Source organism: Heterodontus francisci, unplaced genomic scaffold (genome assembly GCF_036365525.1).
Source record: "Heterodontus francisci isolate sHetFra1 unplaced genomic scaffold, sHetFra1.hap1 HAP1_SCAFFOLD_43, whole genome shotgun sequence".
Lineage (NCBI taxonomy): Eukaryota > Metazoa > Chordata > Chondrichthyes > Heterodontiformes > Heterodontidae > Heterodontus > Heterodontus francisci.
The window spans coordinates 21,071,594-21,143,682 of NW_027141852.1; the positions used below are offsets into that span (position 1 = coordinate 21,071,594).

At 45.4% G+C, this 72,089-nt stretch overlaps 2 protein-coding genes and 2 non-coding genes across 4 annotated transcripts; 1 reads left to right on the plus strand and 3 right to left on the minus strand.

The window, feature by feature from the left end:
• Nucleotides 1-6,908: 6,908 nt before the first annotated feature.
• On the minus strand, nt 6,909-6,990 carry trnas-gcu (transfer RNA serine (anticodon GCU)). The gene has a single exon. It is a non-coding gene; the product is annotated as a tRNA-Ser (tRNA).
• Nucleotides 6,991-22,877: 15,887 nt separating this feature from the next.
• On the minus strand, nt 22,878-23,267 carry LOC137365001 (histone H2AX-like). Its single transcript, XM_068027873.1, has one exon. It carries the CDS (start codon nt 23,265-23,267, stop codon nt 22,878-22,880), a length of 390 nt encoding a protein of 129 aa, XP_067883974.1.
• A 7,083-nt stretch (nt 23,268-30,350) lies between these two features.
• LOC137365000 (histone H2AX-like) lies at nt 30,351-30,740 on the plus strand. The gene has a single exon (XM_068027872.1). It carries the CDS (start codon nt 30,351-30,353, stop codon nt 30,738-30,740), a length of 390 nt encoding a protein of 129 aa, XP_067883973.1.
• A 3,255-nt stretch (nt 30,741-33,995) lies between these two features.
• On the minus strand, nt 33,996-34,078 carry trnal-uaa (transfer RNA leucine (anticodon UAA)). The gene has a single exon. It is a non-coding gene; the product is annotated as a tRNA-Leu (tRNA).
• Nucleotides 34,079-72,089: the final 38,011 nt, after the last annotated feature.

Consider the following 72,089-nt stretch of genomic DNA (forward strand, 5'->3'; position numbering starts at 1 on the left):
TTCAGTTAGATTAATGTTGAGCTGTTTTCCAGGTTAAATGCAACTGCAAACACATTGCTCTCAAAGAAATTGTAGCGGATTGAGTTGCCGTTGAAATATTAGCACTGAACATCTGTACGAGCAGGAACAGCCATTTCAAACACACATCCTTCACAAAGGCAACCACTGAGCTGTTTTCTTTTGTGAATAAAATTCATAAGAAAAGTTGAAGTTCACAAGAAAACATATGTAAACGATTGACAGCTAAACTTTTGAAGCAAGGATATGAATCCAAGATTTTCTGATTATTAGACAAACACTCGAACCAATTAAGCTACTGAGCCAGATCACAAATGCTGTGACAACTAAGGGCAGAGGAGGGCACTCTTTATTCTCATCCCACTTCTCCACAGGTCACAACATCTATTTTAACTTTTCCCACTTACTGATACAGTCAGTCATGTACTCTATTTTTCCCAGAATAGAAGACACTGACCAGGTTTCTTTAATTAACAACAAAATTATCCATTTATTGTCGAATAAGTTTTAACTAGTCATGAAGTAAAGCATAAACACACAGGTGGAAATTTTAAAAGTTCCTTTTTCACCTTGAACAACTTTTAAAGTCCTTTTGTTTGTCTTCGAGCCACACACACACACACACACACACACACACACACACACACACACACACACACACACGCACACACACACACACACACACACACACACACACACCGGATAGCTGAAAAAATAAAAGGGATTTTTTTTTTTAATTCAGCACTCTGTTGCAGACAAAAACAACCTCTTGGGCTGTTTATTTGCTCATTTTTGAAGAAATCATCAGATGAGATATGTTGCTCCAAAACTGGAATGCAGTCTAACTTCCGAATATACGTAGACAGGTCACTAGGGTATTTTCGAACAGTTCTTTTCAGAAGGCATTGAGAATTAATTTTAGCAGGCCTTCTTCAAAGACATGCGACAAGATGAATTAACTCAGTGGACTTCTCAGGGTCTTTTAAAGATTTTCTGGAAAACAAACTGGGTTGTGGTCTTCTCTCCTTCCTTGACGATTCTTCAGGCTAACTTTATCAGCTGCTCACTCCAGCAGATAAAACACACTGACTGCTACAACCAAAGGTTGTGAGTTTTCTGCTGTCTTCGGTTTGCGCTGCTGCTGCCAAGGTTGTCCATTCAAGGGGCATGACTGACTTCACTAACCACATTTCTCCCGGTTACCAGGGTTTCTGTTCTATATTTAACTTGAATCATGTGACAACCAGTAAACATAGTTGCCAAATTGGTCCTTTTGGTGCCCTCTTGAAAAAGAACTGGTCCTACATTTATTCAGTTTGATTATGACTTCTTCAAAAAATATTTTAACAAAAGAAACAGAATCCCTTCCATAACATCATGTACTTTCCCTGAGCTGCAGGTTATCGCAAGTCTCTCTGGCTGTGTTCATTTTAGCTGATTTTGTACTCAGGTTCTTTCTGAATCTATGTGTTTGCAGATCTTTGTGAGTGAGAGATGTGGTAATATGTTTAAAAGATTTCCCTGTAAATTATTCGTATCTCCATCTTTCCCCGAACTTTGTACAAACACATTAATATGGGAATCACACACATCAGGCCGTCAAACCTGTCTGCTAAACATTGAAAGGTGACAGTGTTTATTGTGACGGGGTTCCATTTATGAAGACACATCTTGATGATTCACACATGTAAAAATTTGTATATTATGTTCATGACATAATGACATTAATAAACATTTCCTTGCACTTGCCATGCTTGGTGAACATTTTCTCTGCTGATGCCCCCTGAATATATTAGAGAACATGGTGACGAGGTTGAGATAAAAACCTGTAAATATAGGCAGCAAACAGCAGCAGGGACTGCAGTGAACAAGATTTACGTGACATATTTGTGCTTATATTGGTGGGTGAAATAAGATACTCAACACACAAAATCCTACATTTGAGCTCGCGTAAAAGATTGCTCTGTCTATGGAGATAGCATCAAAGAATGCTCAGGAATTTTGTCCAATGCCAGTGATAGTAACACACTTCAGGGGAACTTAAAAAAAATGGTAAAATGGGCTTTCACAGAACAGATTAAATTTTACACAGAGAAGTGTGAAGTGATACAATTTGGAAGGAAGAATGCCATATAAATGAAATGTTACAGTTCTAAACTGGGTGCAGGAGCAGAGAGACAATGTACACCAATGTGAGAAGGATTGAAAAGGTAGCTAAGAGCAAACAGGACACTTGGCTTTACTAATAGAGGCATAGAGTAAAAACATATAAGTTATGCTAAACCTCTTTAAAATACTGGGAATGAATGGCCTCCACCTGTACCTCCACAGAAAGCTTCCATTCCAGGTTTACACACACTCGTCAGGATCACTCTCCACAGATTCTGCCCTCCAGGCTTGGACACCCACTTCAGGATCACTCTCCACAGATCTCGCCATTCCAGGTTCGGACACCTACTTCAGGATCACTTTCCATACATCCCAGCACTATGGGCTCGGAGACCCTCTTCAGAGATCCTAAATCTCCAGACACGGACATCCTTTGAGGACCACTCACCACAGATTCTTCCCTCCAGGCTCAGACACCCTCTTCAGAATCACTCTCCATACATCCCGCCACTCCACGCACGGATATCTCCCTCAGGATCAGATCAAAGAATGTTGCTTGTCACTTATCAGCTCAAGCCTGAATGTTGTTCAGGTCTTGCTGCTTGCAGGCGCAGACTGCTTCAGTATCTGAGGAGTTGTGAATCATCAGCGATCATTCCCACTTCTGACTTATGTTGAACAGAAAGCCATCAATGAAACAGCTGAGGATGGTTGGGCCTAGGGCACTGCCCTGAGAAACTAGGTATCCAGTCATGAATGGTGGTGGACAATTAAATAACGAACCAGATGAGGAGGGTCTAAAAACATCCCTATCCTCAATTTTGGTGGAGCCGAGCACGTCAGTGCAAAAGATGAAGCTGGAGCATTTGAAACCATCTTCAGTCAGAAATTGCTCAGTGGATGATTCATCTCGGCCTCTTGAGGTCCCCAGCATCACAGCTTCCAGTTTTCAGCCAATTTGCTTCACTCCCCATAATGGCAAGAAACAGCTGAAGGCACTCGATACAGCAAAAACTATGGGCCCTAACAACATTCCGGCTCTAGTGTAATTCTGAGTTATTTTTGCCTTCAGTCTGGTTCAGTGAATATTCTGAGTCGGATGTGTAGGTAAAATCAATTACTTTATTTGCGCATTTAGCCGGCTGACTTACTCTAATGCAACGACACTGACTCCACCCAGAGTCTGTCTGGTCCACTAGAGTAAGTGAAGTTTTTTGATACGGGTACGACTGTTTATGCATTAAGATTCATGCTACACCCCCTTGTTTAACCAATCAGTGCGATACAATTCGACTTCACCCACGTGGTGACATGCAGTACATCTGTTACTGAGGTTACAATACACTCCATTCTCAATCCATACTTGTTACTAATAAAATATTGTTTTGTACCAGCAAGATAAAACAAAGCAGACAAGCAAGCTAATTAGCAAGAACATAGGAATCATTTATAATCATTCGAGTCTCACTCCCTACATGGATCATGAGTCTGTCTCTACCTTGTGACAAGTAATTGCGGCGCATCCTGCTATCTCTATTAGGTGTACATTCCTGAGTGTTTCGTGCAGTCTGCAGCTACATCAAGTAGCGGCAGTTCACAAAGATAAGAGGGGCCTAGCACTCCTTATCACTCACACAGGGATGGACATCATTTGATTCACAGGAGTCCATTTGTTCCAAACAACAGGGAGTCACACAATCAGGCCAAAAAGAACAGATGTCTTTGCAATTACCAGTGTCGGCTAAGCTTTACAGTCTCACACGCTCTGCATTTACTTTTAACTATTTCATTGTGGTTTCTGCCACTTAAAATCAAAGCTCAGCAAAGCTACTATTCCTAACTTGGCTATCTTTCCCATTAAGCATAGTGCCATGCCTTTCTGCTCACTTCCACACTCGTACTGAAGACTTGTGCTCCAGAACTAGCTGCGCCCTCAGCCAAGCTGTTCCAGTAGAGCTGCAACACAGGCATCTACTTGACAATGTGGAAAATTACCCAAGTGTGCCCTCTCCATAAAAAAAATGCAGGACAAATCCAATCTGACCAATTGACGCCCCATCAGTCTACTGTCAATCATCAGCAAAGTGATGGAAAATGTCACCAACAGTGCTATCAAGCACCACACACTTAGCAATAATCTGATCATCGATGCTCAATTTAGGTTCTGCCAGGGTCTCTCAGCTCCAGGAAATAATTTGGCAGATAGAGTAGAATGTGGGAAAATGTGAGGTTATCCACTTTGGTAGGAAGAATAGAAAAGGAAAATATTAATTAAATTGTGAGAGATTACAGAATGCTGCGGTGCAGAAGGATCTGGGTGTCCTCGTACATGAATCACAAAAAGTTACCATGCAGGTACAGCAAATAATTAGGAAGGCAAATGGAATGTTACCCTTTATTGCAAGGGGGATGGAGTATAAAAGTAGAGAAGTCTTGCGACAAATGTACATGGTGCTGGTGAAACCACACCGAGCGTACTGTGTACAGTTTTGGTCTCCTTATTTAAGGAGGGATATACTTGCATTGGAGGCAGTTCAGAGAAGGTTCATTGGATTAATTCCTGTGATGAAGGTGTTGTCTCATGAGGAAAGTTGAGCAGGTTGGACCGATACTCATTGGAGTTGAGAAAAATGAAAGGAGAACGTATTGAGACATATAAGATTCTGAGGGAGCTTAACAGGGTAGATGCTGAGAGGATGTTTTCTCTCGTGGTGGAATCTAGAACTCGGGGACACAGTTTCAGATTTAGGGGTTTTTCATTTAAGAAGGAATTTCTTCTCTCAGAGGGTCATTAATCTTTGGAATTCTTTACCGCAGAGAGCAGTGGAGGCTGGGTCATTGAATGGCTTCAAGATTTTTATCTACAAGAGAGCCAAGGGTTATGTGGGCAGGCAAGAAAGTGGGGTTGAGGTCATGATCAGGTCAGCCATGATCCTATTGAATGGCGGAGCAAGCTCGAGGGGCCAAATGGCCTACTCCTGCTCCTAGTATTTCTGATCTTATGTTCGTATGACCTCATTGCAGCTTGGTCCAAACAGAGATGAAAGACTGGAATTCCAGAGGAGAGGTGAGAGTGATTGCCCTTGAGTGAGTGTGGCATCAAGGATCCCCAGCAAAATTGAAGTCAATGGGAATCAGGGGGAAAACTCTTCACTTGTTGAAGTCATACCTTGCACAAAACAAGATGTTGTGGTTAGTGGAGGCCAATCATCTCAGCCCAGGACATTGCCTCAGGAGTTTCTCAGGGTAGTGTTGCAGACCCAAACATCCCAGCTGTTTCATTGACGACTTTCTCTTCAACATCAGTCAGAAGTGGGAATGTTAGATGATGACTCACAACTCTTCAGATACTGAAGCAGTCTGTGCCTGCAAGCAGCAAGACCTGAACAACATTCAGGCTTGAGCTGATAAGTGACAAGCAACCTTCTGGCCACACAAGTGCCAAGCAGTGAACATCTCCAATGAGAGAGAGAAAAAATCTACCTTTTGATATTCAGAAGCATTATCATCGTTAAATCCCCCACCATCAACATCTTGACCAGAAACGTAACTGGACCAGTCACATCAATGCTGTGGCTATAAGCGCAGGTCAGAGATTACGAATTCTGTAGCAAGTATCTCACCTCCTGACACCCCAAATCCTGTCCACCATCTACAAGGCACAAGTCAGGAGTGGGATGGAATACATCCCACTCAACAACATTCAAGAAGCTCAACACCATCCAGGACAAAGCAGCACACTTGATCGGCACCTAACCCGCCACCTTAAACATTCAATCCCTCCACAACCAGTAAACAGCGGCTGCAGTGTGTACCATCTCCATATGCACTGCAGCAACTCGCCAAGTATCCTTCAACAGCACCTTCCAAACTCGTGACCACTATCACCTCGAAGGACAAGGGCAGCAGATGCATGGGAACTCACTACCTGCAGGTTCCCCTCCAAGTCACTCACCATCCTGACTTGGAACGATATCGCCATTTCTTCACTGTTGTTGGGTCACAATCCTGGATCTCCCTCCCCAACAGCACTGTGGGTGTTCCTGCACCATATGGACTGCATCAGTTCAAGAAGGCAGCTCTCCACCACCTTCTCAACGGCAATAGGAATGGGGAATAAATGCTCGCCTTATCAGCGATACTCACACCCAAGAATGAATAAAAACCAAATCACTCTCCACAGATTCCCCACAATCTGGGCTTGGACATTTACTTCAGGAGCACAGAGCTTTATATCACTGCAACATGAGTTCCAATCTTCATATTCTGTTCACTTTTCACATTATTTTCGACCAGTCCACGAGCTTTTATTAATTCAGTATTCGGGTCTCTGCTCCTCCGCCGTTTCTAACATCTCACCTCTTCCAAAAAAACGCTCTGATCTATCGTAGGTAGTAGATGACCCCTCATTTTAAACTCCATCTGGCAAAGCATTGCTCACTCAATTAATCTATCAAGAAGATTTGAAAATAAATTTCTTGCCAAAGGATAATTTTCTGCATCTGCTCCCTCGCCATTTGCTTTTCCCATTTGTCTTTCACTTGGTGCAAAGCCAGAGAAAGTAAAGATGGAAGGAAGGAGGGGAAGAAAAATCCTGCTCCGTTTCGTGATCCCTATTTGATCTTCATTGCAGTGCAGTTTGGGTGAAGAATTCCAAATGTCTGTCTCAATTTTATTTAAGTATAACCAATTCTGGAATCACGATCTGGACACAGACAAAAACGGGTTTTGAGGCTGACTTTACACATAAACTCCCCCAACATAAATAGTTCATAAACAAGCGACAAGGATGGGATTCGAACCCACGCATGCAGAGCACAATGGATCAGCAGTCCATCGCCTTAACCTCTCGGCCACCTTGTCAGTTGCATAAGCATGAATGTCACCTTCAGCACAGCTTCTCGCTGTGCAGCGAGCTGTGTTTTGATGGAAATATATCTTCTGCAAGTAAATGAAGTTGGGAATGGAGCGGTGTGAAACATTTTCAGACCATGTCCAACACATTTCTACTCAGTGTGAAAACCCACCACGGAAAGACTGGAACATACAATCATTTCATCACATCATGATTAACATCACTCAGACACCGGAACCATGAGGTCACTGACGAAGTCATGATGACCGAATTTCTCATGAAATGACAACTGAACTAACTGACTGGAAGAATTGCTTTAACTCCACATGATCAGAGAGACACAGCCTCAGACCAACTTGTCGGGTGGTGTAAACAGATATCACTGCTTCTGATCTTCACCAGAACAGAGAGTGAGATTTGACATTGATCATCAAACAGACTGTGAGAGAATACAACAGAATAAAACACATGGAGAGACACTGTGGAATAACAAATAGATTTGATTGGAATGTTGAAATTTTGATTGGAATGGATAAAACACCAGAAACAGTAGATTAAATTGGGATTCTCATCATTGTATTGATCTGGGACAGAAAAGAGAAACTGATGGAAAGAAGAGAAGAAGGAAGAAAAGAAAGGATGGAACTGTTCCATTTTTTCAGTTTTTTCACTCACCCATCAAAGCTGATAAAATAAGTTGCAAATAACAGAGAATTTCACCAAAAAGGGAGATTAAATGTTGCTGAAACCTTGGATCGAAGGATGCCCCAATAGATCACCTGTTTAACTGTCTCCTCACTGGGGGATTTCAATCAGTGAGCAATATTATTCTCTATTTTTTTTGTTAATTGGTCCCAGAACTGTCACTTGGAATTAATATCTGTGTTCTGACTCCTGAATAATAAAATTGTGAGTGTCTCGATATTTTCTGGACACATTTCCTGCTGAAAGAACTAAGAACTCTTTTCTAATTTACACAATACAAAATACACACTCATCAAGCCTGCTAAGCGAGCATCCTTGGTGCTGCTCTCTCTTCTCCCAAACTTCATCTCATGTGACTGTTACATTATCACTCTGACAGTGGGAGGGGTTGATCCCACCATCTTCAACATTAACCCTTTACATCCTTATACCACACTGTCTGTCCAAAAAAAATGGGTGGAGGGAACTTCCTTCATTTATCAAAGCACCAACAGCAGCACAGTGGCGCAATGGTTAGCACCACAGCCTCACAGCTCCAGTGACCAGGATTCAGTTCTGGGTACTGCCTGTGTGGGGTTTGCAAGTTTTCCCTGTGTCTGTGTGGGTTTCCGCCGGGTGCTCTGGTTTCCTCCCACCTCCAAAAGACTTGCAGGTTGATAGGTAAATTGGCCATTGTAAATTGTCCCTAGTGTAGGTACGTGGTTGGAGAATGGTGGGGATGTGGTAGAGAATATGGGATTAATGTAGGATTAGTATAAATGGGTGGTTGCTGGTTGGCACAGACACGGTTGGCCGAAGGGCCTGTTTCAGTGCTGTATCTCTAAATAAGAAAAGTAAAATAAAAGCTACCAGTCGTAAATCAATTCAAACCCATTAGAGAGATAGAGGGAGACTGTCAGAGAACTTCCTGCATCCAGTCCTGACCCTGTCACACTCAGCAGCTTCTCACCCAGACCCCACTCTCATCAACACTGAACATTGTTACCAAGACCCTTCAAATACTGTTTATAAAAGGGAGACAAATTCAAACTTCATCACAGCTAGATTGAATAGAACAAAGTTTAATATCTTCTCGTCGTCACTCGGTAACCACATGAAACAGTCCTTAAATCAGTAGCATAAATTATCAGCTGGAAGAATGTTTGTCATTGGGTTGAATCATTTCTGTGTGATGAATGTTCCAGCATCATAAACCAGGGTAACGTGTTGACTGAGCTGTGTCTTCATCTCTTCTGGACAGTTCACCCTTCATTCTGCTCTGATTCACTTTCCCAAAGCGGATCTGCAGATTCTCAAATCTGGAGACTGGGTTTTCTTATTTTGTTCCTTTTGATTTTTCTTGCTCCTGAATGATAATATATTCCAACCTCGGATCAAACTTGCCCTGTCTCCCAGTCTCGGTTAAAAGCGACAAATAACGGCAACAACATTCTGAAACAAACAACACGGTCACATTCTGCTTCAGTGAGATTAATGCTGAGGCAGTTTCCGTGTCGAATGCGATTGTGAACAAATTTCTCTCAAGGAAATTGTGAGTGATCAAGTATTTGCACTGAATTTCTGTGCAAGAAGGGACAGTTTCAAACAGTCATTCCCAAATCACTTCCTTCACAAAGAAAAAGACTGTGCTGTCTTAACGTGTGACTCAACTTCACAAACAAATTTGAACTCGAACTTCAGGAGAAGACAGAGATGTGAATGATTGACAGTGTAATCTTTAAATCATAATTTTCCGTTTCTTCGTTGAAGTGAGGCTCAACCCTAAGCCACTAGAGATCGCGGAAAGCTACAAACATGGATCCAGAAATCAGAAAAGTAGTGAAACAGTTGGTGAGTACATTGTGACACTGAAGAATTTATCACCACCTTGCAACATTGGCACATTCTTAGACCGTACATTATGAGACAGATTTGTGCTTATATTGGTGGATGAGGAAAGATACCAAACACACAAAATCCCACATTTGAGCTAGTGTGCAAGATTGCTCTTTCCAAGGAGATAGCATCAAAGAATGCTCGTGAATTTCTTCCTATGCCAGTGACAGTAACACACTTCAGAGGAACTTAAACACACTGGTAAAATGGGCTTTCACACAACAGATAAAATTTTACACAGAGAATTGTGAAGTGATACAGTTTGGGAGGAAGAATGAGACAATGTACACCAATCTTTTTTGATCAAGGTTTGAAAAGGTTGCTAAGAGCAAACAGGACACTTGGCTTTATTAATAGAGGCATAGAGTAAAAGCAAATAAGTTATGCTAAACCTTTATAAAACACTGGGGCTGAATGGCCTACGCCTGTACCTCCACAGAAAGCTTCCACTCCAGGCTCAGACACCCTCTTCAGGATCACTCTCCATACATCCCGCCACTCCACGCACGGATATCTCCCTCAGGATCAGATCACAGCTCCACAGTCCTGCCACATCCAGTCGTGAATGGTGGTGGATAATTAAATAACTAACAAGATGAGGAGGCTCCAAAAACATTCACATCCTCAATGATGGTGGTGCTGAGCAAGTCAGTGCAAAAGGCAAAACTGAAGCATTTGCAACCATCTTCAGTCAGAAGTATTAAGTGGATTTGATCTGTGCTAATTTCAGCTCCTCATGCTCGCTGGTGCCTTGGTTCTCTGGTGCTAATTTCAGAGTAAATCAAACAGCTTGACAATTGGAGCCAAAGAAAAAGACACAGGAGAGTTTGAAAGTGCCAAAGCTTGGTATTGAACCAAAAAGTGTTTAACTGTTAGTACAGCACGAACTCAACAAAGCTATTTCAGCAACACACGAAAGCCACCATTCTGTCACTGCTTTGGAAGACAATCTCTACATTAAAGTGTTTGTAAAAAGTTACAGAAGACAACATGTGAGTAATATTCCCCATTGTTTTCTCATTACTGATGGACTGTGAAGTGGGAGACAGCCAGAATTCCCACTGTGCCACACTGACCCTGAGCTGTGAGTGAAATGAGATAAAGTTCAATCTTTAGCAGAGAGATTCTGGAGAGAGGTAAGAGTCCTGAATCAAGGAAAGACTTTCTGACACAATAAAAGCAAAATACTGCAGATGCTGGAAATCTGAAATAAAAACAAAAAGTGCTGGAAATACTCAATAGCTCTGGCAGCATCTGTGGTGAGAGAAACAGAGTTAACATTTCTGGTCTGTGACCTTTCATCAGAACTGACACAGGTTAGAAAAGAATTAGGTTTTAAACAAGTGAAAGGGAGGGGCATGTGGGAGAGAACAAAGGGGAAGGTGTTTGATAGGTCAGAGGGCAGGAGAGATTAAATAACAAAGCTGTCCTGGGACAAAGTGTGTTAATGCTTGTGGTTGCCTGACACCAGTCATGCTCTGATGTTATTGAACACAATGTTCAATCCACAAGGCTGTAGAGTGCCGAATCAAAAGGTCGGGTGCTGCACCTCGAGCTTGGGTCGATTTTCACTGGAACACTGGAGCAGGCCAAAGACAGAAATGTTGACATGAGAGCAGGGGGGAGTGTTGAAATGACAAGCAACCAGAAGCTCAGGATCATGCTTTCGGCCTGAGCAGAGGTGTTCCACCTAACCTGCTTTTGGTCTCCCCAGTTTAGAGGAGCCCGCATTGTGAGTAGTGAATACAGTATACATAATTGAAAGAAGTACAAGTAAATCGCTGCTTCACCTAAAAGGAGTGTTTGGGGCTTTAGATAATGAGCAGAGAGGAGGGAAAAGGGCAGGTATTATATCTCCTGCGATTGCATGGGAAGGTGCCTTGGGAAGGGAAAGAGGTGTTGGGGTAATGGAGGAGTGGTCCAGGGTGTTGTGGAAGGAACAATCCCTTAGGAATGCTGACAGGGGAGGGGAAGTTGCGTTTGGTGGTGGCATCACGCTGGAGGTGGTGGAAATGGTGGAGGATGATCCTTTGGATGTGTTTATGTTCAGAGATACAGCACTGAAACAGGCCCTTCGGCCCACGTGGTCTGTGCCGACGATCAACCACCCATTTATACTAATTCTATACTCCTACCACATCCCCACCTGTCCCTATATTTCCCTACGACCTACCGATACTAGGGGCAATTTATAATGGCCAATTTACCTACCAACCTGCAAGTCTTTTGGCTTGTGAGAGGAAACTGGAGCACCCGGAGGAAATCCACACAGACACAGGGAGAACATGCAAACTTCACACAGACAGTACCCAGAATTGAACCCGGGTTGCTGGAACTGTGAGGCTGCAATGCTAACCACTGCGCCACTGTGCTGCTGTGGAGGCAGGTGGGGTGGAAAGTGAGGCCAAGGGGATCCCTGTTGCAGTTCTGGGAGGGAGGGGAAGGGGGAGGGCAGAGGTTGAAGGTCCATTCAACTACACTGGGAGGGGGGGAGTTGAAATCTGGTGATGTTGTTGAATTTAATTTCAAACACCTCTTGAACTCTCTGCCGATGAAGTCTGAAAAAGGGAAGAACAACCACACAACATGGGTCTCAAATCCAAGACCCTGAGATTAAAAGTCTCATGCTCTACCAACTGAGCTAACAAGGCCTGATACAGTACTTCTACTCTGTCTGTCATTGGACGGATGCAGCTGTTGGCTCCACCCCAAGGGCGGGAGTTTGTTCCACCAACCATGAAGCAGCTTCCTATCAATTCCCAAAATTATCAGTAAATCCACTTACAGAAGCCCCAAAGTGTGATATATTCCTCTCACTCATCGATAATAAAACTTATAAATCTTTCTACCTTGCAAATGCTGCCATCTATTTTGTCAGTATTTATTTCTCTCTCCTTTTTGTTTAGTACATGCATTCCTTTGGAATTTTTTTCCGATTATATCTGAGGGAAGAAATGAACAGATCTGGCAACTCAAAACTGGGCATCCATGAGGCACTGTGGGCCATCTGCAGCAGCAGAATTGTATTTAAACACAATATGTTACCTCATAGCCTGACATATCCCTCACTCTACCATTACCATCAAGCCAAGGGAGCAATAGTGGTTCAATGAAGTGTGCAGGAGGGCATGTCAGGAGCAGCACCAAGCAGACCTAAAAATGAGTGAAGCTACAACACAGGATTACTTGCATGTCAAACAGTGGAAGCAGCATGCAATAGACAGAGCTGAGTGATCTCACAACCAACAGATCAGATCAAAGCTCTGCAGTCCTGCCACATCCAGTCCTGAATGGTGGTGGATAATTAAACAATCAACAGGAGGTTCCACAAATATCCCCATCCTTAATGATAGGGGAGACCAGCATATCAGTGCAAAAGACAAGGTTGAATAATTTGCAACCATCTTCAGCCACAAGTATCAACTAAATGATGCACCTCGACCTCCTCCTGATGTTCCCAGCATCGCAGATGCCAATCTTCAGCAAATCCACTTCACTCCACATGATATCAAGAAATGGCTGAAGGCACTGGATACTGACAACATCCCGGCTGTAGTGCTGATGACTGAAGCTCCAGAACTAGCCGCGCCACTAGCCACGCTGTTCCAGTACAGCTCCAACACTGGCATCTACCCAGCAACATGGAAAATTGCCCAGGTATGTCCTGCAAACAAAAAGCAGGACACATCCAACCCTGCCAATTACTGCCCCATCAGCCTCCTCTTGATCATCAGTAAAGTGATGGAAGGTGTCATTGACAGTGCTATCAAGCAGCACTTACACAGCAATAACCTGCTCATCAATGCTCATTTTGGTTTCTGCCAGAGCCACTTGGTTCCTGACCTCGTTGCAGCCTTGACCCAAATTTGGACAAAAGAGCTGAACTCAAGAGGTGAGGTGAGGAGACAGTGACTGCTCTTGCCAAGGGCATCAAGGAGCCCTTGCAAAATTGAAGTCAATGGCCACCAGGGAGAAAACTCTCCACTAGAATTCTTTGAGGAAGTGACAAAGTTGATTGATGAGGGAAGGGCTGTAGATGTCATATACATGGACTTCAGTAAGGCGTTTGATAAGGTTCCCCATGGTAGGCTGCTGGAGAAAGTGAAGTCGCATTGGGTCCAGGGTGTACTAGCGAGATGGATAAAGAACTGTCTGGGCAACAGGAGACAGAGAGTAGCAGTGGAAGGGAGTTTCTCAAAATGGAGTCGTGTTCCACAGGGTTCCGTGCTGGGACCACTGTTGTTTGTGATATACATAAATGATTTGGAGGAAAGTATAGGTGGTCTGATTAGCAAGTTTGCAGACGACACTAAGATTGGTGGAGGAGCAGATAGTGAAGGGGACTGTCAGAGAATACAGCAGAATATAAATAGATTGGAGAGTTGGGCAGAGAAATGGCAGATGGAGTTCAATCAGGGTAAATGCGAGGTGATGCATTTTGGAAGATCCAATTCAAGAGTGAACTATACAGTAAATGGAAAAGTCCTGGGGAAAATTGATGCACAGAGAGATTTGGGTGTTCAGGTCCATTGTTCCCTGAAGGTGGCAACGCAGGTCAATAGAGTGGTCAAGAAGGCATACGGCATGCTTTCCTTCATCGGACGGGGTATTGAGTACAAGAGTTGGCAGGTCATGTTACAGTTGTATGGGACTTTGGTTCGGCCACATTTGGAATACTGCATACAGTTCTGGTCGCCACATTACCAAAAGGATGTGGATGCTTTGGAGAGGGTGCAGAGGAGGTTCACCAGGATGTTGCCTGGTATGGAGGGTGCTAGCTATAAAGAGAGGTTGAGTAGATTAGGATTATTTTCATTAGAAAGCCGACGGTTGAGGGGGGACCTGATTGAGGTGTACAAAATCATGAGAGGTATAGACAGGGTGGATAGCAAGAAGCTTTTTCCCAGAGTGGGGGATTCAAATACTAGGGGTCACGAGTTCAAAGTGAGAGGGGAAAAGTTTAGGGGGGATATGCGTGGAAAGTTCTTTACGCAGAGGGTGGTGGGTGCCTGGAACGCGTTGCCAGCGGAGGTGGTAGACGCGGGCACGATAGCGTCTTTTAAGATGTATCTAGACAGAGACAGCAATGGGCAGGAAGCAAAGAGATACAGACCCTTAGAAAATAGGCGACATGTTTAGGTAGAGCATCTGGATCGGCGCAGGCTTGGAGGGCCGAAGGGCCTGTTCCTGTGCTGTAATTTTCCTTGTTCTTTGTTCTTTAGTTGGAGTCATACCTAGCGCAAAGGAATATGGTGATAGTTGTGGGTGGCCAATCATCTCAGTCCCAGAACAGCACTCAGGAGTTCCTCAGGGTAGTGTCCGAGGCCCCAACCATCTTCCGTTGCTTCATCAATGACCTTCTCTCTATCATAAGGTCAGAAGTGGGGATGTTCGCTGATGATTGCAAAATGTTCAGTAGCATTAGCAACTCCTCAGCTACTGAAGCAGTCCGTGTCCACATGTAGAGAGACCTGGACAACATTGGGCTTGGGCTGATAAGTGACAAGGAGCATTCAACCCACAAAAGTGCCAGGCAATGAACATCTCCAACAAGAGAGAATCTAACCATCTCCCCTTGACATTCAATGGCATTACCATTGCTGAATCCCTCACTATCAACATTCTGGGGGTTACCGTTGCGCAGGAACTGAATTGGATCAGCCACATAAATACCGTAGCTACAAGAGCAGGTCAGAGGCTGGGAATTCTGCTGTGAATCACTCACCTCCTGTCCACCATCTACAAGGCACAAGTCAGGAGCGTGATGGAATACTCCCCATTTGCCTGGATGAGTGCAGCTCCAACAACACTCAAGAAGCTCAACATCATCCAGGACAAAGCAGCTCGCTTGATCAGCACCCCATCCACCACCTTAAATAATCACTCCCTCCACCACAAGTGAACAGTGGTAGCAGTGCGTACCATCTACAAGATGCACTGCAATAACTCACCAAGACTCCTTCGACAGCACCTTACAAACCCATGACCTCGACCACCTAGAAGGACATTGGATGCATAGGAACACCACCATCTGCCAGTTCCCGTCCAAGCTACACACCATCCTGACTGGGAACCATATCACCGTTCCTTCACTGTCACTGGATCAAAATCCTGGAACTCCCTTCCGAACAGCACTGTGGATTTACCTACACCACATGGACTGCAACAGCTCAAAAAGGCAGCTCACCACAACCTTCTCAAGGGAAGTTAGGAATGGGCAATAAATGCTGCCGTTGCCAGCGATGCCCACATTCCGTGAAAGAATAAAAAAGAGATTTGCCACAATGGTAGCAGGGTGAGGGACTTCAGTGATGTGGAGAGATTGGAGAAGCTGGGGTTGTTCTCCTTGCAGCAGAGAAAGTTCCGAAAAGATTTGACACATTTGTTCAAAATCATGGAGGTTTTCAATAGTTTAAATAAGGAGAAACTGTTTCCAGTGGTAAAAGGGTCAGTAAGCAGAGGACACAGATATCAGGTGATTGGCAGAAGAACCAGAGGTGACATGAAGAACCATTTTTTACACAGTAATGTGTTGTGATAAAGAAAGAAAAGACTTGCATTTATATAGCACCTTTCAAGACGACTGGACATATCAAAGCACTTTGTAGACAATAAAATACTTTTGAAGTGTAATCACTGATGTAATGTCAGAAATGCAGCAGCTAATACCCACAAACAGCAATGTGATAATGACCAACTGATCTGATTGAGGGGCAAATATTGATCACAACACCAGGGAGAATTGCTCTTCACTTGTTTGAAATTGCAGCATGGGATCTTTTACATTCACCCAAACATGCAGACCAGGTCTTGGTTTAACATCACACCTGAAAGGCAGCACCTTCAACACCCTCAGTGCTGTACTGGAGTGTCAGCTGTAAACTCTGAACCCAGAAGCTTGTGATTTCGAGGTGAGTGTGACCAACTGAGCCACAGCTTTTACCTGAGTCTCAATCCTTCTACCAACAGTTTCTCTCTATCGGGTCTGTCACGACCCCTCATGATTGTGAACACCTCTATCAAATCTCCTCTCTAAGGAGAACAACCCCAGCTTCTCCAATCTATCCACATAACTGAAATCCTAACCATACATTGCAGAAAGGAATTTTTCCTCAAGTTCTTTCCAGTTTTGTGAGTCACATTAAATCTGTAACCTTCGGTTATTGACGGTTCAGCAGTTAGAAACAGTTCCTCAGTATTTACTCTGCCTCAAACCTTCAAGGAAGCTCTGCAAAGTAACTGAAAATCAAATTGTCAGAAGTGGGATTTAAACACATGCCTCCAGTGAAAGCTGCAATCTGAACAGAGAAGCTGAAACCGCTCAGTCACCTCAACTGTTCAGACATATTGCGAGAGTGGTTAGCAAAGCATGTGGGATCTTGGGCTTTAGAAATAGAGACATTGAGTACAAAAGCAGGGTTGTTATGCTGAACTCTGGTTAGGCCCCAATTGGAGTGTTGCATCCAGATCTGCTCACCAATCTTTAGAAAGGATGTGCGGATTCTTGAGAGGATGCAGAGGAGATTTACCAGAATAGTTCCAGGGATGGAGGGTTTTAGTTTCAAGGTTAGGTTAGAAAAACAGGGTTTTTTCTGCCTGTATCAAAGGAGATTGAGGGGTGAATTGATAGAGGTGTCGAAGGCTATGACAGTTTTAGATAAGTTGGCAAGGAAAAATTGTTCCCATTAACTATTGGTACAAGGACTCGGGGATTCATATTGAAGGTTTTGGACAAGAGATGCAGGGGGAATGTGCGGAAGAACTTTTTTACACAGTGATTGGTAATGATCTGCAACTCGCTGCCCCCGAGGGCGGAGGAAGTGGAGACAATCGTTGGTTACAAAAGGAATTTCGATGGGCATTTGAAGGAAATAAATTTACAGGGCTAGGGGGATCGAGCAGACGAGTGGGACTGACTGGATCGCTCCATGGAGAGCTGGCCTGTACTCGATGGGGCCAATGACCTCCTTCTGGACCACAAATGACCCAATGACTCGATGAGTCTATGTCACTCTCAGAATCAAGACAACAGAGTGACAGATTTAACACAACATTATAACATATGTTTGGTTTGACAAATTCAATAATAACTCGTCTCCACTCCTAGTATTTCTAAATCCCACACATTCACGATAATGTGAACAATTATTTCCTGTTGTGTCTCTCTCACATTTGTAAACTGCACTATATTGGAGTGAGGTGACATCTACTGGCGGGAAGCAAGAACTGCAATCAAGCAGCAGAAACTCCACAGTCTGTCAGGGTGAAAGAAACATTGCAATATGAGGAAATAGTGAAGGGGTTTGATCGGGTTGATGGAAACATGATTCCACTTGTGGTATCGTATGAAGCAAGGGCCGGAAATATAAAATTGCCGTTAATAAAAGAAATGAGGAATTCATGAAAAATGCATTTGCTTAGAGAATGGTTATAGAGATATACAGCACTGATATAGGCCCTTTGGCCCGCTGAGTCTGCACTGACCATCAACCACCCATTTATACTAATCCTATGTTAACCCAGAATTCCCTACCACATCCCCACATTTCTCCTATCACCTACCCTAGGGCCAATTTACAACAGTCAATTAATCTATCAACCCACAAGTCTTTCGTTGTGGGAGGAAACCAGAGTACCTTGTGGAAGCCCACATAAACAACTTGCAAACTCCACACAGGCAGTATACAGAACTGAATCAGGGTCACTGAAGTTGTGAAGCTACAGTGCTCACCACTGCACCACCCTTAGAATGTGGATAGAGTAAAAAGTGAGATTGGATGGACAGAAGCAGTCTGAAAAGATGGCTCAAACAAAAGGTGAAAACCCTGGAATGTTAACTCTGTTTCTCTCTCCACAGATGCTGTCAGAGGTGCTGAGTATTTCCAGCACTTTCTGTTTTTATTTCAGCTTTGTAGGATATTGTTTTGATCTGAAAAAAATGCATGATCGGCTGTGGGTGCCAGTGAAATTCCACAGGAGCGAACAAAAACCATGCCAACGGTGGCTCGTTGATCGAGGGGTATAATTCTCGCTTTGGGTATATAAGTGATTATTATGTGAGAGGTCCTGGGTTCAAATCCCAGACGAGCCCTTCTCTGTTGCCATTTTTAGTTTAAGGTCATCGATTGCTTTCAGCCTTCCAGAAAGCGGAATCGATTTCCAAACTGAGCCTGCTTGAGGACAGGGGAACTGGATTCAAAGAGCTTGTCGACAAAATTGAAATGAACAAAATATACAGATTGTCAAGTGGGAATATGAGGTTGCAACGGTAACTAAAGGCCTGCTCGGGTCAGCAAATGAAACCCGACCCAAGCCTGACAGCACCGCATCCGACCTGGTCCGAGTCCTTTCATTTTTTTCCCGTGCCCGAACTGACCACCAGAATGTTCAGTGAAACTTGCTTCCGTTTTTCACTTTTTAAGCTTGTGCAGGTAAGGCAACAAAAACTGTAACTGGACTTGAAAGGTTGTTTAAATGTACATTAAGATTAGAGCTACGTACCGGAGGTGATGAGCTGAAGATTGTTACCATAGAAGTTAGTGATTGTGAGGTCACTAGTTAAAGAGAAAGTCATGGAGTTGTGCCCAGACAGGTTGTCCCACACTGTATTGATTAAAATATTGCCCGAAGGCGAGAGAATATCATTATACATTCCCTAGACTCCTGCTTTGCAGGTTGAAATACTTTCTGCAAGTTTATCCAGAGAGCAGGTGAGATGCAGAGACCAGGAAGGTCTTGAGTGATTAATTATTATAAAATATACATTCTTATATTAAAGAGATTGTGCTCTACCTTCGATGGAATCGCTCACTGCAGACTAGTGCGGAGTGTTTCCCGCCTTGACGTCCTGGCTGTCACTGGATCTTGAGTCCAGGCCTCTGGATTACTGGTCCAGTAATCTTTGAAATTTCTCCCTTGATCTAATATTTTAATCTGGTAAGTCATATTTTACAAAAAAAAATTAAATGATTTAAGACTGCTTCATGTTCAGCAGTGCCAAATGAATAAAGAAATTCAAATATATTCAAAAGTATATATCAACTATTAAATAATAATGCCCAGCTTTGAATACAAAAAATGCCTCTAATTGTGTTCTGGTCTGGAATGGAATTCTTCAGTGTTTCTGATTAGCTTGGATTGACTCATCGATTTTCTTGTTTTTCCCTTTGTCGATGCCTTTGAATAATTGTGGATCCTTCTTCAGGGTGTCTTCTTTCACCAGGTAGTTCTGACCTCTGATGATGTTGATCGTAATCAGCTTCAATTTGTTGATAGTTTTGGAAGTCAGCAGATTTCCTTTGCTTGAGTTTACAACATGGAACTTAGTCTGACGTGCGAACCCATGGGAGGATTTGAAAGCTGCCCTTGCATTGGAGCATACAGTTGCATCCATCCAAACAGAGGTACAGTAGAAGTGACATATTCAGTTCAGTCTGTCGATCATGGGACTTTTAATCTCAGGGTTGTGAGTTTGAGCGCCATTTAGTTTTTCCACTTTTTAGGCTTCATTAGCAGAGAGTACAAGGAGTGTTTGAAATGAAATTCAACAACAGTATGAGAAACGCTCTCTTTCATTCGGGACTCTTAACTCTCTGCAGCATCTCGCTGTGAAAGATTGAACTTTACCTCATTTCTTTTTCAGCTGGGAGTCAGTGCGGCTCAGTGGGACTTCTGGCTGTCTCCCACCTCACAATTCATCAGTGCTGAGAAAGCAATGGGAAATATTACTCATGGCTGAGTAAGCAGAGGACACCGATTTAAAGTGAATGGGAAAAGAACAAAAGGCAACATGAGGAAAAACCTTTTTTATGCAGCAAATGGTTAAGATCTGATATGTACCGCCTGAGAGTGTGACGGAGGAAGATTCAACCATAGCTTTCAAAAGGATATATGATAATTATCTGAAGGGAAAAAAAATCAGCTTTTCACAGAATACATGAGGATGTGGCATGAGCTGAGTTGCTTGTGCAGAGAGGCAGCACAAGCACGATGAGCTGAATCCCTCCTTTTGTGCTGTAAGTATTCTGTGATCTATGATTCTATACAAAGTGAAACCAACACTCACATATGAGAAACTGACAGGTACAGTGTAAAACCCACACTAACAAACCAGCAAATGCCAGGGACAGAGTAAAACCAACAGCCCTAGACAAGAAACTACAGATACTGTGTGAAACCCAAAAATCACTTATCAGGATTTGGCAGTTAATGTGTAAAAACCTCTCTTCAATATCCATCCTGCAAGGTACAAAGAAAATTAGGTACAAACCCAGGCTCATACTTCGAAGACTGAGAGATAAAGAGCAAAACACAGACCCACCAACAAGAGGCTGACAAGTCCAGAGAATAAAATAGAGGGGGTGCAGATTAAAAACACATGCATGTAACGGATACTGATAAGGATAGAATCAAACCCTTTCTCATACATGACACGAAAATTGGTGGTGTCGTAAATAGTGAGGAGGAAAGCCTTAGATTACAGGCCAATATAGATCGTCTGAGGCAGAGAATATAAGAGCAGGGAGGTTATGACGGAGCTGTATAAAATGCCAGTTCGGCCACAGCTGGAGTACTGTGTACTGTTCTGGGCACCACACGATAGGAAGGATGTGATTGCACTGGAGAGGGTACAGAAGAGAGTCACCAGGATGTTGCCTGGGCTGGAGCATTTCAGCTATGAAGAGAGACTGAAAAGGCTAGCGTTGTTTTCCTTAGAAAAGAGAAGGCTGAGGGGAGATAAGATTGAGGTTTACAAAATTATGAGGGGCATTGATGGGTTAGATAGGAAGAAACATTTTACCTTAGTGGAGGGGTCAATAACCAGGTGGCATAGATTTACGGTAAGGGACAGGAGGTTGAGATGGGATTTGAGGGAAAAAATTTACCCAGAGGGTGGTTGGAATCTGGAACGCACTCCCTGAAGAGGTGGTAGAGGCCGGAACCCTCACAACATTTAAGAAGTAACTGATTCGGATTTGGAATGAATTGTCTGACAGGGTGGTGGAAACAGATTCAATTATAACTTTCATAAAGGAATTGGACAAATATTTCAAAGTGAATTTCTCCAGGACTATGGGGAAATAGGCAGGGGGTTGGACTAATTGCATCATTTTTTTCACAGATTCAGCACAGGCACAAAAGACCGATTGGCCTCCTTCTGTGCTGTATGATTCTATGAAATAGTGACAGTCAGGGCAAGTCTGTATAAGAAGGAGAAATGGAGACAGGTCAGGGAGAGCACATCACCAAAACTGGGAGATACTACATTGGACAGGGAGGGTCGGAGGGGGAGAGAGCATGTACATGCAGTCAGAATCAGCACCTTCAGGGGAGGAGAGAGAGAGGAACCAGTGAGTGTAGAACTGAACTCAGCCAGAGTCAACCTGCTGAAACACCAGTGAGTTCACACTGGGGAGAGATCATTCACCTGCTCCGTGTGTGGGAAGGGGTTCACTCAGTCATCCAACCTCACTGAACATCAACTTGTTCACACTGATCAGAGACCTTTTCAATGTCCTGACTGTGAGAAGAGCTTGAAAAGCAGTAATGATCTGCTGAAACACCAACACATTCACTCTGGGGAGAGGCAGTTCCCCTGCCATGTGTGTGGGAAGGGATTCACTCAGTCATTCAATCTGCTGCAACATCAGCAAGTTCACATGTAACTGCAGGGGTTGGATTCTGCTGTTGTTGCTGCTATTCATCACTTTCAGAGACAAAGTTGGGTCTTACTTTATAACCAGTGTAGTCCAGAGCAAAAGCGTCTTCTTCATGTTGAGATAAACGGGAGAAGAAACCGGGAAGTGGCGGCGAGGATGGGGGAGGTGCTGCACCATCACTTTAATGGTGCACCCACCCTCCCCCGGGGTCCTCGCTGCACGTCCGCCAGGCCTGGCGGCTCTGATTGGGGTCGTGAGAGCCCCTGAGACTCGGTTCATCTGAGGCTGCGCTCACCCCCGCTCAGCACTGTTGTGATATTTAAAATATGAAAGGCCTGTTGGACTGAGAGCTGATCTGGAATTTAGAAAGCAGCATTACTGGAGGCTCATTGCTGCTCAGCACAATCTCACCCCCGATCCTGGGAATTGTTGATTCTACACCCTGTAGTTCAGTTCTGCAATTAAGTCGAGGGCGAGACGTGTGAGCAGAAAAACAGAGCGAAATGAAAACACAGCTGGACAGATGTGCAACAGGTCAATCCACTGTTACAATAACTCCATCTCTGACTCCCTCCTGACAGTAACCAGCCCTTTCACAGAGACTGTGGGTGGCTCTGAAAAGAGCCTTTGGTTTATTAGATGTCATTTTGGCCGCTTTACTTTTTCTGGGAGCTCTGAGCGCTGGTTTTCTTGCGCAGCAGCACGGCCTGGATATTAGGCAGCACCCCGCCCTGAGCGATGGGCACCCCTCCCAGCAGCTTGTTGAGCTCCTCGTTGTTGCGGACGGCCAGCTGCAGGTGTCTGGGGATGATGCGGGTCTTCTTGTTGTCCCGGGCCGCGTTACCGGCCAGCTCGAGGATTTCAGCGGTCAGGTACTCGAGCACAGCAGCAAGATAGACCGGGGCTCCAGCACCCACACGCTCAGCATAGTTACCCTTTCTCAGGAGCCTTTGAACACGGCCCACCGGGAACTGCAGTCCAGCCCGGGAGGAGCGAGACTTGGCCTTGGACCGAGCTTTCCTGCCGGTCTTTCCTCTTCCAGACATTTCCACAATCTCACAAATACTTTCACAAAGAATGGATAATTTCTCAGCTTTTGTCGGAAGCTTGAAGCAGTCAGGATGGCCGAGTGGTCTAAGGGGCTGTGTTCAGGTCGTAGTGTTTTCTAGAGGCGTGTGTTCAAATCCCAAATCTACCAAGTTGTGTTTTGACTGAACTGGAGGGATTTGGGAGCAGCGGTGAAGGGAAAGCATGGAGGAATATTGACAAGGAAAATGAAAATGGACCCAAAGATGTTTCTTCAATACATTAAGGTAAGAGGCAACTAAAGAAAGAGGAGTGCACTGAAAAGATCAAAAAATCACAGTGATTTTTGACATCTTGCCAGGATTGAGTGGCGCGTGCACGGGATGATGTCATTTTGCAGCGCCAACATCATCACATTTCCGCAACAAATCCATCTTCGTGCATGCGTGATAAAGCGTCATTGGGTATCTAGCCACCCTATCCCCCCACCACTTGGCCGGAGGAGGTGGCTGAATGGGAGATTTTGAAGCTGTAGCTCTCCCCCCTCGGCAACTCACTCCAGGCCTCGACGATTTCCCCCTTCAGCCGCTCGCTCCAGACCTCGCTGCTCCCCCACCCCCCCCACTCCACTGGTCAGTTGTTCCTCGCTACGCACTACCCCACTCTCTGACCACTCGCTCCAGGCCGCGCCGCTTCCCTCCTCTCAGCCACTCACTCTTCCGTCGTCCTGTCACTCCTTGCGGCCCTCCTGCTTCTACAGGTGGCGCCTGGTGAAGAAATGTGGGAGCGAGTGTCACGGCCAGAGCTAGCAGCTGTGGGCTGGGTTGGGACAGGGTGGGGGGTGGGGGTGCGGAGAGCGAACAGCCAGAGTGCGGAATTTCGCCAGTAGGGAGGAGGGGGAGAAAGCGAGTTGCAGAGGGGGGAGAGCGGTCAGTGAGGTGGGAGCTAGTAGCTGCGTTCGGGTGAAGTCAATCCTGGTCAGTTATATAAACAAATCACAATAACGAATTGGCAGTACATTTTATCCTCTGCCCGATTTTCCTTTCCATCGATCGGGGTGCTAATTCACTATCTTCCAATGGAAATTCAATCATAAAATTCCTTTTGTATTTAATAGGATTACTGAAATGTTAAATGGATCTGAGGATTACAGTTAGTATTAGGAAACGGACCTGAGTGAATTAGCACCCCAATCGATGGAAAGGAAAATCGGGGAAAGTATAAAATGTGCTGCCAATTCGTTATTGAGATTCGTTGAGTAAGTCGATTCTGCCCAACACTGAAATTGGCTGCTTTTTTGAATTCAACCTTTCTGCCAGGACGACAATTTAAGCCAATGATTTGCTGTATTTTCTAATTCGAGGCTCGGCAATTGGTTAAGACATGCGAATGGAAAGAGGGTGACCAATCAGAAGTGGGCTCTGGATGGACAAGCAGAGTTAACGTTTCGGGTCAGTGACCCTTCTTCGGAACTGACCCGAAACGTTAACTCTGCTTCTCTTTCCACAGATGCTGCCAGACCTGCTGAGTGAATCTGGCATTTCTTGTTTTTGTTTCAGATTTCCAGCATCCGCAGTATTTTGCTTTTATTTTAGTGGGCTCTGGATAGCGCGGGCTCAAACTGCGGGAATTCCAGGTCCCTGAATGATTGAGCTGAAACTGATCAGTTTCACAAACCCTGTCAGTTTCAGTGCAGGAAACACCGTCTCGGGGGAAATAACATCACAAGTGGGTCTGGTTCCCGTGACCGATTCAACGGCTGCTGCAAAACTCCCGGATTCCCTCATTGCATCGAAATCATTTTGAAATTCTATGAAAACAATGAGTGATTCTGGAGGAGTGATGTGGCTTTTCATTGAGGGCATGTGTGGACGGGGAAAATAACTAAGTGTAGAGCCTCGGGCACTGTTTACACAGCCCGTTTAGAAAATCAAATCCACTGCACATCCTTGCTACAAATGAAATGTCAAATTTGGGGATTCTAGTTTTGTATCTCGAACACAGCACAGATTTATTCCAGACAGTTCGAAACAGCCTATCCCAGCTCCCGTTTCCAGGTCACTGCTCTCTCTGTGAGGCGGTGGGTGGCTCTCAGAAGAGCCTTTGTTGTGTTTGCTGGAAAGGGTCGAGTGTTCAGCCGCTGAATCCGCAGAGAGTGCGGCCATGCCGTTTCAGAGCGTACACCACATCCGTGGCAGTGACCGTCTTGCGCTTGGCGTGTTCAGTGTAGGTGACCGCATCCCTGATCACATTCTCTAGGAAAACCTTCAACACCCCGCGAGTCTCCTCATAGATCAAACCCGAGATTCGCTTGACCCCGCCACGGCGAGCCAGGCGGCGGATTGCTGGTTTGGTGATGCCCTGGATATTATCACGAAGCATTTTGCGGTGCCGCTTTGCTCCGCCTTTGCCCAGTCCTTTCCCTCCTTTACCTCTGCCAGACTTTCTTTTATTAATTTCCAAAATATACTTTATTCATAAAAATCTGTAAAAAAAAACATTACAAAACAGTTCCAAAAAGCACCAAGTCGAACAGTACAAAGAGTGCAAAGGAGATCAGTTTCCTTCAATGCAGGAGTGAGTTGCCTCACAACCCTTCCATTTCATTGTCATGCCATGTACATTTTACAGCAAACCAATATTTTCTGGCTACAGTTCGAGTGGTTTCCCATGGATCCAGCCCCTCAGTTCAGCTTGGTGAGGGGACCTTACACAATGGTATTTCCACATTGAGCCTTTGCTGCAGCTGCCCCAAGTTTTAGTGCGTCCCTCAGCATGTAGTCCTCGACCTTGGAATGTGTCAGTCTGCAACATTCGGTCGTGGACAACTCTTTGCGCTGGAAGACCAGCAAGTTTCGGGCAGACCAAAGGGCGTCTTTCAACGAATTGATAGTCCTCCAGCAACAGTTGATGTTTATCTCGGTGTGCGTCCCTGGGAACAGCCCATAGAGCACAGACTCCTGTGCTACAGAGCTGCTTGGGATGAACCTCGACAAAAACCACTGCATCTCTTCCACACCTGCTTTGCAAAGACACATTCCAGAAAGAGGTGGGCAACGTCTCTTTTCCACCACAGCCACCTCGAGGGCCGCGTGTGGATGGGGTGAGACTTCGGGTGTGCAGGAAGGATCTGACAGGGAGGGCTCTTCTCACCATCAGCCAGGCTACATCTTGGTGCTTGTTTGAAAGTTCTGGTGATGAGGCATTCTGCCAAATGACTTTGGACTTCTGCTCAGGGGATCATCCGACAGGATCCACCATCTCCTTTTCCCGTAGGGCCTTGAGGATATTCCGTGCAGACCACTGCCTGATGGATTGGTGGTCAAAGGTGTTTTTCCACAGAAACTTTTCCATGAAGGATAGGCAGTACGGCACAGTCCAACTTGATGGAGCATTCCACGGCAATATGACAAGGCCCATCCTTTGAAACACTGGGGACAGATAGAACCACAGCACGTAGTGACACTTGAAGTTTGCAAACTGGGGATCTACACACAGCTTGATGCAGCCGCACACAAAGGTAGCCATAAGGATGAAGGCGACGTTGGGTACATTTTTCCCGCCCTTATCCAGAGGTTTGAACATCGTGTCCCTCCGGACTCGGATCATTTTGGATCCCCAGATGAAGCGGAAAATGGCTCAGGTGATCGCCACAGCGCAGGAATGCGGTATGGGCCAGACCTGCACCACGTACAGCAATGTGAGCACCTCGCCCTTGATGACCAGGTTCTTACCCATAATGGAGAGAGATCGCTGCTCCCACATGCTCAGCTTATGTTGTACCCTGGCTACTCGCTACTTCCAGGTTTTGGTGCACGTCTCAGCCCTTCCAAACCATATCCCCAGCACCTTCAGGTAATCTGACCTAACGGTGAAGGGGACAAAGGATCGGTCAGCCGAGTTCCCAAAGAACATGGCCTCGCTCTTGCCGTGTCTAACATTGGCTCCCAAGGCCAGTTCGAGCTGGTCGTAGATGCTCATCACTCTGCGCACAGACAGTGGATCCGAGCACAAAACGGCGACGTCTTCCATGTACAGGGAGGTTTTAACCTGAGTGCCTCCGCTGCCTGGGATTGTCACCCCTCTGATGCTCGCATTCTTCCTAATAGACTCAGCAAAGGGTTCAATACTGCAAACAAACAAGACAGGGGAGAGAGGACAGCCCTGTCTGACTCCAGATTGGATCGGGAAACTTTCTGATTCCCACCCATTGATTGAGACTGCACTACTGATGTTTGTGTAGAGTAGTTTGATACAATTGCAGATTCCCTCCCCAAACCCCATTTTGGAATGCACATCCATCATGTAAGTGTGCGATATCCTGTCAAAAGCCTTCTCCTGGTCCAGGCTGATGAGGCAGGTGTCCACCCTCCTGTCCCGTACATAGGTGATCATATCCCTGATTAGCACAAAGCTATCAGAGATTGTCCTGCCTGGTATAGTATAGGTCTGATCAGGGTGAATCACCAACTCCAGCGCAGACTTGAATCGACTGGCTATGTCTTTTGACAGAATCTTGTAGTCAGCATGAAGCAGAAATTGGGCCACCAATTTCTGATTTCTGTCCTCTCCCCCTTCTGCTTGTCGATGAGGGTGATGATGCCTTTCCTCATGGATTCTAACATGCTGCCAGCCTGGAGCATACTCTTGTTTACTGGCAGACATGTTGATTCTTTCCTCAAATCAGTGCACAATAAAAGAGACTGATTCTGTCAGGCTCCTTTTTATACAGGCCACCTGGACCTGGCTGAGAAAGGCAGAGTGAGAGCAGGGAGGGGAGGAGACAAGAGTGAAGATTAAACAGAGAGCTAGATGGAGGAGACACCCAGAGTGACAGACAGAGAGAGAACGGCCCCTCATCTTTCAGCTCCATCTCCAGTTTCCTCCGGGCTGCCAATTTCAAACCCTTTATTTACAGTAGAACCGAAACCCAGCTCTCCACACAAACCCTTCCAGACTCGGCCTTCATAGTCAAGGCTTTCCAGAAAGCCGGAGCTTTTAAATATGGTCCCGATGCAATTAACACTCAGTAATATTCCCACTTAAACACAGTCCATTCTATACTAAGAAACCTCCTCAGTAACATTACCATTTCCTCACACATCCGCTTCCAGCAGTTCACAGCACCTTACTGCAGCTGTTTGAGGAATCTCCTGTGTTAAGATTGGAGTTGGAAAGCGGACTTTACCCGGCAGTGTTATTGTCTCACACTGAATCTGCCAGACATCCTGTTCTCTTTATTGCGAGAGAGAAAGCACGGATTTAGGAAATGTTCATTTGAAATGATCTCTATTGAGAACGAGCCCGGCCGTGGGACAGGTATTCCAGTGCAAAGAGCTGTCCATGAACGAGTGTTGCAGATTGGCACATTGCAACGTCCAAGACTATGTACTGTGGGACGGCATTAAAGCTTGGGGAAGCCACCATGGAGACTCAATGGGGAAAGGTTGCAGTCTGAGGCCCGAGTAGGCCATAGTACAGTGAGGGGCTGGAACCCGTGAAAAACCCCTCGGGCTGTTTGCACCAGAGAATGTTTGATTTGTAATGTAAATACTGTAAATATAACCTGTGCAGGCAGGGATAGTGAGATACATCATGTACATTATTGAAGGAAACTGATCTGTATTGTACCTTATGTAATATTAAATTTGAACTGCTTTGCAATGTAATTGCACAAATTATATGAATAAAATACATATTGTGCAAAAGAAAGCAGCTTTCCTGTCAACACACACCTTGTCTCAGGGCACAACTTTCCTGTGATCTTGTCATACCCAACTTCGCTCTATATCTTCTGACACACACACTTTACAGTCTGTCATTTCCAAAAACAAGCATTCTAAAATCAAAAGACCTTTTGTTTATTACTCCTTTCTTTTCATTTCTCCTCTATTCTTCTCAATCACTCCCTTCAACAGTCCTATTCAGATCAAGGTGGAATGTGAATCGTGTCACAACTCACCTGACACTATTATTACCCTTCTTTTCTCTTGTCTCATTCAATGGGAAAGTTTTATTCACCAGTCTGTTGCTGTTTTACACTCTTGCCATACCATCTGGTATTGCATCCATCTGAATTCTGTGCTTTCATGGCCTTATATTTCTTTTCCACTTCTTGATGATTTGTTTGCTTCAGTTCCATTCAACCAGGCTGGACCACAGGGAAGCTTAGAACCTTTGCCTTGGATGGGTCCACGTTGATCCATTACATTCAGAATCACCTCCTTGAAATAACTCCATAGTACAACTACAGTAACCACACAGCATCTGCTTCAAACACTCCTCCACATTTTATCTGTTCTGACCGTCAACACATCCAGCTCTTTTGTTTAAGTGGAACCCATCAGGTGTGTATAGGCTCCTTCTATTCTGAAAGCTGCAGCACTGGTTCAGGGAATTCCGCCCTGTTTCTCTACTCGAAAGGATCAGCCATGCTTGATCTGCCTCGTATTTTGCTTTTATTGCAACGTTACAAGACCTCCAATCCTCTGGCACCACACCTGTATCCAGTGAGGGATTGGAAAATGATGGTCAGACCTTCCACTATTTCTTCCCTGGCTTCTTTCAACAGCCTGGGGTACATTTCAACTGGTCCTGATGATTTATCCACATTCAAGGATGCTCATCCCATTAAGACTTCCTCTCTCCTTAAGTTATCACGTCCAATACTTCACACTCCTCCTCCTTAATAACAATATCTGCATCACCCTCTCATTCGGGAAAACAGTAAAGTATTCATTCAGGATATTGGCAACATCTTCCACCCCGATACAAAGGTTACATTTTTGATCTTTTATGTGCCCTGCTGTTTGCTTAGTTGCCTCTGACTCTCATGTTTTGTTGCAACATCTTTGGGTCCATTGTTACTTTGTTTGTCCATGTTCTTTCCTGCTTTCTCTTTGCTCTTCACCGCTGCTCCCAAACGCCTCCAGTTCAGTCAAAACACAACTTGTCAGAAGTGGGATTCGAACCCAAGCCTCCAATGGAGATTGCGACCTGAACGCAGCGCCGGAGACCGTTCGGCCATCCTGACTGCCGGCGATATGCTATCAATGCTAAGGAAATTATTCATTCTTTGTGAAAGTATTTGTGAGATTGTGGAAATGTCTGGAAGTGGAAAGACCGGCGGGAAAGCTCGGGCCAAGGCCAAGTCTCGCTCCTCCCGGGCTGGACTGCAGTTCCCGGTGGGCCGTGTTCACAAGCTCCTGAGAAAGGGTAACTATGCTGAGCGTGTGGGTGCCGGAGCCCCGGTCTTTCTGGCTTCTGTGCTCGAGTATCTGATCGCTGAAATCCTCGAGGTGGCCGGCAACGCGGCCCGGGACAACAAGAAGCACCGCATCATCTCCAGACACCTGCAGCTGGCCGTCCGCAACGACGAGCAGCTCAACAAGCTGCTGGGAGGGGAGACCATCGCTCAGGGCGGGGTGCTGCCGAATATCCAGGCCGTGCTGCTGCCCAAGAAAACCAGCGCTCAGAGCTCCCAGGAAAAGTAAAGCGGCCAAAATGTCATCTAATAAACCAAAGGCTCTTTTCAGAGCCACCCACAGTCTCTGTGAAAGGGCTGGTTACTGTCAGGAGGGAATCAGAGATGGAGTTATTGGAACAGTGGATTGACCTGTTTCACATCTGTCCAGGTGTGTTTTCAGTTCCCTCTCTGGATTTCGCTCTGTTTCTCTGCTCACACATCTCCCCCTCTAGTTAAGTGAAGAAGTGAACTACAGGGTGTCAGAATCAACAATTTAATAAATCCCGCTGCCTTCGATTTGATAAATCCCGAGATTATCCCGGTACATTAACGGGAACTGGTTCGGAGCTGATGAATTAATTTAATAATGGAAGTGTCCGTGTTAATTCTCTGTTTTTCATTTGGACAGTTTGAATTGTGTTTTTATTTCTCTCCGGTGATCTGAGCGCCGCTTCTCAATGAGAATCTGCTCCCGGAACAGAGTAAATGCAGGAAGGAAGAGGCCATTCTCGGGCTGTGTGTCTCTCTCCTAACCTGATCTGTTTCGACCGCACTGTTCCCAGAAGACGGAATCAGTGAGAGTTGTGCACACACAGGAGCTGAGTCCATTGCAGCGCTTTAATATGTGCCTTCCCCCGGCCCTCCCTATTCTCCGGACACAGAGCTGTCTGTTCCCCCCGGCGGCGGGATAGGGTCGGGGATTCTCTCCCCGCAGTGTCAGGGTCTGCAGCCCCGGGGAACTGGCGGTTTCAGTCAGAGTGACCGAGCTAACTTACATATCCTGTGTACTGATCTCCAATGGATTCAAATATTAGTGAACTCATTGGGTAATGTTTGTAAATAACCCTCATGTGAACGGACCCGGCTCCATTAATGCCTTCCATATAAAACTGGGATCCATTTCTTTTCCCCAAATGCCAGCTAACGGATCCCAGGAGCGGGGTTGTGATTGTGCTGAGCAGCAATGAGTCTCCGGTAATGCTGCTTTCTAAATTCCAGACCAGCTCTCAGTCCGACAGGCCTTTCGGGAAAGTGATGTGACATTTAAGAAACCATGTGGCCGCCCCTCCAATCTAATGGGTTTGATGATGAACAGAGATGGCAGCTCTTTCCTTTGCTGATTTGGTGGCTCTGAAAAGAGCCCTTGTTACACTTGTTACTGAAGCTGGGTTTCAGGTGCGTTCCCCGCGGATGCGGCGGGCCAGCTGGATGTCTTTGGCCATGATGGACCGGGATCATTCTGGTGAATCTGCTTATTTTCCTACAGAAGCATCAGTCGCTGTTTGAACTGTTTAAAGTCAGGGGTGTATTAGCAGCCAGAAAGTGAAGGGCAGTTCATTGCTCCCTGCAGCATTATCCGCCTCTTTCAGGAGAAAGGATCAGAAACCGCTCGTTTCTGTCAGTCCCCGAGAAGCCTGTGAGAAGCGGTTAGTCGCTAATTTGTTCCTTTTACAGAGAGGAAGCTGATATTTGTCCCGTTTTAAATTGCTGAACCGGACCTTCCTCCCGCCGCTTACAGTTAACAGATTGACAAATGAAAACGATTCCTAAAATCGCGTCAGGATTTTGTGATGGTAAATACAGTAAAACAGAACATAAAATGAGAGGTTTTAAAATTGTTGCCTGAAAATTTAAATTTTCCATCACTTCAATTCTTTCCTGCTCTGGAATTGCCGGGCTTTTTCCAATTGGAAAATCTAAGCCAATTAGAACTTCTATTTACTTATATGTGATTCTCCTATTGGTTAAGAATTGGATTGAGAAGCGGGTGACCAATCAGAGACAGAGTCAAACTGTGTGGATTCCAGGCCCCCAGTAACTGAGCTGAAACTGTTCAGATTGACAAACCCTGGCAGTAGCTTCACACATTGGACACTTCACACTGAGTCATTCAAGGGCTGGTGTGAGAGAAGCTTCAGATCCTGTCATTACTCTCTGACTCATTATTCATCCAGAACCAAACAATTAGTAAATGTGAAGCAGTGAAGAGACTTTTCACTCTCACTGCAGAATGTGTCATCTGGGGAAATAAGGAACTATTATATTCGGAGATTCCAGGTACATTCGTCCCTGAACAAATCCATTCCTAACATTCCCGATCACAGCCTATCCCAGCTCCTGTTTTCACCCGACTCCAGCTGAATTGGAGAAACTCATGTGTTGGGGTTTGAGTTGTGAGGTGGGGTTTCTCCGCCAGTGTTCCTGTCTCACAGACTCTCCCCCTGAATTTGTGAACTGAGACTGTACCGAACACATCTCCAGTTAGAGAGAGGGCCGGATATCCCTCTGTTTCATTACAGAGAGTGGGGAAAGGGCTGGGTGGAGGGGAGTCACCAGGGATCCTGGATTTACTCCAAATCATTTCCATGTGGAATCTGCAGGCGGGGCCGGGACAAGGATCATTTGATCAGGGGATCAGCTCTTTCCTGAGAGATGTGGGTGGCTCTGAGAAGAGCCTTTGTGTTCAGATGTTTCCAAGTTTCCCGCGCTCTTTCACTTCTTTCCAGACCCTGCTTTCTGAGCCTTCGCTGCTTTCGGCTTGACCTTGCTCTTCCATGTCTGCACTTTCTTCAGCGCCTTTCCGCCCGCCGCACTCTTGCCTTTTTTGACCTTCTTTGCAGGAGACTTTTTCTGAAGCGCTGCTTTCTTCACCACCTTATTTGGCGTTGCCGCCGCCTTGCTGCTCGTTTTCTTGGCTGTTACTTTCTTTGTTGTCACTTTCACGTCTGCTGGTTTCTTCACTAAAGATTTCTTGTCTGCTGGTTTCTTCACTGAAGATTTCTTGTGTGCTGGTTTCTTCACCTTCTTTCCCACTTTTCCCTAGGTTTTCCTTCTTGCTGATTTTGAAGGAGCCGGAGGCTCCCTGTCCCTTGCTAAGCACCAGGGAGCCTTTGTTCACATTCCTCTTGATACTTTGCTTGATCTGGGTTTTGAGCTTCTCCTGAGCGGTTGCAGACCTGCAAGGAATCAACTTCCAGCTACCGTATAAAGAGAGACCAAGGCTCAGGGCCTTCAGTTACCTGGAGGGGAGTCGGAGAGGCAGCGGATCCTGTGAGGAACCACAATCCAGGAAGGATGAGAAGGTCATTGTCAGGGGACAGAGGAGATTAAGTTAAAGATTTACCAGTTTATAAGCAAGCGCGGAGCCAAGGAAGGGTGCTGGGGCAGATCAAATAATAGGAAGCTGTGATCAGTTGGAAGGAAAGAGTGATTAAATGACAGAAGAGATCATGGTGCAAGGCAAAAGTCAGGGAAAGAAAAAGTAACATTTAGTAAGCACAGACACCAGGAGTGGGGTTTGAACCCACGCAAATACATGTCTATTGGATCTTAAGTCCAACGCCTTAACCACTCGGCCATCCTGGTATATTAGCCAACCACTGAAAATGAAATTTAATGTGATCCGGGTGCCATCTGGCCTTTCACAATATAAAGTTATGACTCCTCTCCCATGCTGAATTGGACCCTTCATTATTTATGAACCTCAATCGGATCACCCCTCAGTCTAGGTTTCTCTAAGGTGTAGGGTCCCAACTCTTTTAGTCTAACTTGATAACCAAGATGTCTTATACTGTGAATTCGTCGAATGTCTCTCCTCTGTACCCTTTCCAAAGCCTCAATATCACCCATCATGTGAGGAGACCAAGACTGGATACAATATTCCAAGTGAGTCCTGACCAAGGTTTCATAAAAGGACAAATTCGGGACATCTCAGATACTGAAGGAGTCCATGTCCAGAAGCAGCAAGACCTGGACAACATTCAGACTTGGGCTGCTAAGTGGCAAGTAACATTCACACCACATAAGTACCAGGCAATGACCATCTCCAACAAGAGAGAATGTAACCATCTCCCTTTGACGATCAACAGCATTACCATCGCTGAATCCCCCCACCATCAACATCCTGTGGGTTACCATTGACAAAAGCTTAACTGGACCATTCATATACATACTCTGGCGACAAGAGTAAATCAGATAGTGGGAATTCTGTGATGAGTAACTCAGCTCAAGGCACATGGTGAAATGCTCATTCGGAGAGCTGGAGAAATGGACTGGTCAGGTGGGCTGAAAAGTGGCAAATGGAATTCAACTTGGAGAAGTGTGAGGTGATGCCTTTGGTGAGGTCAAACACAGCAAAGGAAGACACAATTAATGGGTGAATGCTGAGAGGTGTAGAGGAAGTGAGGGACCTTGAAGTGAATGTCCACAAATCCCTGAAAGTAGCAGGATAGGTTGATAAGTTGGTTGAGAAGGCTTATGGAATCCTTTCCTTTATTAGCCAATGTATAGAATATAAGAGCAGGGAGGTTATGCTGGAACTGTATAAATCATTAGTTAGGCCACAACTTGAGTTCTGTGTGCAGTTCTGGTCACCTCATTCCAGAAAGGATGTAATTGCACTGAAGAGGTTACAGAGGAGATTTACGAGGATGTTGCCAGGACTGGAAAAATGCAGCTATGAGGAAAGATTGGATAGACTGGGGTTGTTCTCCTTGGAATAGAAGAGGCTGAGGGGAGATTTGATTGAAATGTACAAAATTGTGAGGGGTCTGGATAGAATGGATGGGAAGGGTCTATTTACCTTAGTAGGGAGGTCAGTGACTAGGGGGCATAGATTTAAAGTGATGTGTTGAACAATTAGAGGGGAGATGAGAAAAGGTTTTTTCACCCAGAGGGCTGTGGGAGTCTGGAACTCACTGCCTGTAAGGGTAGCTGAGGCAGAAACCCTCAACTCATTATAAAGGAGTCTGGATGTGCACCTCAAGTACCTGAACCTGCAGGGCTACGGTCCAAATGCTGGACAATGGGATTCAGCTGGGTGGCTCGTTTTTTGGCCTGCCTATGCTGTAAACTTTCTATGTTCTATGATTCCATGCAGACACAATGGGCCCAATGGCCTCCTTCTCCACTGTAATAATTTTGTGATTTTTGACTCTCCAAAACTTGTCAACCATCTACAAGGCACAAACCAGGATGAGTGCAGCACCAACAATACTCTAGAAACTCGACACTGTTCAGGACAAAGCAGCCGCCTTGATTGTCACCCCATTCACCACCTTAAACATTCACTCCCTTCACCACTGACGCACAGTGGCAGTGGTGTGTACCATCTACCAGATGCACTGCTGCAACTCACCAAGGCTCCGCAGACAGCACCTTCCAAACCGAAGACCTCCACCACCTTGAAGGACAAGGGCTGCAGATGCATGGAAACACCACCATGTGCAAGCTCCCCTCCAAGTCACACACCATCTGATCTGCAAATATATCGCTGTTCATTCACTGATGCTGGGTCAAAATCCTGGATCTCCCTTCCTAACAGTACTGTGGGTGTACCTACACCACATGGAGTGCAGCAATTCGAGAAGGGAGCTCACTGCCACCTTGTCAAGGACAATTAGGGATGGGTAACAAATTCTGGACTTGCCAGTGTCGCTCACATCCCATGAAAGAATATGCCTCACTTTATACTCAATTGTCCTCTGAATGCAGCCCAACCCTCTATTTGCTCCAACTATCACTTCACAGCATTGCTGCTGTACCTTTAGAGATCTGTGCACTAGAACATCCAGATCTCTGCTCAAAATTATTTTCTTTTTTCCACCTACTTTAATGTTTTTCCCTGAAGGGTGTATGAATGTTGAGCATTCGCCCTGTCCACATGAATAACACTGCACTTACCCAAATTAAACATCATTTACCAGTCATGAACCCAATCTCCCAACACATTAAGATCAGCCTGAAACAGTCGAGTATCGTCTACAGTCTGAACACTCGCACAGATCTTCAAATCATCTGTCAATTTACAGATGGTGCCCCCTACACCTACATCCAGATCATTAATAAAAATAGTAAAGAGCAACAGTCCCAACACCGATCCCTGTGGGACACCACTGGTAACTGGTCTCCAAACAGATCCAGATCCATCTGTAACTACTTTCTGCCTACGTCCTGCCAGTCAGTTCCCAATCCAGATCAATATATTACCACTGATACCAGGGACTTTAATCTTATAGAGAAGCCTCTTGTGTGGAACCTTATCAAAATCTTTTGGATGAGATCAGCTAATTGAACACAGGCTGGGGATGAGGCCTAGGCCTGTCCTGCTTTGTGTGTGGGTCTCAGAACCACACAAGGTGAGATCAGCTCACTGAGCACAGGCCCATCCTGCTCTATATAGTGCTCAGTACCTCACCAAATGAGAATAACTAACACACCACAGGCCATGGAGCCTCGGCCCATCCTTCCCTGATTGCGGTTCAGTGCCAACCAGGTCAGATTAGCTAATTCAGCACAGGCCGGAGATGGAAGCTGGATCTTTCCTGCTCTGGGGGCTCCGTACCATACCAGGTGCGATGAAGTAAAATACCACAGGCCGGGGATGGAGCCTGAGATTTCCCTGTTCTGTGTGGGGCTCTGTACAACAATGTGTGAGAAGAACTATCATCCCTCAGGCTGAGGAAGGAGCCTGGGCCCATTCTGTTCTGTGTGGCTCCTACCACACTGAGTGGGATCAGTTCACTCAACACAGGCCATGAATACAACCAGGCCCTTTCCTGCTCCGTGTGGCTCAGTATCACACCAGGTGGCATCAGCTAACACAGCACAGGCTGGGGCTGGGGCTGGAGCCTGGGCCCGCCCTGCTCTGTGGGCTCAGTAACAACCCGTAAGATGAACTTTTTTCAAAAGACTTCAGTGTATTTATCTCTGTCCAACACTCTGAGGCAGCTTTCTGTGTTTATAAAGAGTGTAATTTATTGACTGGTCTCTTGGATCAAACAGGGTAACAGACAGAGGTCTGTGTGCAGAGGGTTTGGAGGTGAGCTCTGATTCCTAACGCTTTCTGGACTGTGAGGAATAAAGAATGAATGAGAGAGAGAGAATGTGGGAGAAGGGATGATGGAAGAATTTGTCCGTGAACCTGATTAAAAGTGTCTCAAACGCAAGATAATATGAAGATATCAAGAGCAGAACATTAACATAATCTGAGTTCCGCGATCTGGTCGGGTCCCATTCCCCTGAAGTGAGGAATGAACGGGTGGGGAAATTCCACCTGGAGTTATATTTGTCTCCAATGAAGATGAGTTCACAGTGAGGATGGAATAGCTCAGTTGGGAGAACAGTAGATTGAAGAACCAGGATACAATCCCTGGTTTCATCAGTTTTAATTTGGTGTCTCCATCAGTTTAAGTAGAGAGAATCAGAGGGGAGATTTTCCACTCTTGACCCCATGGGCTGAATTTTATACTAACGGTGCGGCTCTCGGCAGAGACACCGTGAGTGGGTGCCGTCACCACACGAGTGAAATGTGGCCGGCCGACCCCGATCACGGAGCAGCTGACCAATTAATGAAGGGGAGGCGTGGGGCCCATGTAAACAAGGACCAGAGGTAGGGAACGAGGCACCGATGGCACCGACATCTGACACAACGGCAGGTGCTGGCACCATATTGAAAGGACTGCCAGACCTGTATTCACTGCTGCCTGGTTTAAAGGAGTGTCTTCCTGAGAGCCCTCTGCTGTCCCAGAACCCGTTCTGCTGACTCTGCTGTCCCAGAACCCGTTCTGCTGCCTCTGCTGCCCCAGGTCCCGTTCTGCAGCCTCTGCTGTCCCAGAACCCGTTCTGCTGCCTCTGCTGCCCCAGGTCCCGTTCTGCTGTCCCAGGATCCGTTCTGCTGCCCCAAGATCCATTCTGCTGCCTCTGATGCCTCAGGACCCGTTCTGCTGCATCTGCTGTCCCAGAACCCGTTCTGCTGCCTCTGTTGCCCCAGGTCCCGTTCTGCTGTCCCAGGACCCGTTCTGCTGCCCCAAGACCCATTCTGCTGCCTCTGCTGCTCCAGGACCCGTTCTGCTGCATCTGCTGCCCCAGGACCCGTTCTGCTGCCCCAAGACCCGTTCTGCTGCCTCTGATGCCCCAGGACCCGTTCTGCTGCCCCAGGACCCGTTCTGCTGCCTCTGCTGCTCCAGGACCCGTTCTGCTGCCCCAGGACCCGTTCTGCTGCCTCTGCTGCCCCAGGACCCGTTCTGCTGCCTCTGCTGCCCCAGAACCCGTTCTGTTGCCTCTGCTGCCCCAGGGCCCGTTCTGCTGCCCCAGGACCCGTTCTGCTGCCTCTGCTGCCCCAGAACCCGTTCTGTTGCATCTGCTGCCCCAGGACCTGTTCTGCTGTCTCCGCTACCCCAGGACCTGTTCTGCTGCATCTGCTGCCCCAGGACCTGTTCTGCTGCCTCCGCTGCCCCAGGACCCGTTCTGCTGCCTCTGCTGCTCCAGGACCCGTTCTGCTGCATCTGCTGCCCCAGGACCTGTTCTGCTGCGTCCGCTACCCCAGGACCGGTTCTGCTGCATCTGCTGCCCCAGGACCTGTTCTGCTGCCTCCGCTGCCCCAGGACCCATTCTGCTGTCCCAGGATCCGTTCTGCTGTCACTGATGCCCCAGGACCCGTTCTGCTGTCACTGATGCCCCAGGACCCGTTCTGCTGTCTCTGCTGCCTGATAGGTAAGGAGCTGAATGCGAGCCTGCAGTGACCATCGTCCAATAGTTTAGCGATGCCTTCCTGCAGGTTCGCCTCCAGGTGACAACAGATAGGTGGAAGATCCTCTTCCCCAGGGATGGGAGGTGGAGACCTGTCCACCTGACCAAGCAAAGCTGCTTTGAGATAGTAGGTGAAGTCAGCAGCCGTGGGGTCACCCCCAAGACATGGATCCAGTGCAAGAAGTGGGTCAATGACCGGATCCGGGCTGCTCAGGCGCAAACTCAAAACACTTTGGACCCTTTGGACATTGCGCATGGCAGAGTGAGAGGGAGTGTTTGGTGGAAAGGGAGTGACCACCCAGTCATGTGTATTGGGGAATGGCAGCAGGACATGCTGCCTGAGGCTTGGCTGCATCTCGGTGGGAGGTGCACGTCAGTCATTGTATAAACTCACACAGTCCCTCGAGAGGGGCCACATGCAGGAGGAATATGTGTGTCCACATCATGGACTGCTGGACTATCACCATCAGAGATATTGGGTTTGTCCCCGCTGGGAGACTAACTTTGTTGATCATAGTGGCTGCAGGAGAAGACAGCCCACAATCGGAAAGAGCATGTCAAGACTGGCAGTGGATGCCTTATCTCCATGTCCTCATCCCGATGGAGGAGGAGGCCATGGAACAGGCCGGGCAGCAAAGCAGCTGCTCCATAGCTGATGGAGAGACAGGGACACCTACCTAAGAGAGTGAGTGAACATCTCCTGGGGCACAAGGGTGCATCTGCTGCAAAGGAGCCACACTGCTCATCTGTTCACCACTGCATCAATGGAGCTGCACAGTAGGGGTGGTTGGAATGTCACGATGGGCAGACCCTAACCCTTCAATGTCCCTGTTTTCACATGCAGGCAAGGATGAAAGACAAGAGCGAATAGCTGGAGAGACTGGGGGACAGCCAGACACCTCTGAGGAGGAGGAGGGAGCCTCAGAGGGTGCACCGTCACATCATTCCCCTGCACCCTCCACCAGCACAGAAACCCTCACTCGGTGGGTATCTACTCGCTGTTAGATTTGGGCACACAAGCTGGTGAGCACGTCACAGACAGGCCCGGGCAGATGACGGAGGCAGTGACAGCCGAGGCCACTGGCATTTGGAAGTCTGTGGGAGGCCAGGCCCATGATGAGTCCCAGGCTGATGACGTGCCTCTGGTGTCACCAGCAACACGGGAAATGCTGAAGCTGCAGCAAGAGGTCAGGCAACATCTGGCAGAGTTGCCGGAGGTTATGTGTACCCAAGTTCGGATGATGGAGGAGTCCATCCAGGCCTTGCATGCTGTACTGTCTCTGATGGGGGTGTGTCTGGCTTCCTTCCTTGAGAGATTGGTGACTCTGATGGAGAGCCAGATCCAGCCGACCAATCAGTGGCTGCCGGAGATGTGTGCAGACCTGCACTCCATCGCTTTGTCCATGAGCTCCATCCAGCGGTGACAAGGTGAGAGGGGGGACGAGGCACCTGAACACTTCACCAGGTCCACGTCCCTCTCAGGTCAGCAGCGAGTTACAAGTGTGTCTTATAAGGGGGAGGAGCAGCTGGCTGCTACATCTGGGGCCTCCTCTCAGGGTGCTCCTGGTGTGGACAGTAGCTCCAAAGCCCCTCTGCCAGTGACACAAGTGATGCCAGTGCCTGCCTCCATCACCCTCGATGACAGAGGGGGGTCCCTGTACCTGTGCAGGAGGCCCTAAGTGTGCCGGAGCCCTCCAGGCCTCAGGCAGCAAGAGGGCGGCCACCAATGTCATCCCAAGCCATGGGGCAGCAAGGTCAGCAGCCTGTCTCCACCTCAGCTGACAGAGCAAGGGGAGCACCACGTAGGAGCACGCGGAAAAGATTTCAGAAGAGCACCTAGATTCACTGAGGGGTTCACGGGTAAATGTACATTCCAGATGGATAGGGTTATGTTTGTTGTCACACGGAATATAGAAATGATGTTCTCTCACTAAGTCTCCTTCCTATTGTTGATGCCCTTTGGGACTTCATTTAAACCGTTCCTCCCAAGGGGCTGGAAGTGAGGGACCAAGCCCTGAGTTCACAAAGCTTCGGCCTTGTCACTGTGCGATGTGTACCTGGACGCTGCAGTACAGAAGGAAGGAGGCGACAACAGGGCTGTTTAAAGCTAAGACTTTATTGCTGTGGTTCCAGAAGGTGGTAAGGCTCAAAGGAAGCTTGAATGTATAAGGGTGTCTCATGCCTCCCTTGTGTGTATCTCATGGCCCCTTTCCTGCTGTGCCTGAGGTTCTTCATCTGGCATTGCTTGGGCAGCATCCTCCTCCACATCCTCATCATCAGAGGAGACATCACACTCCACGATATCCTCACTAGTCAACACCTCACCCCTCTGTAATGCCAGATTGTGCTGTGCACAGCAAACCACCACCATATGCGAGACCCTCGCCGGGACATACTGAAGGGCTCCACTGGATCGATCTAGGCACCTGAATCTCATCTTCAGGAGACCAATGGCCTCCTTGATGGTCGCTCGGGTTGACCCGCAGCAGGTGTTGTACCTCTCCTCTGCATCCGTGCGTGGGTTCCTCACAGACGTCAGTAGTCATGTCCTCAGTGGGTAGCCCTTGTCTCCAAGGATCCATCTCTGAAAGCGGATGGGGCCGCGGAAAGGTTCTGGCACCTGGGAGTGCCTTGGTATGCAGGCGTTGTGGCTGCTTCCCGGGATTTGTGCACACACCTATGGGATCCATTTGCAGTGGTCGCAGACCAATTGCACACTGAGCAAGTGGAAGCCCTTCCTGTTGAAGGCTGCTGGCTGGTCTGCAGGAGCCTTGATGGTCACATGGGTGCAGTCAATGACACCCTACACCTGGTGGAATCCAGCGATGGCCCCAAATCCTATAGCTCTCTCAGCTTGACTGTTTGGATCAATGTGCACATAGTCACCGGCCCTCCTGAACAGGACATTGGTGACCTCGTTGATGCACTGATTCACTACAGACTGTGAGATTCCACACCTATCTCCAGTGGATCCCCACAATGATCTGGTGGTGCAGAAGTTCAGTGGCACGGTGACCTTCAGTGACACTGGCATCAGGTGCCCACCAAGTCGCATGGGGCACAGCTGCATCATGGCAGAGAGATCAGTGACGACCTCCGTGGAGAGGTGCAGTCTGCGGAGACACTGTCACTCGGACATCTGCAGGTTGTTGAACCTCGGCTGACGTGTTCCTCTGCCTCCTTCTCCGGCCTCCTGTTCGAGGCTGGCCTTCCTGTGGGCCCCCAAGCTGCTGTGGTGCCCCTGCTGGTGCCTGCGCCTCCCTCCCTTCCTCTCTACTCCTCCTCCTCCTCCTCAATGGGAGCCACGAATCAGGCCCATGACAGGTTGCCCCTCCCTGAGTGCAAGGCCTGCACAGTAAACAACACCCAGCCACATTTACCTCATTTGTCATCCTCAATGAAGTGGCACTGCCCCAATGGCACCCTGGTGTTGTTCCCTCTGCAGAGCTGGCACATTGGCCCCCACTCCTGACAGTGTTTCCCCATGCCCTTTCCCCCTTCACCCTTACTGCCAAGTGACGCTGCCTCACCCGATAGCTTCCCAGTGAAGCCAACACTCAGCTCCCACCTCCCAGTTGCCTCCTTTAACCAGGCGAGGCTCTGACGCCCCGTGGTTCCCGTGTGCTATTAGTTCAATTGGATCCAGTGAATAAAATTGCTGATAATTGGATTCATAAATACTTTAAATGCCTTCTTGCCGTGTGGATGTGCGAAGTCTGCCCTCCATGTCAGCCGCCGACAGAAAAATCAGGTCCAACGTCTTCCATCCCTATTTTATACTCCCCCCCTCCCCCTCCCCGGCCTCCATTCCCGTCTCCAACGGTCCCTTAAAATTCTGGCCCATGTCTCCAAGACTAATGGGAGTGAAACTACATCTGCTCCTTAGACTGAACAGGGAGAGCTGCTCTCTCTGTGTTTAAAGTGAATGAATCTGATCTTTACCTTGTCTTACTGGAACGTTCACTGTCTGGAAATGTCTGTTTGAAAATGTTTTCCTGTTATATTAATGGAGCAGAGGAGCAGATGTGAGGTACTGTTGAACAGAGAGGTTTGGAAGTGGGTGAAGGGATGGAATGACGGTGTAAGTGAGAGGTGCAGTGAGTTGGCCATTCTCAATAGAGTGTCAGGAATGAAGGTCAGAGGAACAGACCAGGCTGGAAACACAGAAAGAGCGAGGAGAAGCTGGTGTGAAAAACAGAGATTAAACAACGGGCTTGTTCTGTTGGTTTGGGTCTGGTGTTTAGAATACCCGGAATCTGGGTTCACTTCCCTTCCAACTCAGCGAATTGTATCAACATTATGTTCATAAAACCAGAGAATGATACCCAAAGAAGGAGACCATTTGGTCCATTGTGTCAGTGCTGTCTCCTGTAATCTGTACATTTTTCCTTCCAGTATTTATCCCAATTGCTTTTCAAAGTTACGACTGAAGCTGCTTTCAAGTCCTGATCAGACAGTGCATTCCAGATCACAACACATCACTGTATAAAAAATCATTCCTCATTTCGCCTCTGGTTCTTTTCTCAATCACCTGATAAATACATCCTCTGGTTACTGACCTTTTTGCCACTGGAAACAATTTCTCCTTATTTAAATTATTAAAAACCTTCTTGATGATGTCACATACTAGACTGCCAGTAAAACTGAAGCCCATGGAATAAAAGGGACAATGACAGCATGCATATGAAGTTTGCAGACTGATAGGAACATAGGAGCAGGAGTAGGCCATTCAGCCCGTCGAGCCCACACTGCCATTCAATATGATGATGACTGATTGTCCACTTCAATGCCTTTTTCCCACACTCTCTCCATCTCCCCTATGTCATTTGTATTTAGAAATCTGTCAATCTCTGCTTTAAACATACGCAATGACTGAGCTTCCACAGCCCTCTGAGGTAGAGAATTCCAAAGATTCACAACCCACTGAGTAAAGAAATTTCTCCTCATCTCTGTCCGAAGTGGCTTTCCCCTTATGTTGAAATTGTGTCCCCTGGTTTTAGACTCCTCAACCGGGGGAAACATCTTAGCTTCATCTACCTGTCTATCCCTTCAAATATTTTGTAAGTTTCAATGAGATCACCTCTCATTCTTCAAAACTCTAGAGAATACAGGCCCAGTTTCCCCAATCTCTCTTCATTTGACAGTCCCGCCATCCCGGGAACAAGTCTGGTGAACCTTCGTTGCACTCCCTCTATGGCAATGATATCCTTCCGAAGGTAAGGGGAACAAAACTTCACACAGTATTCCAAAGTGTAGACCAACCAAGGTTATATACAATTGAAGCAAGGCTTCACTACTCCTGTACTCAAATCCTCTTGCATATCCTCGAACATATCATTAGCCTTCCTAATTGCTTGCTGCACCTGCATGTTAGCTTTCAGTCACTTATTGACAAGGACACCCAGGCCCCTTTGTACATTCACACTCTTACCATTTAACAAATAATCTGCACATCTGTTTCTCCTACCAAAGTGGATAACCTCACATTTTTACACATTATATTTCATGTGCCACTTTCTTGTCCACTCACTAAGTCTGTCCAAATTCCCTTGAAGCCGCTTTGCAACTTCCTCACAACACACATTCCCACCTAGTTTTGTGTCATCTGCAAACTTGGAAATACGACATTTGGTCCCCGCATCCAAATCATGTGAACAGCTGGGTCACAGTGTGGTGGTGAACAGTTGTATTTCTGTCTGGAGGAAGGTTTACAGTGGGTTCCCCATGGTTCCTCATAACTTCAGTTATGTGCAGACACTGGAAAAGCTGGTGTTGTTCTCCTTGGAGCAGAGCAAGTTCAGAACAACTTTGACAGAGTTAGAATCAAGGAATCAAATGGTTACAGTCCAGAAGGAGACCATACAGTCCATCATGTCCATGACAGCTCTTTGCAAGAGCAAATCAGCTAATTCCACTCCTCTGCCCTTTCATTGTAGCCCTGCAAATTTTCTCTATTCAGGTGTTTATCCAATTCCCTTTTGAAAGCCACGATTGAATCTGCCTCCAGCACACTCTCAGGCAGTGTATTCCAGATCCGAACCACTCACTCTGTCCCACACCCCGGTACCATTGCAGAAAATCTTTTCTGTTCATTTCATCCCTCATAAATAATTGAAAAGAAATGTTTATTAGGAAATGCACAACATAAAAAGGAAAGAGAAATAAATGCTGAGCAAAATAGAAGTCAATGTTTGGAAGGTAAAAAGAGCAAAAGATGTAACTTTTATTCTGGATGAGTGAGAGGAATATATCACACTTTGGGGCTTTTTAAGAGGATTTACTGAAAAACCTGGGATTTGAGAGGAAGCTGCTTCATGGTTTACAGAACAAATTCAGCCCCTGGGGTGGAGCCAACAGCTGCACCGTCCAATAACAGATGGGATGGGGACACTGTCTCAGGCCTGGTGAGCTCAGTCGATGAAAGCATGAAACTCTGAATCTCAAGTTTTTGAGTTTGAGCCCACGGTGGGTGTTTTCTATTTCCTTTTTAGGCTGATTTTACAGGCGTTATCCAGCTCTGAATTCCCCCTGCGTGGGTTTCCTCCGGGTGCTCCGATTTCATCCCACATGCCAAAGACTTGCAGGTTGGTAGGTTAATTGGCCATCATAAACTGCCCCTAGTACAGGTAGGTGGTAGGGAAATATATAAGGACTGGTGGGGATGGTATTGGAATATGGGATTCGTGTAGGATTAGTATAAATGGGTGGTTGATGGTCGGCACAGACTCGGTGGGCCGAAGGGCCTGTTTTAGTGCTGTATCTCTAAACTAAACTAAATACTGACACCTAGTGTCACAGACACACACTGACACCCACTGATACCCAGTAAGACAAACATACACTGACACCAAGTAACAAAGACATACACTTACACCAAGTAACAAAGACACACACTTACACCAAGTAACACAGACATACACTGACACCAAGTAACAAAGACATACACTTACACCAAGTAACAAAGACAGCCAATTACACCAAGTAACAAAGACATACACTTTCACCAAGTATTTTGACATACACTGACACCAAGTAACAAAGACATACACTGACACCCAGTAACAAAGACATACACTGACACCAAGTCACAAAGACATACACTGATACCCAGTAACACAGACACACACTTACACCAAGTAACAAAGACAGACACTGATACCCAGTAACACAGACACACACTTACACCAAGTAATAAAGACAAACACTGACACCCAGTAACAAAGACATACACTGACACCCAGTAACACAGACACACACGGACACCAAGTAACAAAGACACACACTTACACCAAGTAACACAGACACACACTGACACCCAGTAACACAGACACAAACTTACACCAAGTAACACAGACATACACTGACACCAAGTAACAAAGACAGACACTGATACCCAGGAAAACAGACACACACTTACACCAAGTAACACAGACACACACTTACACCAAGTAACAAAGACATACACTTACACCAAGTAACACAGACATACAATTACACCAAGTAACAAAGACACACAGGTACACCAAGTAACAAAGATAGACACTGATACCCAGTTACACAGACATACACTGACACCAAGTCACAAAGACACACAATGTCACCCCGTAACAAAGACATACACTGACACCTAGTCACAAAGACATACACTGATACACAGACACACACGTACACCAAGTAACACAGACATACACTGACACCAAGTAACAAAGACATACACTGATACCCAGTAACACAGACACACACTTACATCAAGTAACAAAGACATACACTGACACCAAGTCACAAAGACATACACTTACACCAAGTAACAAAGACATACACTGACACCAAGTAACAAAGACATACACTGACACCCAGGAACACAGACACACAATGACACCAAGTAACAAAGACATACACTGACACCCAGTAACAAAGACATACACTGACACCCAGTAACACAGACGCACACGGACACCAAGTAACAAAGACACACACTTACACCAAGTAACACAGACACACACTGACACCCAGTAACACAAACACACACTTACACCAAGTAACACAGACATCCACTGACACCAAGTAACAAAGACATACACTGATACCCAGTAACACAGACACACACTTACACCAAGTAACACAGACATACACTGACACCAAGTAACAAAGACAGACACTGGTACCCAGGAAAACAGACACACACTTACACCAAGTAACACAGACACACACTTACACCAAGTAACAAAGACATACACTTAAACCAAGTAACACAGACATACACTGACACCAAGTATCAAAGACACACAATTACACCAAGTAACAAAGACACACACTTACACCAAGTAACAAAGACAGACACTGATACCCAGTAACACAGACACACACTGACACACAGTTAGAAACACACACTGAACCCCAGTAACACAGACACACACTGACCCCCAGTAACACAGACATACACTGACACCAAGTCACAAAGACACACAATGACACCCAGTAACAAAGACATACACTGACAACTAGTCACAAAGACATACACTGATACACAGACACACACGGACACCAGGTAACAGAGATATACACTGACACCAAGTAACAAAGACATACACTGATACCCAGTAACACAGACACACACTTAAACCAAGTAACAAAGACATACACTGACACCAAGTAACAAAGACATACACTTACACCAAGTAACAAAGACATACACTGACACCCAGTGACAAAGACATACACAGACACCCAGTAACACAGACACACACGGACACCAAGTAACAAAGACACACACTTACACCAGGTAACACAGACACACACGTACACCAAGTTACACAGACACACACTGACACCCAGTAACACAGACACACATTTACACCAAGTAACACAGACATACACTGACACCAAGTAACAAAGACATACACTGATACCCAGTAACACAGACACACACTTACACCAAGGAACACAGACAGACACTGATACCCAGGAAAACAGACACACACTTACACCAAGTAACACAGACACACACTTACACCAAGTAACAAAGACAAACACTTACACCAAGTAACACAGACATACACTGACACCAAGTAACAAAGACACACAATTACACCAAGTAACAAAGACACACAATTACACCAAGTAACAAAGACAGACACTGATACCCAGTAACACAGACACACACTGACACCCATTTGGAAACACACACAGAACCCCAGTGACACAGACACACACTGACCCCCAGTAACACAGACATACACTGACACCAAGTCACAAAGACACACAATGACACCAAGTAACAAAGACATACACTGACACCCAGTGACAAAGACATACACAGACACCCAGTAACACAGACATACACGGACACCAAGTAACAAAGACACACACTTACACCAGGTAACACAGACACACACTTACACCAAGTTACACAGACACTCACTGACACCCTGTAACACAGACACACACTTACACCAAGTAACACAGACATACACTGACACCAAGTAACAAAGACATACACTGATACCCAGTAACACAGACACACACTTACACCAAGGAACACAGACAGACACTGATACCCAGGAAAACAGACACACACTTACACCAAGTAACACAGACACACACTTACACCAAGTAACAAAGACATACACTTACACCAAGTAACACAGACACACACTGACACCCAGTTAGAAACACACACTGAACCCCAGTAACACAGACACACACTGACCCCCAGTAACACAGACATACACTGACACCAAGTCACAAAGACACACAATGACACCCAGTAACAAAGACATACACTGACAACTAGTCACAAAGACATACACTGATACACAGACACACACGGACACCAGGTAACAGAGACATACACTGACACCAAGTAACAAAGACATACACTGATACCCAGTAACACAGACACACACTTAAACCAAGTAACAAAGACATACACTGACACCAAGTAACAAAGACATACACTTACACCAAGTAACAAAGACATACACTGACACCCAGTGACAAAGACATACACAGACACCCAGTAACACAGACACACACGGACACCAAGTAACAAAGACACACACTTACACCAGGTAACACAGACACACACTTACACCAAGTTACACAGACACACACTGACACCCAGTAACACAGACACACACTTACACCAAGTAACACAGACATACACTTACACCAAGTAACAAAGACATACACTGATACCCAGTAACACAGACACACACTTACACCAAGGAACACAGACAGACACTGATACCCAGGAAAACAGACACACACTTACACCAAGTAACACAGACACACACTTACACCAAGTAACAAAGACAAACACTTACACCAAGTAACACAGACACACACGGACACCAAGTAACAAAGACACACACTTACACCAGGTAACACAGACACACACTTACACCAAGTTACACAGACACACACTGACACCCAGTAACACAGACACACACTTACACCAAGTAACACAGACATACACTGACACCAAGTAACAAAGACATACACTGATACCCAGTAACACAGACACACACTTACACCCAGTTAGAAACACACACTGAACCCCAGTAACACAGACACACACTGACCCCCAGTAACACAGACATACACTGACACCAAGTCACAAAGACACACAATGACACCCAGTAACAAAGACATACACTGACAACTAGTAACAAAGACATACACTGATACACAGACACACACGGACACCAGGTAACAGAGACATACACAGACACCAAGTAACAAAGACATACACTGATACCCAGTAACACAGACACACACTTAAACCAAGTAACAAAGACAGACACTGATACCCAGTAACACAGACACACACTGACACCCATTTAGAAACACACACAGAACCCCAGTAACACAGACACACACTGACCCCCAGTAACACAGACATACACTGACACCAAGTCACAAAGACACACAATGACACCAAGTAACAAAGACATACACTGACACCCAGTGACAAAGACATACACAGACACCCAGTAACACAGACACACACGGACACCAAGTAACAAAGACACACACTTACACCAGGTAACACAGACACACACTGACACCCAGTAACACAGACACACACTTACACCAAGTAACACAGACATACACTGACACCAAGTAACAAAGACATACACTGATACCCAGTAACACAGACACACACTTACACCAAGGAACACAGACAGACACTGATACCCAGGAAAACAGACACACACTTACACCAAGTAACACAGACACACACTTACACCAAGTAACAAAGACATACACTTACACCAAGTAACACAGACATACACTGACACCAAGTAACAAAGACACACAATTACACCAAGTAACAAAGACACACAATTACACCAAGTAACAAAGACAGACACTGATACCCAGTAACACAGACACACACTGACACCCATTTAGAAACACACACAGAACCCCAGTAACACAGACACACACTGACCCCCAGTAACACAGACATACACTGACACCAAGTCACAAAGACACACAATGACACCCAGTAACAAAGACATACACTGACACCATGTAACAAAGACATACACTGATACCCAGTAACACAGACACACACTTACACCAAGTAACAAAGTCATACACTGACACCAAGTAACAAAGACATACAATTACACCAAGTAACAAAGACATACACTGACACCCAGGAACACAGACACACACTGACACCAATTAACAAAGACACACACTTCCACCAAGTAACAAAGACATACACTGACACCAAGTAACAAAGACATACACTGACACCAAGTAACACAGACACACACTGACACCCAGTTAGAAACACACACTGACCCCCAGTAACACAGACACACACTGAGCCCCAGTAACACAGACATACACTGATACCCAGTTACACACACACACACTTACACCAAGTAACAAAGACATACACTGACACCAAGTAACAAAGACATACACTGATACCCAGTAACACAGACACACACTTACACCAAGTAACAAAGACATACACTTACACCAAGTAACACAGACACAAACTGACACCAAGTAACAAAGACACACACTTACACCAAGTAACACAGATATACACTGACCCCCAGTAACACAGACATGCACTGATACCCAGTAACACAGGCACACACTGACACCAAATAACAAAGACATACACTGACACCCAGTAACACAGACACACACGGACACCAAGTAACAAAGGCACACACTGACACCACGTAACAAAGACACACAATTACACCAAGTAACAAAGACAGACACTGATACCCAGTAACACAGACACACACTGACACCCATTTAGACACACACACAGAACCCCAGTAACACAGACACACACTGACCCCCAGTAACACAGACATACACTGACACCAAGTCACAAAGACACACAATGACACCCAGTAACAAAGACATACACTGACACCTAGTCACAAAGACATACACTGATACACAGACACACACGTACACCAAGTAACACAGACATACACTGACACCAAGTAACAAAGACAAACACTGATACCAAGTAACAAAGACATACAATTACACCAAGTAACAAAGACATACACTGACACCCAGGAACACAGACACACACTGACACCAAGTAACAAAGACACACACTTACACCAAGTAACAAAGACATACACTGACACCAAGTAACAAAGACATACACTGACACCAAGTAACACAGACACACACTGACACCCAGTTAGAAACACACACTGACCCCCAGTAACACAGACACACACTGACCCCCAGTAACACACACATACACTTACACCAAGTAACAAAGACATACACTGACACCAAGTAACAAAGACATACACTGACACCAAGTAACAAAGACATACACTGATACCCAGTAACACAGACACACACTTACACCAAGTAACAAAGACATACACTTACACCAAGTAACACAGACACACACTGACACCAAGTAACAAAGACACACACTTACACCAAGTAACACAGTTATACACTGACCCCCACTAACACTGACATGCACTGATACCCAGTAACACAGGCACACACTGACACCAAATAACAAAGACATACACTGATACCCAGTAACACAGACACACACGGACACCAAGTAACAAAGGCACACACTTACACCAAGTAACACAGACATACACTGACACCAAGTATCAAAGACACACAATTACACCAAGTAACAAAGACACACACTTACACCAAGTAACAAAGACAGACACTGATACCTAGTAACACAGACACACACACACCCATTTAGAAACACACACAGAACCCCAGTAACACAGACACACACTGACCCCCAGTAACACAGACATACACTGACACCAAGTCACAAAGACACGCAATGACACCCAGTAATAAAGACATACACTGACACCTAGTCACAAAGACATACACTGACACACAGACACACACGTACACCAAGTAACACAGACATACACTGACACCAAGTAACAAAGACATACACTGATACCCAGTAACACAGACACACACTTACACCAAGTAACAAAGACATACACTGACACCAAGTAACAAAGACATACAATTACACCAAGTAACAAAGACATACACTGACACCAAGTAACAAAGACATACACTGACACCCAGGAACACAGACACACACATACACCAAGTAACAAAGACATACACTTTTACCAAGTAACACAGACACACCCTTACACCAAGTAACACAGACACACACTTACACCAAGTAACAAAGACATACACTGACACCAAGTAACACAGACATACACTTACACCAAGTAACACAGACATACACTGACACCAAGTAACAAAGACATACAATTACACCAAGTAACAAAGACGCACACTTACACCAAGTAACACAGACATACACTGTCACCATGTAGCAAAGACATGCAATGATACCCAGTAACACAGACACACACTTACACCAAGTCACAAAGATATACACTGATACCCCAGAACACAGACATACACTGACACCAAGTAACAAAGACATACACTGACACCAAGTCACAAAGACAGACACTGACACCCAGTAACAAAGACAAACACTGACACCAAGTAACGAAGACAGACACCGACACCCATTAACAAAGACAGACTCTAACACCAAGTAACAAAGTCATACACTGATACCCAGTAACACAGACACACACTGACACACGATAACACAAACAAACACACTGACACCATGTAACACAGACACACACTGACACCAAGTAACACAGACACACACTGACACCCAGTAACACACACTGATACACAGTAACAATGACATACACTGTTACCCAGTAACACAGACACACACTACACCAAGTAACAAAGACATACACTTACACCAAGTAACACAGACACACACTGACACCAAGTAACAAAGACACACACTTACACCAAGTAACACAGATATACACTGACCCCCAGTAACACAGACATGCACTGATACCCAGTAACACAGACACACACTGACACCAAATAACAAAGACATACACTGACACCCAGTAACACAGACACACACGGACACCAAGTAACAAAGGCACACACTTACACCAAGTAACACAGACAGACACTGACACCAAGTAACAAAGACACACAATTACACCAAGTAACAAAGACACACACTTACACCAAGTAACGAAGACAGACACTGATACCTAGTAACACAGACACACACTGACACCCATTTAGAAACACACACAGAACCCCAGTAACACAGACACACACTGACCCCCAGTAACACAGACATACACTGACACCAAGTCACAAAGACACACAATGACACCCAGTAACAAAGACATACACTGACACCTAGTGACAAAGACATACACTGATACACAGACACACACGTTCACCAAGTAACACAGACATACACTGACACCAAGTAACAAAGACATACACTGATACCCAGTAACACAGACACACACTTACACCAAGTAACAAAGACATACACTGACACCAAGTAACAAAGACATACAATTACACCAAGTAACAAAGACATACACTGACACCCAGGAACACAGACACACACATACACGAAGTAACAAAGACATACACTTTTACCAAGTAACACAGACACACACTTACACCAAGTAACACAGACACACACTTACACCAAGTAACAAAGACATACACTGACACCAAGTAACACAGACATACACTTACACCAAGTAACACAGACATACACTGACACCAAGTAACAAAGACATACAATTACACCAAGTAACAAAGACACACACTTACACCAAGTAACACAGACATACACTGTCACCATGTAGCAAAGACATTCAATGATACCCAGTAACACAGACACACACTTACACCAAGTCACAAAGATATACACTGATACCCCAGAACACAGACATACACTGACACCAAGTAACAAAGACATACACTGACACCAAGTCACAAAGACAGACACTGACACCCAGTAACAAAGACAAACACTGACACCAATTAACGAAGACAGACACTGACACCCATTAACAAAGACAGACACTGACACCAAGTAACAAAGACATACACTGATACCCAGTAACACAGACACACACTGACACACGGTAACACAAACACACACACTGACACCATGTAACACAGTCACACACTGACACCAAGTAACACAGACACACACTGACACCCAGTAACACACACTGATACACAGTAACAATGACATACACTGTTACCCAGTAACACAGACACACACTACACCAAGAAACAAAGACATACACTTTTACCAAGTAACACAGACACACACTTACACCAAGGAACACAGACACACACTTACACCAAGTAACAAAGACATACACTGACACCAAGTAACACAGACATACATTTACGCCAAGTAACACAGACATTCACTGACAACAAGTAACAAAGACATACAATTACACCAAGTAACAAAGACACACACTTACACCAAGTAACACAGACATACACTGTCACCATGTAGCAAAGACATGCAATGATACCCAGTAACACAGACACACACTTACACCAAGTAACAAAGACATACACTGACACCAAGTCACAAAGACAGACACTGACACCCAGTAACAAAGACAAACACTGACACCAAGTAACGAAGACAGACACTGACACCCAGTAACAAAGACAGACAAAGACACCAAGTAACAAAGACATACACGTACACCAGGTAACACAGACATACACTGACACCAAGTAACAAAGACATACACTGCTACCCAGTAACACAGACACACACTTACACCAAGTAACAAAGACATACACTGATACCCAGTAACACAGACACACACCGGGCTGCACATTGGCACAGTGGTTGGCAGCCTCACAGCTCCAGGGACCCGGGCTCGATTCTGGGTACTGCCTGTGCGGAGTTTGCAAGTTGTCCCTGTGTCTGCGTGGTTTTCCTCCGGGTGCTCCGGTTTCCTCCCACATGCCAAAGACTTGCAGGTTGATAGGTTAATTGGCCATTATAAATTGCCTCTAGCACAGGTAGGTGGCAGGGAAATATATAGGGACCGGTGGGGATGTTATTGGAATATGGGATTCGTGTAGGATTAGTATAAATGGGTGGTTGATGGTCGGCACAGACTCGGTGGTCGGAAGGGCATGTTTCAGTGCTGCATCTCTAAACTAAACTAAATACTGACACCTAGTGTCACAGACACACACTGATACCAAGTCACAAAGACATACACTGATACCCAGTAACACAAACAAACACACTGACACCAGGTAACACAGACACACACTGACACCAAGTAACACAGACACACACTGATACACAGTAACAAAGACATACACTGACACCAAGTAACACAGACACGCACTGGGCGGCACAGTGGCGCAGTGCTTAGCACTGCAGCCTCACAGCTCCAGGGACACGGGTTCGATTCTGGGTACTGCCTGTGCGGAGTTTGCAAGTTCTCCCTGTGTCTGCGTGGGTTTCCTCCGGGTGCTCCGGTTTCCTCCCACATGCCAAAGACTTGCAGGTTGATAGGTTAATTGGCCATTATAAATTGCCCCTAGTATAGGTAGGGGGTAGGGTAATATATAGGGACCGGTTGGGATGTTATTGGAATATGGGATTCGTGTCGGATTAGTATCAATGGGTGGTTGATGGTCGGCACAGACTCGGTGGGCCGAAGGGCCTGTTTCAGTGCTGTTCCTCGAAACGAAACTAAATACTGACACCTAGAGTCACAGACACGCACTGACACCCAGTAACACACACAGATGCACAGCAACAAAGACACACACTGACACCAAGTAACAAAGACATACACTGACTCCAAGTAACAAAGACATACACTGATACCAAGTAACACAGACATGCACTTACACCAAGTAACACAGCCACACACTTACACCAAGTAACAAAGACATACACTGACACCAAGTAACACAGACATACACTTACACCAAGTAACACAGACATACACTGACACCAAGTAACAAAGACATAAAATTACACCAAGTAACAAAGACACACACTTACACCAAGTAACACAGACATACACTGTCACCATGTAGCAAAGACATGCAATGATACCCAGTAACACAGACATACACTGACACCAAGTAACAAAGACATACAATTACACCAAGTAACAAAGACACAAACTTCCACCAAGTAACACAGACACACACTTGTACCAAGTAACAAAGACATACACTGATACCCAGTAACACAGACACACACCGGTCGGCACTTTGGCACAGTGGTTAGCAGCCTCACAGCACCAGGGACCCGCGCTCGATTCTGGGTACTGCCTGTGCGGAGTTTGCAAGTTCTCCCTGTGTCTGCGTGGTTTTCATCCGGGTGCTCCGGTTACCTCCCACATGCCAAAGACTTGCAGGTTGATAGGTTAATTGGCCATTATAAATTGCCCCTAGTACAGGTAGGTGGGAGGGAAATATATTGGGACAGGTGGGGATGTGATAGAAATACGGGATAAGTGTAGGATTAGTATAAATGGGTGGTTGATGGTCGGCACAGACTCGGTGGGCCGAAGGGCCTGTTTCACTGATGTATCTCTAAACTAAACTAATACTAACACCTAGTGTCACAGACACACACTGAAACCAAGTCACAAAGACATACACTGATACCCAGTAACACAGACACACACTGACACCCGGTAACACAAGCAAACACACTGACACCATGTAACACAGACACACACTGACACCAAGTAACACAGACACACACTGACACCCAGTAACACACACTGATACACAGTAACAAACGCATACACTGACACCCAGTAACACAGACACACACTGACACCAAGTAACAAAGACATACACTGACACCAAGTAACAAAGACATACACTTACACCAAGTAACAAAGACATACACTGACACCCAGGAACACAGACACACACTGACACCAAGTAACAAAGACATACACTGACACCCAGTAACACAGACACAAACGGACAACAAGTAACAAAGACTCACACTTACACCAAGTAACACAGACACACACTGACACCCAGTAACACAGACACACACTTACACCAAGTAACACAGACATACACTGACACCAAGTCACAACGACAGACACTGACACCCAGGAACAAAGACAAACACTGACACCAAGTAACGAAGACAGACACTGACACCCAGTAACAAAGACACACACTTACACCAAGTAACAAAGACATACACTGATACCCAGTAACACAGACACACACCGGGCTGCACATTGCCACAGTGGTTGGCAGCCTCACAGCTCCAGGGACCCGGGCTCGATTCTGGGTACTGCCTGTGCGGAGTTTGCAAGTTCTCCCTGTGTCTGCGTGGTTTTCCTCCGGGTGCTCCGGTTTCCTCCCACATGCCAAAGACTTGCAGGTTGATAGGTTAATTGGCCATTATAAATTGCCCCTAGTATGGGTAGTGGGTAGGGAAATATATAGGGACCGGTGGGGATGTTATTGGAATATGGGATTCGTGTAGGATTAGTATAAATGGGTGGTTGATGGTCGGCACAGACTCAGTGGGCCGAAGGGCCTGTTTCACTGCTGTATCTCTAAACTAAACTAAATACTAACACCTGGTGTCACAGACACACACTGAAACCAAGGCACAAGGACATACACTGATACCCAGTAACACAGACACACACTGACACCCGGTTACACAAACAAACACACCGACACCAAGTAACACAGACACACAGTGACACCAAGTAACACAGACACACACTGACATCCAGTAACACACATTGATACACAGTAACAAAGACATACACTGATACCCAGTAACACAGACACACACTTACACCAAGTAACAAAGACATACACTGATACCAAGTAACACAGACACAGACGTACACCAAGTAACACAGACATACACTGACACCAAGTAACAAAGACATGCACTGTTACCCAGTAACACAGACACACACTTACACCAAGTAACAAAGACATACACTGATACCAAATGACACAGACACACACTTACACCAAGTAACACAGACACACACTTACATCAAGTAACAAAGACATACACTGACACCAAGTAACACAGACATACACTTACACCAGGTAACACAGACATACACTGACACCAAGTAACAAAGACATACAATTACACCAAGTAACAAAGACACACACTTACACCAAGTAACACAGACATACACTGACACCAAGTAACAAAGACACACACTGACACCAAGTAACAAAGACATCCACTGACACCAAGTAACAAAGACATACACTTACACCAAGTAACAAAGACAGACACTGACAACAAGTAACAAAGACATACACTTACACCAAGTATTTTGACATACACTGACACCAAGTAACAAAGACATACACTGATACCCAGTAACACAGACACACACTTACACCAAGTAACAAAGACATACACTGACACCAAGTCACAAAGACACACACTGACACCCAGTAACAAAGAAATACACTGACACCAAGTCACAAATACATACACTGATACCCAGTAAAACAGACACACACTGACACCAAGTAACACAGACATACACTTACACCAAGTAACAAAGACATACACTGACACCAAGTCACAAAGACACACACTGACACCCAGTAACAAAGACATACACTGACACCAAGTCACAAATACATACACTGATACCCAGTAACACAGACACACACTGACACCAAGTAACACAGACATCCACTGACACCAAGTAACAAAGACATACACTTACACCAAGTAACACAGACACACACTTACACCAAGTAACAAAGACAGATACTGATACCCAGTAACACAGACACACACTTACACCAAGTAACAAAGACAGATACTGATACCCAGTAACACAGACACACACTTACACCATGTAACAAAGACATACACTGACACCAGGTAACACAGACATACACTGACACCCAGTAACACAAACACACACGGACACCAAGTAACAAAGACACACACTTACACCAAGTAACACAGACACACACTGACACCCAGTATCACAGACACACACTTACACCAAGTAACAAAGACATACACTGAAAACAAGTAACAAAGACAGACACTTACACCAAGTAACAAAGACATACACTGACACCAAGTCACAAAGACATACACTGATAACCAGTAACACAGACACACAATTACACCTTGTAACAAAGACATACACTGATACCCAGTAACACAGACACACAATTACACCAAGTAACAAAGACACACACTTACACCAAGTAACACAGACATACACTGACACCAGGTAACAAAGACAGACAATTACACCAAGTAACAAAGACATACACTTACACCAAGTAACAAAGACAGACAATTACACCAAGTAACAAAGACATACACTTACACCAAGTATTTTGACATAAACTGACACCAAGTAACAAAGACATACACTGTTACCCAGTAACACAGACACACAGCGGTCGGCACATTGGCACAGTGGTTAGCAGCCTCACAGCTCCAGGGACCCGGGCTCGATTCTGGGTACTGCGTGTGCAGAGTTTGCAAGTTCTCCCTGTGTCTGCGTGGTATTCCACCGGGTGCTCCGGTTTCCTCCCACATGCCAAAGACTTGCAGGTTGATAGGTTAATTGGCCATTATAAATTGCCCCTAGTATAGGTAGGAGGTAGGGAAATATATAGGGACCGGTGGAGATGTTATTGGAATATGGGATTCGTGTAGGATTAGTAGAAATGGGTGGTTGATGGTCGGCACAGACTCGGTGGGCCGAAGGGCCTGTTTCAGTGCTGTATCTCTACACTAAACGAAATACTGACACCTGGTGTCACAGACACACACTGATACCAAGTCACAAAGACATCCACTAATACCCAGTAACACAGACACACACTGACACCCGGTTACACAAACAAACACACCGACACCAAGTAACGCAGACACACAGTGACACCAAGTAACACAGACACACACTGACATCCAGTAACACACATTGATACACAGTAACAAAGACATACACTGATACCAAGTCACAAAGACATACACTGACACCCAGTAACACAGACACACACTGACACCAAGTAACAAAGACATACACTGATACCAGGTAACACAGACACACACTTACACCAAGTAACACAGACATACACTGACACCAAGTAACAAAGACATGCACTGTTACCCAGTAACACAGACACACACTTACACCAAGTAACAAAGACATACACTGATACCAAATGACACAGACACACACTTACACCAAGTAACACAGACACACACTTACATCAAGTAACAAAGACATACACTGCCACCAAGTAACACAGACATACACTTACACCAAGAAACACAGACATACACTGACACCAAGTAACAAAGACATACAATTACACCAAGTAACAAAGACACACACTTACACCAAGTAACACAGACATGCACTGTCACCATGTTGCAAAGACATGCACTGATACCCAGTAACACAGAGACACACTTACACCAAGTAACAAAGACATACACTGACACCAAGTAACAAAGACATACACTGACACCAAGTAACAAAGACATACAGTTGCACCCAGTAACAAAGACATACACTGACACCAAGGAACACAGACATGCAATGACACCAAGTAACAAAGACATACACTTACACCAAGTAACACAGACACACACTTACACCAAGGAACAAAGACATACACTGACACCAAGTAACACAGACACACACTTACACCAAGTAACAAAGACATGCACTGATACCCAGTAACACAGACGCACACCGGGCGGCACATTGGCACAGTGGTTAGCAGCCTCACAGCTCCAGGGACCCGGGCTCGATTCTGGGTACTGCCTGTGCGGGCTTTGCCAATTCTCCCTGTGTCTGCGTGAGTTTCCTCCGGGTGCTCCGGTTTCCTCCCACATGCCAAAGACTTGCAGGTTGATAGGTTAATTGGCCATTATAAATTGAACCTAGGATAGGTAGGTGGTGGGGAAATATATAGGGACAGGTGGGGACGTGATAGGAATACGGGATTAGTGTAGGATTAGTATAAATGAGTGGATGATCGTCGGCACAGAATCGGTTGGCCGAAGGGCCTGTTTCAGTGCTGTATCACTAAACTAAATACTGACACCCAGTAACACAAACAAACACACACTGACGCCCAGTAGCATAGAGAAACACTGATACGCAGTAACAAAGACATACACTGACAGACAGACACACACAGTCACCAAGTAACAAAGACACACACAGACAGCCAGGAACAACGACATACACTGACACCAAGTAACAAAGACATACACTTACACCAAGAACAAAGACATACACTGACACCAAGTAACAAAGACATACACTGATACCCAGTAACACAGACACACCCTGACACCAAGTAACAAAGACATACACTGACACCAAGTAACAAACGCATACACTTACACCAAGTAACAAAGACAAACACTTACACAAAGTAACACAGACATACACTGAACCAAGTAACAAAGACAGACAATTACACCAAGTAACAAAGACATACAGTTACACCAAGTATTTTGACATAAACTGACACCAAGTAACAAAGACATACACTGATACCCAGTAACACAGGCAAACACTTACACCAAGTAACAAAGACATACAATGACACCAAGTCTCAAAGACAAACACTGACACCCAGTAACAAAGACATACACTGACACCAAGTCACAAAGACATACACTTACACCAAGTAACACAGACATACACTGACACCAAGGAACAAAGACACACACTTACACCAAGTAACACAGACACACACTTACACCAAGTAACAAACACATACACTGATACCCAGTAACACAGACACACACGGACACCAAGTAACAAAGACACACATTTACACCAAGTAACACAGACACACACTGACACCCAGTAACACAGACACACACTTACACCAAGTAACTAAGACATACACTGACACCAAGTAACAAAGACACACAATTACACCAAGTAACACAGACATACACTGTCACCATGTAGCAAAGACATGCACTGATACCCAGTAACAAAGACACACATTTACACCAAGTAACACAGACACACACTGACACCCAGTAACACAGACACACACTTACACCAAGTAACTAAGACATACACTGCCACCAAGTAACAAAGACATACACTGACACCAAGTAACAAAGACATACACTGACACCCAGTAACAAAGACAAACACTTACACCAAGTAACACAGACATACACTGACACCAAGGAACAAAGACACACACTTACATCAAGTAACACGACATACACTGACACCAAGTAACACAGACACACACTTACACCAAGTAACAAAGACATACACTGATACCCAGTAACACAGACACACACCGGGCGGCACATTGGCACAGTGGTTAGCTGCCTCACAGCTCCAGGGACCCGGTCTCGATTCTGGGTACTGCCTGTGCGGAGTTTGCAAGTTCTCCCTGTGTCTGCGTGAGTTTCCTCCGGGTGCTCCGGTTTCCTACCACATGCCAAAGACTTGCATGTTGATAGGTTAATTGGCCATTATAAATTGACCCTAGTATAGGTAGGTGGTAGGGAAATATATAGGGACAGGTGGGGATGTGATAGGAATACGGGATTAGTGTAGGATTAGTATAAATGGGTGGTTGATCGTCGGCACAGACTCGGTTGGCCGAAGGGCCTGTTTCAGTGCTGTATCACTAAACTAAATACTGACACCCAGTAACACAAACAAACACACACTGATGCCCAGTAGCATAGAGAAACACTGGTACACAGTAACAAAGACATACACTGACACACAGACACACACTTACACCAAGTAACAAAGATATACACTGAAACGCCGTAACTAAGACATACACTGCCACCAAGTAACAAAGACATACACTGACACCAAGTAACAAAGACATACACTGACACCCAGTAACAAAGACAAACACTTACACCAAGTAACACAGACATACACTGACACCAAGGAACAAAGACACACACTTACATCAAGTAACACGACATACACTGACACCAAGTAACACAGACACACACTTACACCAAGTAACAAAGACATACACTGATACCCAGTAACACAGACACACACCGGGCGGCACATTGGCACAGTGGTTAGCTGCCTCACAGCTCCTGGGACCCGGTCTCGATTCTGGGTACTGCCTGTGCGGAGTTTGCAAGTTCTCCCTGTGTCTGCGTGAGTTTCCTCCGGGTGCTCCGGTTTCCTACCACATGCCAAAGACTTGCATGTTGATAGGTTAATTGGCCATTATAAATTGACCCTAGTATAGGTAGGTGGTAGGGAAATATATAGGGACAGGTGGGGATGTGATAGGAATACGGGATTAGTGTAGGATTAGTATAAATGGGTGGTTGATCGTCGGCACAGACTCGGTTGGCCGAAGGGCCTGTTTCAGTGCTGTATCACTAAACTAAATACTGACACCCAGTAACACAAACAAACACACACTGACGCCCAGTAGCATAGAGAAACACTGATACACAGTAACAAAGACATACACTGACACACAGACACACACTTACACCAAGTAACAAAGATATACACTGAAACGCCGTAACTAAGACATACACTGACACCAAGTAACAAAGACATACACTGACACCAAGTAACAAAGACATACACTGACACCCAGTAACAAAGACAAACACTTACACCAAGTAACACAGACATACACTGACACCAAGGAACAAAGACACACACTTACATCAAGTAACACGACATACACTGACACCAAGTAACACAGACACACACTTACACCAAGTAACAAAGACATACACTGATACCCAGTAACACAGACACACACCGGGCGGCACATTGGCACAGTGGTTAGCTGCCTCACAGCTCCAGGGACCCGGTCTCGATTCTGGGTACTGCCTGTGCGGAGTTTGCAAGTTCTCCCTATGTCTGCGTGAGTTTCCTCCGGGTGCTCCGGTTTCCTACCACATGCCAAAGACTTGCATGTTGATAGGTTAATTGGCCATTATAAATTGACCCTAGTATAGGTAGGTGGTAGGGAAATATATAGGGACAGGTGGGGATGTGATAGGAATACGGGATTAGTGTAGGATTAGTATAAATGGGTGGTTGATCGTCGGCACAGACTCGGTTGGCCGAAGGGCCTGTTTCAGTGCTGTATCACTAAACTAAATACTGACACCCAGTAACACAAACAAACACACACTGACGCCCAGTAGCATAGAGAAACACTGATACACAGTAACAAAGACATACACTGACACACAGACACACACTGTCACCAAGTAACAAAGACATACACTGACACCCAGTCACAACGACATACACTGACACCAAGTAACAAAGACATACACTGATACCCAGTAACACAGACATACACTGACACCAAGTAACAAAGACAGACAATTACACCAAGTAACAAAGACATACACTTACACCAAGTATTTTGACATAAACTGACACCAAGTAACAAAGACATACACTGATACCCAGTAACACAGACACACACTTACACCAAGTAACAAAGACATACAATGACACCAAGTCACAAAGACAAACACTGACACCCAGTAACAAAGACACACAGACACCAAGTCACAAAGACATACACTGATACCCAGTAACACAGACACACACGGACACCAAGTAACAAAGACACACACTTACACCAAGTAACACAGACACACACTGACACCCAGTAACACAGACACACACTTATACTAAGTAACTAAGACATACACTGACACCAAGGAAAAAAGACATACACTGATACCCAGGAACACAGACAGACACTTACACCAAGTAACAAAGACATACAATTACACCAAGGAACAAAGACACACACTTACATCAAGTAACACGACATACACTGACACCAAGTAACACAGACACAGACTTACACCAAGTAACAAAGACATACACTGATACCCAGTAACACAGACACACACCGGGCGGCACATTGGCACAGTGGCTAGCTGCCTCACAGCTCCAGGGACCCGGTCTCGATTCTGGGTACTGCCTGTGCGGAGTTTGCAAGTTCTACCTGTGTCTGCGTGAGTTTCCTCCGGGTGCTCCGGTTTCCTACCACATGCCAAAGACTTGCATGTTGATAGGTTAATTGGCCATTATAAATTGACCCTAGTATAGGTAGGTGGTAGGGAAATATATAGGGACAGGTGGGGATGTGATAGGAATACGGGATTAGTGTAGGATTAGTATAAATGGGTGGTTGATCGTCGGCACAGACTCGGTTGGCCGAAGGGCCTGTTTCAGTGCTGTATCACTAAACTAAATACTGACACCCAGTAACACAAACAAACACACACTGAAGCCCAGTAGCATAGAGAAACACTGATACACAGTAACAAAGACATACACTGACACACAGACACACACTTACACCAAGTAACAAAGATATACACTGAAACGCGGTAACTAAGACATACACTGACACCAAGTAACAAAGACATACACTGACACCAAGTAACAAAGACATACACTGACACCCAGTAACAAAGACAAACACTTACACCAAGTAACACAGACATACACTGACACCAAGGAACAAAGACACACACTTACATCAAGTAACACGACATACACTGACACCAAGTAACACAGACACACACTTACACCAAGTAACAAAGACATACACTGATACCCAGTAACACAGACACACACCGGGCGGCACATTGGCACAGTGGTTAGCTGCCTCACAGCTCCAGGGACCCGGTCTCGATTCTGGGTACTGCCTGTGCGGAGTTTGCAAGTTCTCCCTGTGTCTGCGTGAGTTTCCTCCGGGTGCTCCGGTTTCCTACCACATGCCAAAGACTTGCATGTTGATAGGTTAATTGGCCATTATAAATTGACCCTAGTATAGGTAGGTGGTAGGGAAATATATAGGGACAGGTGGGGATGTGATAGGAATACGGGATTAGTGTAGGATTAGTATAAATGGGTGGTTGATCGTCGGCACAGACTCGGTTGGCCGAAGGGCCTGTTTCAGTGCTGTATCACTAAACTAAATACTGACACCCAGTAACACAAACAAACACACACTGACGCCCAGTAGCATAGAGAAACACTGATACACAGTAACAAAGACATACACTGACACACAGACACACACTGTCACCAAGTAACAAAGACATACACTGACACCCAGTCACAACGACATACACTGACACCAAGTAACAAAGACATACACTGATACCCAGTAACACAGACATACACTGACACCAAGTAACAAAGACAGACAATTACATCAAGTAACAAAGACATACACTTACACCAAGTATTTTGACATAAACTGACACCAAGTAACAAAGACATACACTGATACCCAGTAACACAGACACACACTTACACCAAGTAACAAAGACATACAATGACACCAAGTCACAAAGACAAACACTGACACCCAGTAACAAAGACACACAGACACCAAGTCACAAAGACATACACTGATACCCAGTAACACAGACACACACGGACACCAAGTAACAAAGACACACACTTACACCAAGTAACACAGACACACACTGACACCCAGTAACACAGACACACACTTATACTAAGTAACTAAGACATACACTGACACCAAGGAAAAAAGACAGACACTGATACCCAGTAACACAGACAGACACTTACACCAAGTAACAAAGACATACGATTACACCAAGTAACAAAGACACACACTTACACCAAGTAACACAGACATACACTGCCACCATGTAGCAAAGACATGCACTGATACCCAGTAACACAGACATACACTGACACCAAGGAACAAAGACACACACTTACATCAAGTAACACGACATACACTGACACCAAGTAACACAGACACACACTTACACCAAGTAACAAAGACATACACTGATACCCAGTAACACAGACACACACCGGGCGGCACATTGGCACAGTGGTTAGCTGCCTCACAGCTCCAGGGACCCGGTCTCGATTCTGGGTACTGCCTGTGCGGAGTTTGCAAGTTCTCCCTGTGTCTGCGTGAGTTTCCTCCGGGTGCTCCGGTTTCCTACCACATGCCAAAGACTTGCATGTTGATAGGTTAATTGGCCATTATAAATTGACCCTAGTATAGGTAGGTGGTAGGGAAATATATAGGGACAGGTGGGGATGTGATAGGAATACGGGATTAGTGTAGGATTAGTATAAATGGGTGGTTGATCGTCGGCACAGACTCGGTTGGCCGAAGGGCCTGTTTCAGTGCTGTATCACTAAACTAAATACTGACACCCAGTAACACAAACAAACACACACTGACGCCCAGTAGCATAGAGAAACACTGATACACAGTAACAAAGACATACACTGACACACAGACACACACTGTCACCAAGTAACAAAGACATACACTGACACCCAGTCACAACGACATACACTGACACCAAGTAACAAAGACATACACTGATACCCAGTAACACAGACATACACTGACACCAAGTAACAAAGACAGACAATTACATCAAGTAACAAAGACATACACTTACACCAAGTATTTTGACATAAACTGACACCAAGTAACAAAGACATACACTGATACCCAGTAACACAGACACACACTTACACCAAGTAACAAAGACATACAATGACACCAAGTCACAAAGACAAACACTGACACCCAGTAACAAAGACACACAGACACCAAGTCACAAAGACATACACTGATACCCAGTAACACAGACACACACGGACACCAAGTAACAAAGACACACACTTACACCAAGTAACACAGACACACACTGACACCCAGTAACACAGACACACACTTATACTAAGTAACTAAGACATACACTGACACCAAGGAAAAAAGACAGACACTGATACCCAGTAACACAGACAGACACTTACACCAAGTAACAAAGACATACGATTACACCAAGTAACAAAGACACACACTTACACCAAGTAACACAGACATACACTGCCACCATGTAGCAAAGACATGCACTGATACCCAGTAACACAGACAGACACTGACACCAAGTAACAAAGATATACACTGATACCCCACAACACAGACATACACTGACACCAAGTAACAAAGACATGCACTGACACCAAGTAACAAACACATACACTGACACCAAGTCACAAAGACAAACACTGACACCCAGTAACAAAGACAGACAATGACACCACGTCACAAAGAAATACACTGACACCAAGTAACAAAGACATACACTTACACCAAGTAACACAGACATACAATGACACCAAGGAACAAAGACATACAATTACACCAAGTAACAAAGACATACACTTACACCAAGTAACACAGACATACACTGACACCAAGTAACAAAGACATACACTGATACCCAGTAACACAGACACACACCGGGCGGCACATTGGCACAGTGGTTAGCAGCCTCACAGCTCCAGGGACCCGGGCTCGATTCTGGGTGCTGCCTGTGCGGAGTTTGCAAGTTATCACTGTGTCTGCGTGAGTTTCCTCCGGGTGCTCCGGTTTCCTCCCACATGCCAAAGACTTGCAGGTTGATAGGTTAATTGGCCATTATAAATTGCCCCTAGTATAGGTAGGTGGTAGGGAAATATATAGGTACAGGTGGGGATGTGATAGGAATACGGGATTAGTGTAGGAATAGTATAAATGGGTGGTTGATGGTCGGCACAGACTCGGTTGTCCGAAGGGACTGTTTCAGTGCTGTATCACTAAACTAAATACTGACACCCAGGAACACAAATAAACACACACTGACGACCAGTAACATAGAGAAACACTGATACACAGTAACGAAGACATACACAGACACACAGACACACACTGTCACAAAGTGACAAAGACATACACTGACACCCAGACACAACGACATTCACTTGCACCAAGTAACAAAGTCATGCACTGACACCAAGTAACAAAGACATACACTGATACCCAGTAACACAGACACAAACTGATACCAAGTAACAAAGACATGCACTGACACCAAGTAACAAAGGCATACACTTGCACCAAGTCACAAAGACACACACTTACACCAAGTAACACAGACATACATTGACACCAAGTAACAAGGACAGACTATTACACCAAGTAACAAAGACATACACTTACACCAAGTATTTTGACATATACTGACACCAAGTAACAAAGAAATACACTGATACCCAGTAACACAGACACACACTTCCACCAAGTAACAAAGACATACAATGACACCAAGTCACAAATACACACACTGACATCCAGTAACAAAGACATACACTGACACCAAGTCACAAAGACATACACTGATACCCAGTAACACAGGCACACACTTACACCAAGTAACAGAGACACACACGGACACCAAGTAACAAAGACACACACTTACACCAAGGAACACAGACACACACTGACACCCAGTAACACAGACACACACTTACGCCAAATAACAAAGACATACACTGACACCAATTAACAAAGACAGACACTGATACCCAGTAACACAGACACACACTTACACCATGTAACAAAGACATACACTGATATCCAGTAACACAGACACACACTTACACCAAGTAACACAGACTTACACTGACACCAAGTAACAAAGACATACACTGATACCCAGTAACACAGTCACACACTTACAACAAGTTACAAAGACAGACATTGATACCCAGTAACACAGACACACACTTACACCAAGTAACAAAGACATACACTGACACCAAGTAACAAAGCCATAAACTGACACCCAGTAACACAGACACACACGGACACCAAGTAACAAAGACACACACTTACACCAAGAAACACAGACATACACTGAGACCAAGTAACAAAGACATACACTGACACCAAGTAACAAAGACATACACTGGTACCCAGTAACACAGACACACACTTACACCAAGTAACAAAGACATACACTGATACCCAGTAACACAGACACACACTTACTCCACGTAACACAGACATACACTGACACCAAGTAACAAAGACATACACTGATACCCAGTAACACAGACACACACTGACACCAAGTAACAAAGACAGACACTGATACCCAGTAACACAGACACACACTTACACCAAGTAACAAAGACATACACTGACACCAAGTAACAAAGACATACACTGATACCCAGTAGCACAGACACACACTTACACCAAGTAACAAAGACACACACTTACACCAAGTAACACAGACACACACTGACACCCAGTAACACAGACACACACTTACACCAAGTAACACAGACATACACTGACACCAAGTAACAAAGACATACACTGATACCAAATCACAAAGACATACTCTGATACCCACAAACACAGACACACACTTACACCAAGTAACACAGACATACACTGACACCAAGTAACAAAGAAATACACTGATACCCAGTAACACAGACACACACTTACACCAAGTAACAAAGTCGGGCACTGATACCCAGTAACACACTCACACACTTACACCAAGTAACAAAGACATACACTGACACCCAGTAACAAAGACATACACTGACACCCAGGAACACAGGCACACACGGACACCAATTAACAAAGACACACACTTACACCAAGTAACACAGGCACACACTGACACCCAGTAAGACAGACACACACTTACAGCAAGCAACACAGACATACACTGACACCAAGTCACAAAGACATACACTGATACCCAGGAACACAGACACACACTGACACCCAGTAACAAAGACATACACTGATACCAAGTCAGAAAGACATACACTGATACCCAGTAACACAGACACACACTGACACCCAGTTAGAAACACACACTGAACCCCAGTAACACAGACACACACTGACCCCCAGTAACACAGACATACACTGACACCAAGTCACAAAGACACACAATGACACCCAGTAACAAAGACATACACTGACAACTAGTCACAAAGACATACACTGATACACAGACACACACGTACACCAGGTAACACAGACATACACTGACACCAAGTAACAAAGACATACACTGATACCCAGTAACACAGACACACACTTAAACCAAGTAACAAAGACATACACTGACACCAAGTAACAAAGACATACACTTACACCAAGTAACAAAGACATGCACTGACACCCAGGTACACAGACACACACTGACACCAAGTAACAAAGACATACACTGACACCCAGTAACAAAGACATACACAGACACCCAGTAACACAGACACACACGGACACCAGGTAACAAAGACACACACTTACACCAAGTATCACAGAGACACACTTACACCAAGTTACACAGACACACACTGACACCCAGTAACACAGACACACACTTACACCAAGTAACACAGACATACACTGACACCAAGTAACAAAGACATACACTGATACCCAGTAACACAGACACACACTTACACCAAGGAACACAGACAGTCACTGATACCCAGGAAAACAGACACACACTTACACCAAGTAACACAGACACACACTTACACCAAGTAACAAA

Bases quoted from the DNA above. Each gene is read 5' to 3' on its own strand.
- LOC137365001 (XM_068027873.1), bottom strand. From the start codon at position 23,267: ATGTCTGGAAGAGGAAAGACCGGCAGGAAAGCTCGGTCCAAGGCCAAG.
- LOC137365000 (XM_068027872.1), top strand. From the start codon at position 30,351: ATGTCTGGAAGTGGAAAGACCGGCGGGAAAGCTCGGGCCAAGGCCAAG.